Source organism: Dipodomys merriami, unplaced genomic scaffold, assembly GCF_024711535.1.
Source record: "Dipodomys merriami isolate MVZ:Mamm:240054 unplaced genomic scaffold, mDipMer1.0.p SCAF_8, whole genome shotgun sequence".
NCBI classification, from domain to species: Eukaryota; Metazoa; Chordata; class Mammalia; order Rodentia; family Heteromyidae; genus Dipodomys; species Dipodomys merriami.
The window spans coordinates 20,217,482-20,289,570 of NW_027206401.1; the positions used below are offsets into that span (position 1 = coordinate 20,217,482).

General features: G+C 38.7%; 1 long non-coding RNA gene and 1 pseudogene across 3 annotated transcripts; one reads left to right on the plus strand and one right to left on the minus strand.

The window, feature by feature from the left end:
• Positions 1-7,711: 7,711 nt before the first annotated feature.
• Positions 7,712-19,857, minus strand: LOC138819213 (uncharacterized). Of its 3 annotated transcripts, none has more exons than XR_011369365.1 (6): positions 19,795-19,857; positions 19,141-19,365; positions 18,277-18,316; positions 17,546-17,622; positions 12,362-12,423; positions 7,712-7,878 (listed from the first exon to the last, which is right to left on the minus strand). It is a non-coding gene; the product is annotated as an uncharacterized lncRNA (long non-coding RNA). The 3 variants fall into 3 exon arrangements; XR_011369366.1 differs by having other exon boundaries at positions 12,362-12,443; XR_011369367.1 differs by lacking the exon at positions 19,141-19,365 and having other exon boundaries at positions 19,795-19,836.
• A 9,191-nt stretch (positions 19,858-29,048) lies between these two features.
• LOC138818980 (large ribosomal subunit protein eL31-like) lies at positions 29,049-29,444 on the plus strand (annotated as a pseudogene).
• The last annotated feature ends 42,645 nt before the right edge of the window (positions 29,445-72,089 follow it).

The following is a 72,089-nucleotide window of genomic DNA, read 5'->3' on the forward strand; positions in this document are numbered from 1 at the left end:
ATAGCATCTGGAGTTCCTGGGCCCTCAGATGCTGGCTGGGGGAAGACAGCTTTCCACATTCATGGCTGTTTCCTAAGGAAGGGGAGAAAGGAGACAAGAGAGGAGAGAAAAGGAGCAAGGACTCCCTTTGTATCTGTGTCCAATATGGTTTCTTTTGCTTTTTCATTCTCCATGGTGAAGGGCTCCCCAGGGGTTCTCATCTGTTACCAGGCTTGGCTGTACCTGCCGGCCTGTGTGAAAGTCGCTCAGCTGCTGCCCTGGATGGGGCAAACACATCACATCTATCTCCCTGGCATCTTCTGAGCTCTGGGGCTGCAAGGATCAAGCCCCACGTGGAGCACAAAGGCAGGTCTGTATAGAAAGAGCCGACCTTCTGCTCTTTGTGTGGGCGCCAGAGGTCAGCGCTGGCTCCCCATTCCTGTCTTCACTGTGAGACAGAAAAGAATGAGAGTTCCTAGGGAAGTACAGTAAGATCTCCAGGGACCTTCCTCTGGACAAAAAAAGAAAAAAAGTAAGATGTAATGATTAGTTTTATGATCAGTTTTTCTGTGCTGAGGAAATATAGAATATTTGAAAATTTAGACCTTGTTGGGTTTAAAAAAATTTTTTTTAGAAATGATGTTAGGGAATTAGAGTGTATTTTAGATCATAACCTCATAAGAGATGACATAAAACACCCCATTATCTTCTTCAATATCATTATCATTCATTATTTAAATAGCAGTTTTAGGAAGCCCTTGATTGTTGGCCAAAGGTTGGAGATCAGATGCACAAACAAAGATAAAATGCTTTCAATTGATGATAAAGATGAGATCAAATATTTTAAAAAGAAGGAAAACTTGAAAGTTGATTTTGCTGGGCACCAGTGGCTCATACCTGTAATCCTAGCTACTCAGGAGGCTGAGATCTGAGGATCATAGTTCAAAGGCAGTCTGGGAAGGAAAGGTTGTGAAACTCTTATCTCCAATAAACCACCAGAATACCGGAAGCGGTGTTGTGGCTCAAGTGGTAGAATACTCACCTTGAGATGAAGAGCTGATGCACAGTGCTCAGGCCCAGAGTTCAAGCCCCATGACCGACCAAAAAAAAAAGTTTGGTTTTTAGTTAATAAAAATTTTCAATCAAAAGCATGAGTAAGCATTGAGCAAATAGATCCAGGGATAGAATTTCTTCATCTATCTATCATGGGGCCTAAAGATAGAACTCAGTGGTAGAGTGCTTGCCTAGCATGCTCAGGGCAGTAGGCTCAAACTTCAGTACTGCAAAAAAGAAAAAAAGTGACCTTATGGTATCTATGTACTCGATGCCCTGTAGTTTTTTTTTTATTGTTGCTGTTTGTTTGTTTTTCAGTGCCAGGGCTTGAACTCAGAAGGTGTTCTACTACATGAGACATTATTTTGTCTCTGCCTTTTTTTTTTTTTCCAGTTAATTGGAGACAAAGTCCCAGAACTATTCGAGTTGGATCGTCTTTGAACCCTTCATATCTCAGCCTCCCAAGTAGCTAAGATTGAGGTGTAAAACACTGGCTATACTTTGCATTCTGAGGCTTGGCCCACTTAGTCCTGACTTTCGCTGTTATCATGCTTGTGTTCAGGTGCCTCACCCTTCTCCCAAGTTATATTGTAGGTTACAAAGGAGAATTTTATCCTTAAAACATCTTCTTGAACTTAATGTGATTTATAGTTTTTTGAAAAGCACTTGCCATTTCAGAGTTAGAAATGATAAAATATTGTTTTAGTCTGTGTGATAAACAATGTATTATAGATTACTCACTTGTTGGAGTTTTTCCTTCAGTTGAAAGACTTCAAATTTCAATCTCAGAAAAACATTAATCACTTTGTGTCCTTTCATACAATTTGATCACTTTGTAATCACAGCCTATGTTTTCTACTGGCACTTTATCTTTTGATAAATACTCTCTACCGATTTTTCTCCCCACTCCTTCTTGCCTGCCTCATCCCCTATCAGTCTTTTTGTGAGAAGACTCAGAAAACAAGCAATAAAAAAAAGAAAAGACAAGGAAAAAAAAAGCCAAGGCACTGCTGTTCCATTCGTTCCGCCCTTCCCCCATAAAAAGCTAATATTTTCAGGTTGACTGAAAGTTTAACTTTGTTATTTTTTTTTATTTTTCAAGAAAATCCAGCGTGACATGGCACGTGTTAGTGCCCTCTTACTTAACAAATTACAAGTTTTTTTGACCTAAGTTAAAAGCTGTGCAAATCTCCCTTGTCTTGTGTTTTCTTTGTGTATGGGTTGCACTAATCCAACCTCAGACATATGCGTAACAGAACTGGGAAGCGTAACCTCAGTCCTTCTGCTCGCAATTTGCCTTTGTCCCTTCAGAATTCCCCAGAAGACACTATCCTTCAAGAATGGGACATTTTCTGATGATCAGACTTTATTACTTTCCTGCAGAGATCAGGAGCAAGAAATAGTATGCCTGGCAGGACCGCCCTCCCCCCCTTCCCCCCCCCCCCCCAGAAGCAGTCATCCTCCTATTTTTTTTTTAAGATAGCTTTTTTTGCTGGTTAAAAAATTAATCATCAGAGGTAGGCCCTGGTGGCTCATGCTTGTACTCCTCAATACTCATGAGTCTGAGATCTGGGCATCACCAGCCAGTCAGGGCAGGAAAGTCCATGAGACTCTCCAGTTAGCCACCAATAAGCTGGAGGTAGAGCTGGGACTCAAGTGGGAGACTATTAGCCTCAAGCAAAGTAGCTAAGACACAGTGCTCAGACCCTGAGTTTAAGACTGGCACAAAACAAACAAAATCATCAAGACACTCATCAGTTTCTTCGAGTTGGGAAGAATCCAAAGGACTAACAAAAGACACCAAACCTTTATCACTGGCTTTTGATTTGAAGAAGCTTTTTCATTGGTATACCAAGTTATTTTTTCCGATCTCAATATACTCTAATACAGAACACACTTCAGCCACCCACCATCATCACACCCCTCATGGGAGGGGACAATCTCCTCCCCCAAACCCTGCTTTCTGAGAAGATTTTATAATGGATGAAGCTTTTAAAAGCTAGATCAGAGAAGTCCCAAGGGAGCCTCCTCTCATCCATTACTGAACATCCCAAGCTTTTCTTCTCTCCAAGGCCGGCCCAGACCAACTGAGTACTTGCAACTGGATAATGAACCTTGAACTAGACATGCCTGAGGGATGAGTGCTTTCAGGCAAGCCTCTTTCCCCCTGTAATGTGCTATTTCATTTTCAAAAGGGAGAGATATTCTAGAGCCATAAATCTCTTCCCTTTCTTTGGCCTGCCTGCAACCCCTGCTCTTCTGGGGGCTGGGAGGGGGAGGTCTACCTCTCGGAAGTTATTCACATTGGGTTGGGAGAGGTCAGCTTGACACACAGTTCTCCGCAGGTGGTCCCACACGGAAGCTCAGGGCCCCAAGGTGCTTTAAAGGCTGCCCCTGGAAAAGAATGGTTGAATGTCTTTGTCTGCCTCTCAAGGGCTGTCTGTGGCGGGCTCAGCTTGGTGACAGATTGCTGTCCACTCTGACCCTGTGGTAGCTCTAATCTGCCTGCTTCTCATTCCCTGTATAGAACAACTTGACATCCTTGCAAAAAGTCAACTCTTTATACTCACAAAGGGGACTCCTTGCTGGAGGTAGCCATTGAGCTGGTCCTTGAGGAGCAAGGATGGAGATGAGGAGGAAAATGCTGTTAGAATATGCAAATGTTACAGTGATGGGCTCCCTTCGTGCCCCAGGTCATGGTTTTTCTCATATATAGCTGAGATTCAGTTTCACTCTGCCTCCCCTTTCAATTTCCCTCCTAGTCTATCAACTCAAGTGTCTTTGTTTTCTTTCAAAAATCTTTCAGATGCCCATCATCTTAATTTCATTTTCTTTTTCTTTTTTTGTCAGTCGTGGGGCTTGAACTCTGGGCCTGGGCACTTTCCCTCAGCAACCCAGCTCAAGGCCAGCGCTCTACCACTTGAGCCACAGCACTACTTCTGGTTTTCTGGTAGCTTATTGGAGATAAGAGTTTCATGGACTTTCCTGCCCGGGCTGGCTTTGAACTGTGATCCTCAGATCTCAGCCTCCCGAGTAGCTAGGATGAGCCACCTGTGCCCGGCTCATTTTATTTCTTGATCTTCCTTTAGTTTTCCTTTTCACCCAGCTGTAGGCAAACTCCCATATTAACCCTGTAGTGGGTTAGAGACATAAGCTAAGTTAAATATTCCTTTACCCCATTTCTGTACTTGATGCAGCATAGGACTTATTCCAGCACATGGCCATATTGGATGTGTGATGGTCTTCCATGAGATGCTCACACCGAAGGCTTGGTGTTGGAAGCCCTGTACTGTACTGAGTTTTCACAAAGAATAGGATTTCCCATTGCTTGTCTGATTCTCTGGGTTTGATGTCTCAACCTTGGCACTACTGAAATTTGGGTCCAGTTAACTTTTCTTGTTGAGGAGACTCATCCTGTGTATTATAAAATAATTAGCAATCCCTGGCATTGCCAAGATTTCTCAAGGAGAAAAACACCACTGGTTTAGGACTAGTGTGCTGGATCAATGTAAAACTTTCTGAAACAGACAAGGGTTCTCTGTGTGTAATACACTAGCCACTAGCAGCACAGATTCCTGATCATTTGCAATGTGGGCAGTTCAGATTAAGATAAATTGTATGTGCCAGGTACGTACCTTATTGGATGACTCAGTATCAACAAAAAGTAAACTGCCATTTTAATATTGAATAGTGAATGTATGTTGAAATGATGACAGTTGGGATATGTTGAGTCAAATAAATTAATTTCATTTGCTTCTTTTTTAAGTGACTTTGACTGTGAAAAAATTTGTAATTACATTTGTAACATGCATTTGCGGCTCTGTTGGAAAGCACTGGTCTTTTCAGTCATTGGATTTTGATTTCTTTCCCAAGTTATTTTTTGTCTTATTTGCATCCTCTCACCTGTGTTCCCAAAATATAATTGTGGCTATTTTCCACATTAAGTGCTTTCTGTGTAGTTCCATGTGTGGTTTGTTGTTTGTGTATTCTTGAAGAAGTCTCTCTTCTTCTAGCCCTTGTTTTAAATGTAAATCAGTGAATTGTTCTTCAGACTCTGCTACAGCTCTGAAATCTGAATTTGGATCTGAAAAACTGTATTGATCAACACAGTGGCTCAACGCCAGAACTCTGCAGAGGAAAGCACCTACTGGTTCCAATTAAAGAGCTTTTCCCTCTCACCCTACTAGTCTTCTCTCACCGTAGTGAACTCACTCAAGACTCTCCTAGGGAAGGCTGGCTTGAGGGATGCTGATAGAAGTTAGGAGGAGGAAGACATTGCATAGTCAATGAATTTGAGACATATCAGGTTAAGCAAACGTAAGACACATCTGTTTAACAATGAGCCTTCAACATACTGTACTAAAAGACATACTAAATCAAAAGAGGTATATGGAGGCTGGGAAGGTGGCTCAGTGGTAGAGTGCTTGCCTCATATGCATGAGGCCCTGGGTTCGATTCCTCAGCACCACATAAGCAGAAAAAGCCGGAAGTGGCTCTAGTGGTAGAGTGTTAGCCTTGAGCTGAAGAGCAGAGGGACAGCACCCAGGCCCAGAGTTCAGGCCCCAAGACTAACAAAAAAAATGTAGTATATGGAATGCAACATTTACACATATATATGTTGCTGAATCTTGTATTCTACTTTGGATTTTATCCTGGTAGTAATGAAAATTCACTAAAGCTAGGAGTGACATGAGAGACTGAGATTTTACAGAGGTCCTTCTGGGCACTATAGATTTTAGACTGAAATGAGGTGTCAGGGGGAGGTTCAGAGGAGAGGACAATGAGGACGCTATTCTAATTGCCTAATGAGATGTGTGTGTGTGTGTGTGTGTGTGTGTGTGTGTGTGTGTGTGTGTGTGTGTGTGTGTGTTACTGGGGTTTGAATTCAGGGCCTCACTTGCTAAGCAAATGAGCCATCTTCCTGATGCAATTTTTGAGGATGAGAAAAGGGAATATTTGGGTAGTATTAGTGGGTCTATCTCTATCTGGATGGCCCCATTTCCAGCTTGGCAACTTGATGAATAGTGGTGCTTCTTCTGTAAATAAGTTTACAGCCAAGCTAAGAAGATAGATTTATAAGCAATTGCAGTGCAGATACATTGCACAGAAATGAGTAGATTTGAGATACTTTGAAGGCAGGAGGCTATAGGATATACACATACATGGATTAAAGCATATGCATATGCGTATGTGCTCATATGTACAAGATTCAAGATCGTTCTAAATAGGTCAATATGTATACTTATTCCAAACTACTCACATTTTTTTTAAAGTTTGAATTAGGGTTTAAGATCCAGCTTTGTGGGACGTGGGTATAGCTAAGTGGTGGAGTGCTTTCTTAGTGTATACATGGTCCTAGAGTTCACTCCCCAGTATTTGATAAGAAAAATAATACCATTTTGTACTAAGAAAAGGAGCCTTTGTTGTGAAAGGGGCTTAAAAATTTACAAGAAGTGTTTGGCAGGGAAGAAGTAAGAGAATATGGAGTGAAACTTCATTGAAGGCAAAGATGATATCCATCTTATTTCACTCTGTATCACTGGTCCCTAGCCTACTGGTGTGGTTATAGAAAGACTAGTTGAACACTTTGACTTCCAAAATCTGCACCTGGAAACTGGATGTAAGATTAACAAGATGATTACACTTAACCACGGGCTTTGCATTTGTAAGCAGCAATGGGAACTCTTCTTTCTTTGGAGATGTTTCTCAACTGTAGATGTGCCCAATATTCTAAAGAACACTTGCTATTGTTAGCAAAAAGCCCTTCCACTCCCGGGGGATAGGAACTGGCTTTATCGGGGTGATTTGGAGGAGCCTTCATGGATGAACTCCTAGCTGTGTTCAGTTTCTTGGTGACTTTCGTTCCTGTATAGTTTGTATTCTTTCACAATATCTTTCCAGTTCTGTCAAGAACCAGGTTTTTGTCTAGTTTGCTTGTCTGTTTGGAGACAGGCTCTTGTTATGTAGCTGGCTTCACACTAACCATCCTCCTGCCTCAGTGTCTCTAGTGCTGACATTACAGTCAGATACCCAGTCACAATTAGTCATGAAAGACTAGCTTAATATATGGTTCACACACTGTGCTGTAGAGAATAATCTATACTTTGCAAATGAAGAAAAGCAAAAGTTAGGAATGTTGGGCCACATTTCAGTTAGTGTAGTCAGATACTCAATTGATCATAATTTGTTATAAATTTCTAGAGCCCCATTGGATTTCCAGTAGGATGAGCTCCTTTTTATCATATATTTATAAATCATTAGAAGATCTGAATTACATGACCTTTATCATACCTATACATTCTCAATCTCTGCTGCCTGTAATCTCTATCATGTAACACATAGGTCATTGATACTCAATGTAGTCCCTGCACCAGCAGCATCCTCAGAATTGTCCTAGAAATACCAAATCTCGCTCCCTATAGAAATACTCAAGTATCTCAACATTTTAGTCGCTGATATGGTTAACTCCATGTCCTCAGGAATGAAAACAGAGAAGACAAAACGTTTCATTGAAGACATTCGGTTTCACATCATCCTGGTTAATACTTTCATCATTGCTTTTAAGTTTCCATCCAGTGTAGCTGGCTTGGACTTTTATTTCGAAACATCAGTGAAATTCTTGAAAGGGCAATGAATTGCCAATTCATAAATTACAAAGACAGATAGAATATCTCAGGAGTCTATGACCTGGCCAAATGAGCTGCACCAGGAAGAGGCAGATGGGGAAGTGATGTCTTCAGAGGCAGCAGAGAGAAATTTCTGCATGGTCAGCTTGGCAGGTCACAGCCTAAGGAAGTAGTTGGGTCCAAAGGGTGGAACAGTGAAGCTTAAGAAGAGACTGGGGCTCTGCCAAGCATAAAGAGAAAGGTCCATAAAGAGAAAGCAGAGATAGAAAAGTCAGACAGGCAGTGCCAGAAAGCAAAGCCCAGCAGTGTCACAAAACTGTTTTAAGCAATAAGTAGAATGAGTTTATTGGTAAAGAGTAAGTTATCCACAGTAGTCCCACTGAGAACTAAAGCAAGCCCTATTTCTCAGCTGTGTGTATGTGTGCGCGCGCGCGCGCGCGCGCGCGCGCGTGTGTGTGTGTGTGTGTGTGTGTGTGTGTGTGTGTGTGTGTGTGTACATAGATATGGTATCATACACGCATATACATGGAGAACTGGACATTTGAACTTAGTGTTTGCCTAGTCAGTGCTCTGTCCCTTGAGATACTTGAGCCATGCCCTCAGCCCTTTTTTGCTCCACTCATTTTTCATCTAAGGTCTGGTGATGTTTGTCTGGGTACCCTGACAGAAGGACTGCACTCCCCCTACCACACCTCCTATGACTACAGACATTTCATCACCACACCCAGCTTTTTTCCCCAGGCTGACCCCTGAACTTCAGTCCGCCCTATTCTGCTTCCTAAGTACTTGAGAATTCAGGGGTGACCCATTGCACACAATCTCAAAAATACTTTACACTGTGACTTGAATATGGTCTCTGCACCCCACCCTCTGGATATAGAAAGATGAAGGGTTTTCAGGAAAGGTATTGTTAAATGATTTTAAAAAATCTTTTAAAAGAATGTTTTTAAAAACTAACAGTCAGTCTTGGGAATAAACTCTGCCTGCAATGTGTCACTTGTTTACAAAGGTTAGTGAGGCACCACAAGAGGCCTCTAATGCATAAACACATGGTCGGGAAAGCACTGACATGATACTTCCTGGCCTAGCTTTGGGACCCCCGTCAGAGGGTGATTTACACGTCAGTCTCAGTGTGGTGGTCCATGTTCCCGGCTGTCAGCTCGGTCCCACCCTTGGAGCTCCGGCGACACAGGGCATTGAAAGGTTAGTCAAAGACCACATTGTGTTCCCCTTGCTGCAGGAACAGCTGCACTAATTTGGATTGTGATTTAGCTTGTCCTTCCCCACTCTTTCTGAAGTCCAAGCTGAGTAGTGTCAATCAATGGTGTCCCATCACTCAAACATTGAAGGTTGATGGTCCTGCACCATTCTTGAGTCACATTTAGAATCCATTTTCACCATCTCGGGAAAGGTTGTGCAATTCTGAAAACTCAGAATACTCAATCCCCGTGGCATCCTTGACAGACCTATGCAAGGCTTGGGTCATATCTGGTATGTTTAATTTGTATAATAGTTGGTGGAAGGCTAGTTAGGTTTAGAACCAAAGGCCTGGCTTTGATTCACACCTCTGCCACTAATTTTGTGCCTGTACTTATCTGTAACATCAAGATATGGTTTATTTCTCCTTGCAGAAATAATACATACAGGATGAGTTTGTAAACTAGAAAAAGCTGCTATACAAATTAATATGGTATATTATTGATTCATTACATCATAGAAAGGGAACCATATCTGATGTCATCAGTACTGGAGAAGGTAGTTTACAGATGTTTCAACATGAAATACTTTTGAAAAAAATCAAGAAACATCAAGAATCATCAGTCACTGCTGGATGTGGCTCTTTCTGGCCAATATGCTCTCTCCTTTTTGCTCCTTCAGTGCAAAATTTTGTCTGATTTTAGGAGATATCATAAGGCACGAACTCCACACAAGTGTCTTTCCTTAATCTCCTTTCTTGTCTTCTTGAGTAATGGTGATTTCTTTGGATCCCTTTCTTCTTATCCTTGCTTAGCTAGCTTTCATCTCTAAAATGTTGTTTCCTAGATACTTCCCTGCTCTGGTCTCTGTCAAGTTAAGAGAAGAATTTCCTGGAATTGGTTACCTTATAAATAAAGTGAGGATGCTCCTTCATCATTTTTTTGTCCTTTAAATGGACACTTGGAAAATTTAAAAAATAAAGGTTGGGTAGAAGAGACTCTAGCATTAGAAAGTATAAAAAAGAGAAGAATTCCTATTTTTATTAAACCAGATTCTACCAACACGGACTGTTTGGTGAATTACAGAGGCTATTTTTAATTTATTACACCAAAGACTTATTCGTGGAATGCCAATTAGCCTTTGATACAGTCTGCATTCACACTCTTGGTGGTAGACCCTGGTGGAGAGTGTATGCATTGGATGAGAATGAGCACTGAAAGCATAGGGAAGTGATTCTGGACTCTTCTATGGCATATAGGTATCCTTATGGCTTCTCTTGGTGTACCAGTCTGAGATGTCTCAAGTTTCTTAGATTCTCTCACCTTTATACATTCACTGTCAACCTTCAGTTACTAACATTTGGATACAGGACAACAGCCACCTACTCTGCTAAGTCTTATCTCAAGAGACTCAGAGAACCTAAGCTTTGACAGCTAAACTGAAAGTAGCTTGTTATATTAACATGGAAAGTTAGTAGCTACTCTTACTATACATGGTAACACATGGGAAATTCGATTTTCTAAAGGTTAGTAACCTATTAACATATCTATTTTCTTATAACATGAACAGATTTTTTCAGGGTTTTGGATAATAATTTGCTAAGACCCACTGTACTTGTTCTTTCTCATCATAGATTATAAGGATCAGAGTCTCAGCCAGAAATGACTCTATGAGAATTGTAACACAACTGGAAAATATGATTTTCAGAATTCTATCTATAGCATAGAAAAAGAAATCTCTTATTCCTTCAACAACTTAGATAATTCTGCTACAATAGAATGTTTATTCTCAGTACATGTTAAGCTAGTAATTATGAAGTTCTGCTTTTTATATCCATTTTACTGTTCTAGACAAAACTCATCATAGTCATTAATAGTAAAAGCCATGAGACCTAAGAGAAATGAAAAAAATCATGACATAAAATATAGGGTTGCCCCAAGAAGAAAACAGTACCCTTCCAAAAAATCCCCCACAGTAACAGATCTGATGAAAAAAATAATAAAATTGTCCTCAATTTATGCTATTTCTGAGCATCTAATTACATAGTTTATAACTCACTCTTTTTTTTTTTTGTCAGTTGTGGAGCTTGAATTCTGGCCTTGGGTATTGTCCCTGTGCTCTTCAGCTCAAGGCTAGCACTCTACCACTTGATCCACAGTACCACTTTCAGTTTTCTGGTGGTAGATTGGAGATAAGAGTCTCACGGACTTTCCTGCCTGGGCTGGCCTTGAACTGTGATCTCAGCCTCCTGAGTAGCTAGTATGACAGGTGTGAGCCACTGGCACTCACTCTTTGTATCTATGGTCTTTCTGACAACTTAGCACAAAGTATTATGTACCCATTTTTTTCAGATGCTAAGACTAAGGTGTGGCAATTGACCCAGGTCTGACCCCTAAAATTCATTCTTTCTTTCAGTATGCCAACTATACTGCAATCACAAACATGTCCTTTCTGTTTGGCTTCTAAAACCAACCGATGGTTGTTTGAGAACAGATGTCATTTCTACAGCTTGTGGCCATGGGCAGTAAGTGGTAGTGCATAAGGTGAGGAGTTAGACTTGGAACTTGAGTGAGATGTAACCAAAATGTACAGTGACTTAGGCTGAAAAGCAAAAAGCCAAGAAGCAGGATTTTATTGAGGCAAAGGTAGGTAGAAATTTTCCTCTTTCCATGAAGTGTTATTTATTTTTTTTTCCAAAAGATTGTTGCATTCTGGTAAATGTACCACATTTATTCATTAATTTGAGCTTTTCTCATACAATCAAGGGAAAGCTTAATGAACTGCTTTTGATTGTATATGATCCCCAAAGTCCAGGGAATTAATTATTACTATTAGTATTTTGATTTTATTCATAGACATAAATAAAGCATATCTGTTAGAAATAAAGTGCTTGCCCTTTATTAATAAAGGAAGCTGTTTATGTGTGCTAATTAAAGAGTACTAAAAAAATCTAATGCACTGTGAATTAGCTTACTTCAAAGCCAATCAGTGGAAACATAAAATCTGTGGCACATTTTCAGTGCTTCAAATAAAAGCCACTTCTAGGCAAATATCTGGGGGTTAGTGAATTTCCAGTTTGGTTCTTGGAGGCAGAGAGCATTCTGTGTCAGGGCCATTACCTGGGGCTCACTCTGGGTATAGTCCATTGGCTAGGCGTCTGCCAATTCTTTTGACAGTCCCCGCCCAGTTTGCTACCATTGGGCTACAACTCTTAATCAAAGTCACTTCAAAGACCCCAAACAGATTGATTCACATGTGAATGCTTCTCAAACTGTCTTAGAAAGGAGGAGGGGTTCTAGTCTTACGTTTCTTTGAACCTACTGTGGCTCGTTTACTAGTATTTACTTTGCATGGCCTATGGCTGAACCATGGAAATTGGAAAACAAACTCCTATTCAGCAAGTCATGTCAAAGGTGACTGCAGAGCCAGAGAGTTGACTGTGGGACAGACATTCTTTCTGATCAGGAGGCCTCTTCTGCAGTGCTGCTGTCTCCACAGTTACATACCTGTCCATGGGCGCCTTTCGTTTATCTTGTCTATGTGGGAAGTCCTAGACGAAGCCATCAATCTGGGAGATGAGAGAGATGCCTATTTGACACTCCAACAATAGTCAGGGAGGGGGGAATAAAAGAAGAGGCAAAAGAAAAAAAAAAGAAAATTAGCCAGACCCTGAACAAAGTTCTTTTGAGCTGTACCGTATGTAGTTATAGAGAGGATCCAATGGGCACTGTGTTCAGAAACATGCTTTGTGCTATGTCAAGCTCACAGTTAAGCAAGCATCTGCACTTTCTCGTATAAACTAGGCACTTTCCAAAGATTCAAGAGTCATTTCCTGACTACACTCCTGAGTTTTTTTTTAAGGGAATAAACAGAATCCCCTACCCCCTGTCCTCCAAACCCCTTCTTCCCCCAATAATGAAACTACGTATGTACTATTGCCTAATAGCTATCTGAGGGAGAAAGTATTTATTGTTGATTATTCTTATGGCAGAATCTTCCAAGGGATCTAAAGTGTTCATAGTTGACTGGTTGATGAGCATCAGGATTGCCAAATCAGAGGCGATGATATTCTTATTAGTAAATCAACATGGAAAAATGCTAAAATTGGACTCTCCAGAGATACACTTGAACATGTTGTAAAGTTTATTTAGATGTGTGAAATCCCAGAGCCCAGATCAAATTGTACATCTTTTGTTTTCCTGAAAGAAAAAAAAAGATGTTGGCTTATGCATTTGCTGCTCTATAGTGTTTTAAGATTCACTTGTGAGCACCTTTCCCACGGCCTGGGGAAGAGTCTGGGGAAAATGGTACAGAGCTTTTCCTGCTATCATTACTAACAAGGCCTTTGGATGCTCGGCTGCTGGCTGCCTTTGTGGTGGAAGTCACTGCTATTCACCTCAGTGAATTGAAATAAAGCCTTAAAGGTTTTCTTATGAGAAGGTCCTTGACTACGAGATTTCTTGCCAGCCTCTTGGCTCTCCCTTCAACTGACCTGTAAGCACGGTATGCAGTCCATCTGTTTACACAGGCTTTTACTCCATGGGGGACTTGTTGGAGAAGACATTTCTCAGACATGATGCAGAGATGTCAGTGTGAATATGTGCTTACTATTGTAATCTTTTACTATTCTACCATACACATCTTCCAAGTGCCTTAGTAATATACCAATATAGTCATTTAAAACATCACAAAATGACATTTACTGGTCTGATTGAATAAATTATATGAATAAAAACCTGATGTATAAGTTAAAAATACAATTTCAAATTCATCATGATAGAATGCTGAAATGATGGAGCATTAATATGAGGCTTGAAGCAAATGTGCTCCAATCACCATTCAGAACTCAATGCAGCTGAAACGAAAGCAAGTTGACAACGAAAAGCAGGAAGGTGCCCAGTAGGAGGAGCTGGGGAGAGTTCACTGCCCTAACAGTCATGTCTTGCACCTACCTGAAAATTTTTTCTCCTGTGGAGTATTGTCCCTGCAGAGCTCCATACAAGGTTATCACCATACACAACATTCTGGAACTTAAGATTCTACAACTCCAAATTCCAACATGTTTCACATCGTGATCTCATTCATCTAGGACATGTCACTGAGGAGGTATGTGTGGACAGGAGGAAAGAGTAGGGGGGAAACAAAGGAAACAGAGACCACAAGACAGAAAGAAATGAGACAGCCTATGTTTCCAACATCCTATATCCTCTTCTAATACCCTCCACAAAGATCTGTTTCCTAGTCTTTCTTCACTAGACTACACATGGGAGATGTTTGATTTGAAATAGTTCCTTGGCATCACAGCCCTATCTAAAATCTATAAATCATAGTGACTATATACATTTTTACAGAGTCAGCAGGAAGTGTAGTCAACAACACAACTCACAATTTTCCTGTTTGCTTTAGCCTCATATTCTAATTCACTGAATCCCCTGCATTATTCATCTCGGGGCTCTGCCACTTCCTCAATGCAATTTTTACCTCCTAGTTACCCAATGGTCTAGATGACATTGACTAAATTGAGGAGAGTCTGTCTTAGCTAGTAAGGATCAAGTCACAGACATAAATGAAAGCTTTATCAATTATGGAATAGCCAAGGGAAAAAAAACAGCTCAAAACAGCCTGTTTTGATATTCAAATATCACTTGATATTTGTCCGACAGTCATTAGAGGCTGATAAGAGATTAAATATGTTACTCTCCCAATGGAACAGTTTCTCAAATCTGCAGTTTCTCAAATCTCTATCAACCATAACTGACTATCTTGGTCAGAATTGTGAAGATTTTCAGACAGACAGTTTGAAGAATCAGGAAGTCTTAAAGTATCCACCTGCCTTTCAGTGCATGTTGAATCCTAAATGTGGCTCTCTCCTACTGGTAATAGGCTTGTCTTTAATTAAATCAGATAGGAAGCTTAGATTTCTCCCCTTCACACCCTTTTGATATTTCACATGATAGAAGGCAAGTCTGTGTTCAGGCCAGCAACAGGTGCACCAGAAGGGGGAAGAACAGAGTTCCTAAGCTAACAGGCATGCATATGCCTGGTGGATTGAATTAGACACAGTGCCCATTAACTATTTCTGCAAATCAGCAGAGCTAGTTTTCTCACACTCTTCTGCGTGGTCTGTTGCTTCTCCCCAAGTATATCACCTCTTTCCTTCATCTTATGGGGCCTACATGCAAGCAAGCTTTCTTCTGCTCCTAGAATCCAGATGCCCAATCTGAGGCTGAAGAGACATGGCTGCTAGTGTGAAATTAATAATACACATGGTCAAGGGCTTTGTTTTCATTAGGTAGATTTTATACATATACACCCAAATATATATATACATATGTATGCAATATATATATACATTTATTAAACTCATGGCCTTGTACATACTAAGCACATGTTCCTCTACTGTTCTATACTCCTAGCCCACAAGTCTATTTTCATGGTTCCCTCTAAATAAAAAGTCATGTGTTTTTTTTAAAAAATAGCTAAATCATATGGTTTCTGTCTTTCTTGCAAATGTTATTTATGCCACATTATTACATTGATGTAATATAGGCATGGAGCTTCACACATGTCCATTCTTTTAACTCTTGCCACATACCTGTAAGATGGAGTTATTACCTCCATTTTACAAATGTCTCTTCCATAAGCAGATTTAAAAATAACACCTCTAATGTAATAGTATGATCAAACAGATTCATATTAACACAAACACAGAAAAATGTCTAAAGTCTACTCTGGACCTCTTGTGTTTTCCTTTCCCATTTTCCTCAACTCCTTTTGTAACAAGTACTTCGAAGCTGCATTTGCTGAAAAGTCCTACTTCCTTGGGATCATGAATTAATTTGTATCTATGTCCTTTGAACCAAGCCATTCATTCTTTTCTACAGTCACTTTTCAGCCACCTTGGAAAGGACAAACAGGAGACTAGACCACTTGACAGGCACTAATGACTCTTAATTGTAACAAGCCTTCTCCTGACCAATCCTGAGACTTTGGACTATCAGGCCATCTTGGAACATGCCTGTGACCAGAACTGTTTATGCATATCTTTCACCCCCCTTCCCCCAGTTCTTCATCTATTTAAACTATGATTCATGTCTTTCATGAGAAGATTGCCAAAGATAGGCTGACATGCCGTCTTTCCTGGCCTCTGGTGCCATGTAGTAAGTCTCCTTTCTTTGCCTTTTACCATGCCTCATTATTGGGTGTATAGGAGCAATTGGCTAAACCTGGCACATAGAAATAGACATTAGGCGTTGGATCTAAATTTTTGGTTTCATTTGTGCTTCAATTACCTTTGTGAAGTGGATATATCTTTTCACTTGAATAAGTCCAAAGCAGGTGAGCTTCTCAGAGTACCTCTAGACACAAAATAAATGTCTGTGCCCACACGGTCTTTCTCCCAGGCTGTGCAGGGACTGATTATTAGGAAGTCTAGGGGAACACTGACACAAAGAAGGAGCATCATAGGCCATCTGGAAATAACACAGACATGCCTAGAAAATTTAAGGATTTGATATATAGTGTCCATGTTAAAGTCATGGTGGTATATATTTTAGTTCATTTTTTTGCTAGCTTTTTAAATGCACTAGCTTGTTATTTTCATGCTATTACTATTTTCAAAATGATGTATTTTCTAATTTTTGCAGGTTAGAGTTTTCTCTTGAGATATATCCTCAGTCTTTTAAGTTAAAAATTGTTTGATGTCTCATGTTCACATTGCTCCTAGACCCAATCTATGCATCCATTTCCCCCATAAACTAACTAGATCATGCATGACAACCAGATTTCACATTTTAAGCCAAGAGCTGGAATCAGTAGAGGTTCTGACAGACAACTATGTCTTTACTCTGCCTGAGTAAGTACGTATATTGCAATCAATCTATACATGGATTTCCAAGATTCCAAGAAAACCATCAGAGTTAGAATAGGAAATGTATGTTACATGAGCTTGAATAGGTTGCTGAGCACCACAAGATTAACAGTATTTACACATTTGAAGAGACTGTGCCTCACATTTCAGAACAAAAACAATACAATTCTTATTTATTTAGCAGTGCTGACGTTTGAAGTCAGGACCTTGTGCCTGTAGGCAAGTGCTCTGACACTTCGGCCATGCACCCAGACTCTTACTTTGTGTAAGACTTACTTAGTGTAAGACTTTTACCTTGAGTCTTACACTTTTGCTCAGCCTGGATTCAGTCCTTGATTTTCCTACCTGTGCCTCTCTTGTAGTTAGGATTTCCAGAATATACCACCACAACTGGCCCCAAATAGTGTAAAAACATAGCAGGTTCCAATATTTTCCGAAAGAATTTTGTCTTTCTTTTATGTACTTCATCCATGATAGATAAGTACAATAGAGACTTGCACCAACTTTTAATCTTTAGCCATTCTATTTTTAAGCAGCATGCTTTTTTTTTGGGGGGGGGGTCCAGTTGTGGGGCCTGAACTCTGGGCCTGGGCGCTGTCCCTCAGCACTTCAGTCAAGGCTAACACTCTACCACTTGAGCCACAGTGCCACTTCCGGCTTTTTTTTCTTACGTGGTGCTGAGGAATCGAACCCAGGCCCTTGAGCATGCAAGGCAAGTGCTCTACCACTGAGCCACCTTCCCAGCCCTAAGCAGCATGCTTTGAATGGTCTTTTGAAAGTTTTTAGAACTAGAAACTGAAATTAGCCCTGGTGCGGTTACCTTTACTCCTGGAAACCTTTCTTCTTGAGGTAGGATTGATGCCTCCAATGAGTAAGAGAGCCAAGCCTATTGACAGCCTAGGAAGACAAGTATTTGCTCTTATAAAAAAAAGATGCATTCTTTTTTCTGTCTTAAAAATGAGCCTCCCATCTACAGGCTTATTTCTACACCACTTAGTAGGCTAGTTACTATGCCCTTTTTAGTAATGATACGTAAACCAACCTACTCTGAAAATCAGCTACTAAAAATTTCCAGTCATATGCCCCCAAGTATATAGTTTACCTTTAGAGATTAATCTGTTCAATCTGAGCCAATTTGACACAATGTAAACTTCACTACTTATACAAAAAAGCTACTTCTCCAACCCCATTTTTGATGGATATTTATTCTAAATTTATATTTCACATATGTACCTGCTTAAGTAGAAAATATTGGATATAGTTATATAATTTAAATTTTGTCTGATCACTTAACCATCTCCTTTCAAGCATTTTTTATGAAGGTTTATAACTGGTTATAATTACGCCATGGATTTCCTTTTCTCTCTGGAAGAATGCCAGCTGTCACGTCATGTGTGCCTTAACAGTTCTGTTCACCTTTCTACAGTGTTTCTTGTGACTAGGAAAATGTATCCAATCTAAGAGACCATGAGGATTTGAGCCTGTTATTCAGAAACAATAATGTGTAGCTTTATGGCAAGGAATTTGTGAAGAGAGTAGCCTCTTGCTTACTTTACTGCTTCCTGGAATTCAAGGTTTCTTCAGGCTGATCCTAGAAGAGTGGAACAATAATGTAATTCTTTGCATGTCCCTTAAAGATTATAACACAGAATATCCTAAATGACTAAAATGTAAAAGGCCACCATGAGAGTGTGCCATGTGTGTGATCCTGGGACCTCTGTAAGGGAGGCGTAGAGAAGCCATCCTTTCCTTCAGTCTCTAACTTCTCCAGGATGAATCCATAATTCCCATGTACCAAGGCTGTACCAGAGAGCAGGCCTGTCTTTTCCGGCCTTCTTGATGATTTGACAGTGGCTGCCTCAACCTCCACTCCCAGTCATTTCTGTTTTCATGCACCACAGTGACCCTCTACAAAGCAAACCACAAACCAGGGCTGGGAACTCTTGGTAAAGAATGCCTTTCTTCTGTGGGATAGCTCAGAGGTGTCCCAGAATGAGACCACAGGCATCCTTAGGATGCTGACCCGACCCTGGGAACTTTGGAGGTTGACATAGGGGTCGAGAACCGGTGTCCCTTGGATGCCTGCAGTGCTGTTATATGACCCCACCCCACTGGGCGGCTGTCAACATCACAGCAGACAAACGTTTTGACTAGAAATCCAGGCTTATTGTGAGAGGTTGCACTGGTGTGAAAGGAACATTTTCATAAAAAGATCCATGAGATGATCGCTTGGGAAATTACAGAACTTTAGATAGACTTTATACTTGGTTATCATTATGTCATGACTTTCCTTTTCTTTCTGGAAGAATGCCAGTTAGTTTGTATTAGAAAACTTTATATTCTAAAGCTTCAAATTTATTTTTAATTATGGAGCTTGCTCTGTATGCTCCAGGCAGTTCTTCATCTAACTCTTACCTTTCTAAAGATTGAGATTAAAAACAGAATAAGACCTTTTTTATTCTGCTTCAGACAAGGGATATGACAGGTGATTCATATTCCACTCTTTTTTTTCCCATATAAAATACAGGAGATATTGCCAAGGGCATTTCAGCACAGTATTTATCTCCATGCTACCAAAGAAGACTCTGCATTTGTGCCAAGAAATGTGACTTCAGCACATGTCGACCAAAGAGTGATTGCCTATGTGGAAAGAAATTTCACATTAGCATTGTCTTTGGTGGGCTTTCGTTACTCAACTACTAGGCTATTTTACCTGTGTCTCTTTGACTTTGGATTTATCAAAAAACATTTTTTGAAGGGAGTGTCCATCTTCCCCTGTCCATATAGGGGAGAAAGGGCATCAAAAGGATGCCGAGATGGTTCCTGATATCTGTTCCGTTCCCAGGTGTGCTCCTAGATTGGCAAACCATTTGTTCATCACCTGGGTGGTTCCCTCCCACAGAGAAGAAGTAAGGGGATTTAGATATGGACCTCTTTTTGCAGAAAACCCCAAGAAGGGGTGAAGGAAGTGAGACTGTCCTGGGAGTTTCAAGGAGAGCCAAATGTGGTATCTGAGGGATTAGGGGCAAAGGGGGAACTCAGGAAAGACTATAAAGTCAAACCACTCACCCGAACGCCTGAGATGCCTCAACATTATCTGGGACCATCAACTTCACTGGGGAGGAGCCTGCCTGTCTCCCAGGTTCTCAGAGTTCCCGGAGATGACCAGGATGTTGCATATGACTATGACTTCACAGACAACACACTACAGGCCACTGTGATTCCCATTTCTGAGCCACCTGCTCAGCTAACCTCATCATGTGCCTGGTGGTGGTTTTCTGCTCACTTCTATGGGAGAAAGGCCTTCTGTCCTTTATACAGCTGGCTTTTTTCAGTGGCTTGAAAAATCTAAAGAAATCTAAGCAATAAAGATAATAAAAATCTGATTCCTTTTATTTGAGATGAAGTTAGGTAAATACATATGTGCATCTTTTGTTGGTAATAAGGAAGTAAAATCTCTTAGATACATAAATAAGTTTTGTTGTATTTTGCTGACTTTTGTAGCTGTCAATTGACCCTCTGAGTTTTCCAATTTACTATATTATATATATTTTATTCAAATGATTATCAAATTGGACCATATAGTTTAGAATCATCCTTGGAGGTCAAGTGTTCTGCATAGGGATATTTGAAAAATATCTAATATCTAATATCTAATATTTCTAATATTTCTACCATTGTTACATATTCATGAATAGATATTTAGTGGAACTATTGGTTTCGCTAGTGAATAAATGAACATAAATTTAACAATCATCACAATTTAACACTAATAGCTGGCTAAAATTTTCCTTTAAAATCTTTTAAACATCTAACTATCCTATAATCATTTCATAAGGTTATATTCTTAGGTCAAGATTAATCAAGCTGAGATTCTTATGGGGTAAACAACTCTGCAAGTTCACAAAGTTATGCATTTTATTGGCATGGGCAAAGGTTCCCGGGTGACATGGGTTGTGGTAGAAAGAGATTTCTTAGTAAAGTACCTAATTAAAGATGTTCAAGTCATTCTTGACTTGAAGCCAGATAGCTGAAGATGTGGACACTAACAGTACTCAATAGATCTATTGTCTTGTTTAACTCTTTTAAGTTTTTAGAAAGATGAAAATGGGAGAAGATGGAACAGGAATCAAATAACATAGTAAAACATTAAGGGTAGCTTAAAAAAATAGTAGATCTTTTTTATTCTCTTCCTTTTCTCTGCTTCTTGAATGGTGTCAAAGTACAAAAGCCCTGCAGGCTTCCCTTAGTGGATGCCCAGCCAGGGATCAGGCCCAGGCTCTGGGGCTTCTGCTGTTGGGAGGGCTCCATGCTTTCCCAGCCCTCCTATACCCCACCCCTTCCTCCCCCCAGTCAGTGTGCTCTCAAGTGCGACCCCCATCTACTCTGCCCTCAGAGCTGGATCAGTATGCTGAGTGATCAATTTAAGTTAGACTAAGCTGCATTATAAAGCAGACATGTACTTCTTTAAAAGCAGGGGATGTAAACCTATAAACATCAAGCACACCAACCAGTTACCAACAAAGAATAAGCTATAGCTGAGGGATCTCTTCATGTGCATTACTTTAGAAATGCAAGGAATTACTCCTTAGGTGGATATCTGCATAACTCCATGAAGCTATCCATCTTACATCATCAGAAGAAACTTTAACAGACAAATAGAAATTATCAATAGTTAATGGAAAAGAAACATCAAGGGATGAGTATCAGAAAAGGAACATGAAGAAAATCATGAGCAATTTACATTTTGCCTCCCCACCCTTTATTGAGACAAGAGACTCAAAAATCTTGTTCTTCTGTGTTACTAAAAATATAGACAATATATTGCAACATTTTGTAGACAGGAAGAAGTGTCTGTTGTCCCAGTTAGTTAGAACTTGTGGTTGCAGGGTTTAAGCGCAGCCTGGAACCTCAGAAGTATTTATCATTAGCTAAGAATACTAGTAGTTTGCCAGGCAGTAATGGCTCACACCTGTAATCCTAGCTACTGAAGAAGCTGAAATCTGAGCATCATGGTTTGAAGCCAGCCTCAGCAGGAAAGTCCATGGACGCTGAGCTCCAATTCACCAGCAAAAAGCCAAAAGTGGAAATGTGGATCAAATAACAGAATGCCAGCTCTGAGAAAAAAAGCTAAGGAACAGTGCCCAGGCCCTGAGTTCAAGACCCAGTACCAGCACGCGGGAGCACATGCACACGTGCGCGCGCGCACACACACACACACACACCAGCAGTTTACAATTGCAATCATTTAATAGGTCAGTGCAACTGCTGACTGTATGGTGTCTTGTGGCTATTAATAATTTATAGCCGGTTCTGTCCATGGTGTTTGGACATTGGCTCCTTGCCTGGAAGCACAATAGCCGGATAGTTAGAGCAGTACCTTTGGCCATTCTCCTTACTGTTGTTTACAGATACCAGAAGGCACAGTCCATCAGGGTTTGAATCATTATCCAAGAATGGCCATTCCATCTTTGCCTCACTCTACCCACATTGCATATCACTTCTGAAGATTAGCTAAGAGCCTCTTTCTAAAGTTGATGCCAATGATGCCACCTTGTGGGCACAAATCTCTCCATGGAAAATACCAGCTCCTGACAACACCTGCCTGCTAAACTTCTAAGGGCCCTGGGAAATCTGCTTCTCCTGGCCAGCCGAGCAAAGTTGGTGCTAGCTGCCCACCCCACTGCCACAGTGCGCTGGCCCTGCCCTGCTCAGTATGTTGTCCATTGAGGGAAGCACATAGTCCAGTGCCAGTGTCCTTGCTGGTTGAGCAATGCAATATCGTTCAGGCTCTGCCCAGCTTCAGCCAGGGGAGGAACAAATAGCTTCCAGGAGGCCTTGCATATGATTAGCAGCAACCAATAAGCAGCATTGGACCAGGCAGTGGTTGCCAACTGAGCAGATGTGTCTGAAGTCTGCATCAGTTCATCTGGTGACCTCCTGAAATCAGTGGAAGATTTATATTGCTAATTATAGACTTTTCTCCCTAATTTAGTCATCCTCTTCATTTAAAAAATGGAGATATGGTTACAGTTTAAAATCCAATGTTACTTTAGAAATGGTGCTATCGTTTTCAGAGAGTTTATAGAACACAATTTAGACGTTCTTGAGGTAGATTGGACAAGTGCACGCATATGCACGTGCACACACACACACTGTTATTTACAGCAGTATACCAAATTATGGAACTCAGAGCAATAAAAAAAACAAATGTACTTTGCCTGGAATTTGGTGTTTAAATATACTTCGAAGCTGTGAAAATACATTGGAGTTGACTGGGCATGGATTCACTCAATGGGATAATTACTCTTAAACACGAGACTATGGAAACTGGATGAGCAGCCAGGCTGTATTTCAGTGGTTAATTGTTGGAAGCATTTGAATTTTACAACTGACTGTTAGTTGGACCAAGGAGATTTTGTTCTTCAACTTAAAAAAGAAAAGAACAAATCCTCAGAGTTTTCTGAAGTAAGAGGTAGTAAGACATAGGTGATGGTTGTTTCTCGTGAGTCTCTGGTTTACCCATGGGACTGCTTTACATGGGGTTCAAGATGTTTCTGCCAGCCCTGTTAAAATGAAAACAAATCCTTGCCATGATGCCTGAGAAAATGAAAGCACGGATTTCCTGTGTCTCCAAAATGGAGTTAACCATGGAAAGTCCGAAAAGGAGAAGTGCGATTCATTTTTTAGGCAGTGGATTTGCTCTTGCATTGAAAATTTAGGGCTGGGGTGTGGCTCAAGTGGTAGAGCATTTGCATAGCAAACATGAGGGAAGTACTGAAAGACACACAGAAAGACAGACAGACAGACACACACACACACACACACAATTAAGATGGGCCCTAAAAATATAACTCTTATGTTCATTGCAGGGTTCCAGGTTCAGAGATAATTGGTGGTAGTAGTAGGTGCCTTTGTAAGTAGACCATGTTGAGTCAGGAGTATTTTGAGATATTAGAGCAAGTTGTTGTTTTTTAAGCCATGTCATAAACTCAGAAATGTTTTAAAATTATTTTTAAGGTCAGCACTGGTGGGTCACACCTATAATCTTAACTACTCAGGAGGCTGAGATCTGAGGATCACAGTTTGAAGCCAGCCCAAGCAGAAACATCTGTCAGACTCTTATCTCTAACCGCCAAAAAAACTGGAAGTAAAGGTGAGGCTTAAGTGGAAGAGTGGGTGGGAGGGAAGGGAGGGAAAGAGTTCAAAGACAGTGCTCAGGCTCTGAGTTCAAGGCCCAGGACCAGCACCAAAAAAAAAAAAAAAGGATTAAAATTTTTTAATCAGAAGTAAATGAACCAAGTGGTTGAGATTGTTTGCAATGTTCACCTTTAAGCTACTTGCTATCTATCAGCCACATTTCCACAAAGCCTCCACGCCAGTTTTTGGGTCTTGCTGGTTAAAGAACTAAACACATTTGTTTTGGGCAAGAATCCCTTTAGTAAGCATCTGTGTGTATCTCAAACCAGACCCGGATCTACACAACATGAACCTAAATAGCAACAAAGACACAGCTCTGATTCAGTTATTCCTCTATCCAGGAAAATTTGTTGTCAAGGACTTGATGGTGTATGAAAGGAATGTTGTTTTGTTTCAGAAGCAAAAATTTCCGACAAGATAGAGCATGAGTTTTCTGAAAGGAGAGAGCTTTTTGTGTTTTTCTCACAAACATGCTCAGACACAGCTTTCTTTTCAGCTAATTAAGCTGTTTTAAAGCAAACTGGTCAAACAGTGACATCTTGGTGGGGAGCCTGGGTGTCAATTGCATGATATAGAAGGCAAGACACTTCGAGGGTGACTTCTGCTATTGTGTTCCCTGACTGAATATTTTCTACTTGGTCAATGCTGCCAGAGTGACCCCATACAATTGGGAGAATTCAAAGCCACTGACCTCAAGAGATACTATTAAGAAGGCAACCACAGAATCAGATTTCATGGTCGGGATCCAAACTTACCCTCGCCTACCAAGTCCTGATGCTCACAATATTTTATATGTATGTTTTCTTCCTATCATTAGCATACTGGTTAAAACAGCTACAGGAAAGAGAGCGCACAACCCCTAGGAACGGCTATCAGTGATTAGTCCTGTTGGAATGCCAAATCCACAAGCTTTGTCCTAAGAGAAGTGGTTGAGATGAATTAGTCAACTTCTAGATTAATGATGGTTCCTTTAAGAGAGGGTGGTGTACCTAGAATACATCTCTTTTAGCTAAGCACACAAAAGATGATGGATGTGTTCCCCTGTCAAATGGTATTTTAAAATGACACACATTGTCTTCCAAAACCGATGGACATAAAATTGGCATTTTTGACATTTCTCTGGGCTGAAGCAGCAGAAATTAAAACAAACAAACAAACAAAAAAGCCAACATCAAATTTTCTATCAATCATTGAATGATAGTTAAAAACTTGTGTCCGTCATAGTTCTTACCCTAAATGTCCAGTAAGGTAGAAACGAGTGTTTCAAAGGGGTTTCCCCATTAATAGACAATGCTTCTTCATCGGTTGCCTGGTAGCATGGTGATTTTATAAAACCACATGGTGCTGGGGCTCATGGTGCCACAGTAAATGTCCTCCAGTAGAGGCCAGATGCCATCTGTTTATACAGCAGACTTGTCCCAAAAGGGGATTGAAGAAAATAATTTAAAACAAAAGGAAAATGATTGAGTAGTTACTTTCTTGCTCTTCTTCACAAGACAAGTCATACTTAAGTTAATATTTAAAGAAAATCTTGTAGGCTGGGAAGGTGGCTCAGTGGTAGAGCACTTGCCTTGCATGCATCAGGCCCTGGGTTCGATTCCTCAGCACCACATAAGCAGAAAAAGCCGGAAGTAGCACTGTGGCTCAAGTGGTAGAGCACTAGCCTTGAGCTGAAGAGCTGAGGGACATTACCAAGGCCCATAACCAACCCCTTTCCCCCCAAAAAAAAAGATCAGCAAAAAGCTAAAAAAGAAAAGAAAAAAATCCTGTGTTTTTCTTTGACTTTAACCCCCTACTATTCCCCCTAAAAAGCAATTCACAGACGTGTATCATCTTGATCATAAAGGAAGGGGAAATGAGCAATTACTAGGTGTCTGTGATTGGGGAGGAGAATTAGTGACAGTAGAACTATATTACCAGGAACATTGTTACTTCATGTCTAAAATAGAAACTTTAAGAGCCAAACTGCCTGGGTTTGTATTCTTAATCCAACACTTGTGGCTGTGCAGCGTCTGGCAAGTCTTGAGACGCCTCTGTTCCCATGAGATCCTTGGTTTCCAAATATGAGAAAGGACGGTGAAAAGAAAGAGCCACATAGCCCACAGGATTGGTGTGAACATTAAATGAGTTCAATATCCGGCTCAGAAAAACTACTCTGTGATTGTTGGTGGTTGTGATTGCTACAGATCAGGCATTTGTGGTGACTCTGAATCTTCACATAAACCCCCACAAGGACTAGATCCCTCTGTCTTCTCTAAGGCCAAGAACCCCAAAGTTAATGGAATCTGGTGAATCATCCTTTGCCACAGAGCTCAGACTGCAGCACAGTTCACCTAACTCTGTACTCTGTATCATTCCCCTGTATCTTACTGCTTCTCAAGGTGACATCAAGACAAGTTATTTCCTTACGTTGAAAACAGAGAAAAGCAGAAAGAAGAAATGAAAACCCAAATCCCATCTTCTGGAGCCACTCTTGACACTTTGATAGATTGTCTTTTATGAAAACACAAAGCATTATACAGATCCATGGCTATGCTACCATCTTTATTTTTCTCCTTCCTTCCTTCCTTCCTTCCTTCCTTCCTTCCTTCCTTCCTTCTTCCTTTCCTTCCTTTCTTCCTTCCTTCTTCCTTTCCTTTCTTTCTTTCTTCCTTCTTCCTTTCCTTCCTTTCCTTCCTTCCTTCTTTCCTTCTTTCTTTCTTCCTTGCTTCCTTCCCTCCTTTCCTTCCTTCCTTTCTTTCTTTCTTTCTTTCTTTCTTTCTTTCTTTCTTTCTTTCTTTCTTTCTTTCTTTCTTTCTTTCTTTCTTTCTTTCTTTCTTTCTTTCTTTCTTTCTTTCTTGCCATTCCTGGGGCTTGAACCCTAGGCCTGGGCTCTGTCCCTGAGCTTCTTTGGCTCAACATTAGCACTCTACCATTTGAACCACAGCACCACTTCTGGATTTTTCTAAGTAGTTTATTGAAGATAAGAGTCTCATGGACTTTCCTGCCTTAGCTGGCTTTGAGCTACACTCATCAGATCTCAACCTCCTGAGAGCCACCACCCATCTTTTATGGTAGAGGAATAACTTGGCTCCATCCTAATACAGCTACCTTGTGGGAAGATGGAACCCCAAAGTGAGGCTACTTGGGGATTATCTTGGATTTGAGACCAACAAAGAATCCAAGTGGCCTGTAAGTAATGACTGTATGCTACTCTATGAGGGATTGTACATCTATCAAAATTAATAGGATGTACATCCCTGAGTGAGACCTAATACAGCCACATACTTAAACCAATAACCCATAAAACATGGTTTAAAAACAAATCTGTGTCTTTAAGAAACTATATGGGAAGCTGACATTAACAGATGAAGACACTGAAGAACTGCTCTCCACACTAACATTTTTTGGATTGAGAAATGTACATGTTGGATTGGTTTATTCATTTCGATGAGCTAGTTCAAAGGAAGAAACAGCGGCCGGGGTTTATGACTGCCGAGGGTCACTTGACTATGACATGATGTGACAGGGGATATTTAACTGCACCACTATTCTTATTCAGATTGCCTTTTTAAAAAAAATTGATAATGCCCTGGTTGCAAATTCTATGGGTTTGGAGAAATCTGTACTACCTCTGTTTTTCCCATACACTCTGTAATTTTTAACATCTGTCTTGCAGTGTAGTACAACATGAGGCCTTGAAGTAATACACATATTCCATTTGTCCAGAAATACCTGTATTTCTTTACTAGCATTACAATGCTAGAATCGCTGCTTCTTACACATTAACTAAATTCCTTTCTCTATTGTATAATATGTGTAGCCTGATCCTATGACAATATTAGTTGGTATGTCTTTACCTTTTTTCCCTTCCCTTCTGACATCGTGCCGGAAAATAGAAAAAGAGTTGCTGCTATGATAAAAGGGGAGAGGAATATAATGTAGGTAAGAGGACCAGTGAAATTAGAGGTAGTTGAATTTTCATCTAGTGGAATTATGGGAAGAAGAAAGAGAAGCAAGTAGTGACAATTCTAAATTCCAAGCTCTCTTTTTGAAGCAGTAACCCTGGGAAAAGGAAGCAGAGATCACTGAGTTATCTAGGTTCAGGAGGGTCAGGAACAGCTGCTCAGAGCTAAGGAAGTATAGATGCTCTGGGAGTCTATAGAGCTAGATAGTTCTAGTCACCAACAGAACAACAAATTCCTCAGTGAGTGAACAATCTCAAGTTCACTGGGTTTTATTCACAAAGGAAAGAGAGCAAATTGTAGCCAAGGAAAAACTGTTACCCAGGTGGTCAATTCAAGGACACCTTGAAGCAAGTGTTGTCAGTGAACTGAGGTAGCTCAGATGAAGGATACCAGTAAAGAGATTACTTCCAGAGCTTGGATAGAGGAGTTGAGTAGAAAACAATGAGGAGGTACCTGAGACACTAGCAGCTTCCAGAAGCTGTTCCTTTCCCTAGAGCTAAAGAGACCTTACCCCACAGAGAGCCAGCCTCATGCTGGCCTGACATCGTGGAAGTGCACAACATTACCAGAGATATGGTGCCAGGGAGAACGTGGGGGAGAAATGTCCCCCGCTTTCACCCTCCAAAAGCCAGCTTGCTGGTGCCTCCTACTAAACAGACCAACAGATGCCACCTAGCAAGGAAGCCTGGGAGACAGTGATTCCAGGTTAGCCTGTAGGGACACAGAAGAGCAAATAATGGCAGAGAGGAGGCAGGATGTAGAAATAAAAGTCACCAAACACCTGCTTCCCTTCCATCATGAGAGCCTAGAAGCCACTCTTCCTTAATAGCCATGTTGGAATGGAGCTATTGGAACTTCTGACTTATTGGCTATTCACCTAAAGAGACTGAGTTTATTCAAATATAGTTTATTTTCTCACAGAGTTTATTCAAGTAGAGTGTGTTTTTCTCATCACCCTCCAGTCCATTGTAATGAAAATTAGATGAGTTACCTAAAGAAATTCAGGGACTATGTTTTCATTACTAAATAGTAAGAAAATGTGTGAATCTTCCCCATTTTATACCTTGTCAATTTCCAGGTTTCCTGAGTTGATTTAAAGGTAAAACATGCAGCAATGTCCTGATAGGTGAAAGTATTTCAGGCTGTCATTGTAAGTAAATCTTTTTAAAAACATGATTAAAACCTTTCCAAGTTGGGCCCCACAGGATTGCTCTCGCGAAGAAGGGTAGTGAGACAAGAAGGGCCGTTCTGCCATCAACAAGGTGGTGACCCGAGAATACACCATCAACATTCACAAGAGCATAGGGTGGGCTTGAAGAAGTGTGTTCCTCATGCGCTCAAGGAGATCTGGAAGTTTGCCATGAAGAAGATGGGGACTCCAGATGTGCACATCGATACCAGGCTCAACAAAGCTGTCTGGGCCAAAGGAATAAGGAATGTCCCCTATCGGATCCACCTAAGCTATCTAGAAAACTCAATGAGGATGAAGACTCACCCAACAACCTCTATACTCTGGTGACCTGTGTCCCCACCTTCTAAAACCTACAGACAGTCAATGTGGCTGAGAACTAGTGAGTGTCAAATAACGCTATAAAATTGCCTTAAAAAAACATAGTTTAAAAAAATTGTATGCATTTACAATATACAGTAGGGCATTTTAAGATATGTACATATTATGGAATTACTAGAGTGAGCACATGCATCATTTTTACTCTTTTCATTATTTAAAAAAAATTTTTCTATTGTAAAGGTGATGTACAGAGAGGTTACAGTTACACAAGTCAGGTGATGAGTATATTTCTTTTTGAACAGTATCATCCACTCCCTCATTTTCTCCCATATGTTTTCATCATTTTAAAAAATATAATATCTCATTATTAACTATAGTCACCATGTTGGGACAATACATTTTTTGAACCTGTTCTTTTCTAGCTGAAATGTTGTACCTTTTGGCCAACACAATCCATACACTCCCACAAATAAACAATAACTGAATGTTTCTATTATTTGGCTTCCAAAATGGTGATTAAAGTACATTGTGTTTATATGTGATTGTTTTAAAAATACATTGTTTAAAAAAATGAAACATTCTCTGGAATGCTATTAATGGTCAGTTATGATTTTAAAAGTTATACTATAAAGCACATGGGAGTGATAACAGAAAAATCTCTTTCACATTTTTCTCGAATAGTGCAATGAGAGTCTTTGAGAGGCTGCATTTCCTAGCTTTCTGCTTCTCTGTCCTTTAACTATTTCCATCGTATCCTCATTTTTGTGCCACACATCACTAAACACTTCTCTGATTTCTTCTGGACACATTTTTTACAATGTTTTGAAACTATTTTTAGCAGTGACCTCCAAGCATGCCAAGGGCCAAGGGTATGTAGCTCAGCATGTCAGAGTCCTCTGCTTCACACACAGACCTGGCCTCCATCTTCTTTCTCTGGGCTTGTCTTTCATTAACCCAAACACTCATGTGCGATTTTATATTCCTTTGTCTAACTTTCCTTTCCCAAATTTTACTATCCTGATCAAAATTGCTCACAAAAGTCATGCCAAACATTTTCCAACACCTGCCATCAAAATCTTTAGTTGCACCCTTCCACAAAACTGATTCACATCTCTTCATTTTTGTATGTATCTATTGCACATTTGTTTCTGCCTGTCATTTCCCCCATGTCATTGTGAATCAAAATACGTGTGCATAGAGGCTGTCTAATTTTCATTGTTTATCAATGAGACAAAATTTAACTACTCATGAGATGACCATAAACCTTTTAAAATGGAGAAGAATATAATACAAATGAATATATTTAGAGGGGGAATGTGTGTTTCCTTTTTTCATAAAAATAATTTTTTTGAAGCTTAATGAAAAATACCCAGAATTCAGGAAGCAATCTAAGACATGATTTTGCCTCTGTGTTTCTTTCCCTTTTAAAAGCTCTGTTCTCTAATCTCAATCGAATGTTAAATAATATGGTCAACACACACACACACACACACACACACACACACACACACACACACACACACACACACTAACTAGTATGCTTACCTGGAGAAGTCATCTTAAACCAGACTGAGAATGGGATTTAAGTGAACGATCAGTGAGAAGTGACATTTTTGGAAACTCAATGCCTAATTGCTTTGGATTTGATGGAACTTCTAAGGGGCGTGTGTCGGTGACTGGTGGTCCTGTTTTCTGGTGACTTGCTAGTTTTCCTGTGTGGTTGCATGTTAAACATGATGACTTGCTGTATAGAAGCCATGTGTTGTCATAATGTAACATCATTAAACAAAGTGTTTAGAGCAGTTTCAGTCGAGCCAGAACATGAACAACAAAAACCCGCCAATTACAGTGTCATTTTGTGTAGTTGTTAGGGCTTCAAATGTCTCCAACTTTTTCTGGTAGGCCATATTGAACATGTCACAGTGAGCATCTGAGATAACGATTTGCTAGGCAATGTGTAATTCTCACTCTTTTTTTTTTAATATCAGAGAAGAAAGAGTTCTTTATAATAATTTGGCTCAAATGTCTACACACATTGCTCCAGCGTCTGTAGCAGCATGTGTTTCTAGGATTGTTCTGGAAGAGAAAATGCAGAAACAGCAGGAAGCAGAAGATAAACAGGCAATCCGTGACTCATTAAAACAAGCATTGGTAGCCAACATTATGGAGTGTGCGAAGACCCCAGATCCAACTCGCCTATAAACTTTTTTTTACCAGCTGGACTTAGCATCTGTCAGAGTTTGGAAGGAGAGATAATCTGGTACAAATGATTTCAGTGTGTCGCATTTATTAACCTGCCACCTTACATAACGCCGCTGATTGGGAACTCGGGGAGATGTTTGAGCAATGACACAGCTTATTGTTGCAATGTTACAACTTCACTCATAAAGATGCGAGTTGCTATTAAAAAAAAAAAAAAAGATAATGAAGCAAAGCTAAAATTCATCACAGTCTTGAGACATGACCGTGCCCGAAGAATAGTTAAACTTCAGTTTGGATCCTGACCATTTTCTGTTCTTCACATCAATTAGGCAAGGAAAGTATTTTATTTTTTAATAGTTGTCACATTAGCTTTTGTTAACAGCTTTGATGTAAATAAATGCCAAATTAGTGCATCCTTTTTCAGCCACTCTTCTGCCACTTCATCTCAACAATTGCTGGAAGACCATTTTCTATTCTTCAGTATTTTCATAGTAAAACTGACCCCCCCAAAAGTAAAATCACATCTACTTCTGATTATTTTTTAATAACAGGGGTGTGTTTTTGTCTTTAACAGCTTCACCTAGTCTCACAGTTCATTAAGGACAAAGATCATTCTAGAAATTAAAAAAATACCCAATAGTCTGCAGACATTTCACTTCTGGGCTTTGATTAACTTCTTTTTTTGGAGGGGAGGGGGTCTCCAAGTTTGTTTAGAGTTATTTGGTCAAGAGGGAAAATTATCCAGATCTCACACCAGTAATTTCAAATTAATAGGGATGTTTACTCTCTGGTACAAAAATCCGCACACATTAGCTTATAAAATATGGATAAGCTGATTTCCTATAACAACATAGAACCTTGCCATATCAAAAATGAAAATTGCAAAGACTTTGGGAAAAAAAATCAGCTGAAGGAATGCTTTACATTTCACAATGGTTAGCCTATTATTTGTAGTTTTGAAACTTTATTGGTCCCCAATCTAATCTTTTCTGAGTATAAAAACATTAACATATGGTTTCACACAGCACAGGGCTGGAAAGCCCATATCCCACGTGCACACTGTGTGCAGGGTGACATTCGCACTAAATACCGTCCCTCAGGGTCTCTACTCCATTTTACCTGGGATTGGAGAGCCATGAAATCCCTGGAAAAGTTGTTCATGAGTCTGAACCAAATGGCGCACAGTGTACTGAGATACTAACAGTGTGTGCTCCTGCCAAAGGTTGTGGCTCAAATGTCTCTCTAAGTAACATTAAAAATCTGCTGCTTCATGCCTATGAATTTCAATATTTATGGCATTCAATAAAACGGTCCACTGTCAGAGGGAGATGTGCCACTGTGCACTCTTTGAGCAGATGGGCAGCAATATGGCACATTTACATGGACCAGCTGTGGAGCACAGAAATGGATGCTGGTCAGAGGCAGGGTACAGGCCCCACATCTGGAATCCTAACTGACTGGTCTCGGTACTCATTGTAAACTTTCCTTCCACAGGACGAGCTCTGATTTAGAGCTGATCACTGGTGTGCCTTAAACTGCATCAAGAGTCCTCATTAACACAAGAGACTAGAGGGAGGTGAGGGCCTGGAGCTCCTCTGTTGGGCATCTGTTTGAGTCTGTGGATGGCACTCTGCTGTTGGTTATAGACGCACCCAGGGGAAGATTTTCTCAGGCATCACACAGTGTTCTCTGTGTGGCTGATTTTATATCCTCTGCCTCTCCCTCCCCCTCCACCAAAAGAGGTTTTATTGTAATAGAGCTACTTTCTCCACATCCTCCTTTCTCAGTGAGTCAGAAAATTCCCTCAAAAGAAAATAACTATGAAATTTTTAAAAAATGAGTAGAAAAGTCTGGTCTTTCTCTTTCAAGTCTCAAATAGAATACTGTCTTCTTTTGGACAAAGTGATCTTGTTCAAATTCCTCGTGGGAAATGTCTAAAGCATGTGACTTCTTAAACTAGCTCTCTTCATCGTGGGATTACTCTTCAGAGGATCAAGACAGTATAATTTCGCATCATATGAATCACTCAAGTGACTTGATGATTGGATAAGCTGCTTTAGATATTATTTTAAATATGAATAAGAAATGCCTTGGTACATTTTCATTTCATTTCCGTTTTACTTTCTAATTTTTAAAAACATTTTGATTAGTCTGTCTAAGTTGTAGCAGGGAGTTTCATTGGGATATTTTCATACATGCACATGAAATCCCAATCAAATTTACCTCCTCTGCATAGCATCTTTATTTTCCCTTTCTTAAAATAATTTCAATACATTTAAGTGTTGTATTCATACATGCATACAAAAATCTTGAAGCCTGTTCATCCCCCTTTGACCTCTCCTTCTGTCTCCCATCTTCCAGTGATACTCACCCTCTGTACTCAAACAGAACATGATTGACGTTCATTTAGACAAAACTAGATTCTGCAGATGAGAGGGCTTATTTCACTTAACATGATGATCTCTAGTTCTGTCCATTTTCCTGCAAACTAAGTAATTTCTTCTTTGTAGATGAATAATACTCCTCTATGGATATACTCACCACACTTCTTTTCTCATGGTTATAAATTTCTAATTAAAGACATTACCACATCCAGTGAAGTCAAATAAAAATGTAAAGTTCTTTGCACAGTGATAATTGGCCCCTCCCACTCTAGATGTGCACAGTTGCCAGACCAAGTACACACATATTTTCTGTATCCATTCATCTGCTGGTGGGGACCCAGCATGATTCCATACTCTAGCTATTGTGAATAGTGTTGCTATATACATGGGTGAGTAGGTATCTTAACTGTATGTTGACCTGCACCCCTTTGGATATATGCCCAGGGGCGGTATAGCAGGATCATATAGTAATTCTAATTTTATTTTCTTAAGGTACCTCCATACTGATTTCTATGGTGGTAGCACTAATTTATATTGCCAATTACAAAGTATAAGAGCCCTTCCCCTCTCTCTCTTACCCTATCCTTGCCACCTGTGGGTATTTTGTTGTTTCTTTTTTGTTTGTTTTGTTGTAGTTGTTGTTTCTTGATGACCACCATTCAGACTAGGGAGGGATGGATTTTTGTTGATGTTTTGATTTGCATTGTTGAACACGTGTTTATATATTTATTATTTGTACTTATTATGAAAATTATCAGTTTTATTTGCTCATTTGTTCATTGGACTATTCATTCTTCTGGTATTAATTTCTGGAGCTCTAACAATATTCTGGATAGCAATCCTTTAGCTGACAAATAGCTGTGAAGTTTTCTCCTATAATGTAAGTTTTCTTTGGATCCTAATAATTGTTTCCTTTGCTATGAAGAAGTTTTTAAATTTTATAGTCCCATTTGTCAAGTCTTGTTATTTTCAGAACAAAGAGATTCTACTTAGAAAACCATTACGTTGACTAATATTCAAGAGATTTCTGTGTTTTCCTTCAGCAGTTTGAAATTTTCTGGCCTTATGTTATAATCTGTGATCCCTTTGAAATCCATTTTTATATAAGGTGAGAAATGAGGGGAACGGTTTAGGTTTTTGGGGTTTTGTTTTGTTTTGGAGACAGGATCTCACTGTGAAGCCCAGGCTGGCATTCAAGTCATGATCCTCTTGCCTCAGGCTCCCAGGTGTTAAGATTGAAGGCATTTGCTCCTACACAACTTGGTATTGATCTTTATAAAGGAAAAGTTTGGTTAGAAGGAGCTTTACCATACGACTAACTCACACCTACTAGGACTATAAGTTAAGAAGATTCTGATTATTTAATGACATGAAGGATGCAATGAATTAGTCACTACCAACTTACTATGCATGATTCAATGTTTGGTCACAACATAATAGCCAAAGCAATTGCGGTTTTGCTTATAGCATCTATTATGAATACACCACATGATGTGTATGTACCCCAAGACTCAATTGTTTGGAAAGAAAGACTGAGTGTGAAGCAATTGGGCAGACATGAATTACCCTGGATACTTAAGATTGTAGAAACAAAAGGTAGGCAATTATTAAAGTAAGAGGTAGTTAGCAAAATATTACATCAGAATTGGTAATCCAGAGAAATTTCCATGAGCATAAGAGTTTCAAAGAGTTCTGTGGGACATAATCTTTTTAAGTCTACAACCACAATCTAATGCTTTATAGGCAGTTCAATATCTCAAAGATATCATGAGATACCGTATTTTAGCTTCCACAGAAGCTATGTCTATACTGAGATATCATAGATCACCTATAACTATAGCCATCATGAACATCCCACAAACAAAAAACACAATAGCTCTGGATAGAAAAGAGGGTGGCTCACCTAAACACACACATGCATTTGCAAGGTGCAAATAATGTGACATGAACATTCCCTCCTGATTAGTCCCACCCACAGTAACTGCCTCCTCTCAGCTGTGATTGACACAGCTCTGACTCAAATGACCCCATCTCAGCAACCAGCAGCCAAGCAGTGTTCCAGCACCAAATTGTCTGGCTCAACATGTGCTCGATGGATTGCAGAATGCACAACTTTTCCCATCTTATCCTTTGCTCCTGACAAGAGACAAATCTATTTGTGTAGCCTGTCTGTCTCTAGTTGTAAAATACAGACAAATCATCTTTCCTATGATTTTTTAAATGCCCTGTTAAAAAATAGCTTAATTACAATGACATGGCTATTAAAGATGGTACAAAATTTGCATCAAAATATTATGAAAATATCATGGCTCTAAAAATTCGTATGATGTGTGAATGTGTACATGTGCGTAGGTTTAATAGAACATTAATAAGAATATCTGAGAAAAAGAGAAAGACCTGTTAATAATTGTATAGTTGTTTTTGGCTTGCTTGATGATAAAAATGAAGAAGTCCTAGAGGGTTTTTTTTTGTTGGTGTTGGTTTTAAAGTGTTGAGCTCTTGAAGAAGAAATAGAATCCCAGACATGGAAAGGGAGAGAAGTAGAGACACACTGAAATTGGTGTAAATGTTGGTTTCAGAGTATATAGATAAAAGTAGTAATAATGTAGATATAAAAGTGTGTTTATGCACATATTCATACATTTATATATCCCCTAACTCCACTCACAGAGAAGGCCTAGGATCCACAGCAAGTGGCCCAAGTTGCAACTCCAATACTACTCTCTTCCCCTAGTTGTAAAATCATAAACTTGAAATACTGAGGAACTCATTGTTCCAGTCCAAAGGAGACTAAAAAGACATGAGTACTACAGATATGGTGTCACTGTGAACAACTAGAGGCCAAGTGTGTGTGTGAAACATTTTTGAGGCAAAGGAATAGAATCTCGATTTTATTCTTGTTCCTCATCTCATTTGGATAATTATTTACATATTGGTCACAGAGTATTCTTATTTGTAAGAAATGCATGCTGTCACATTCTTGGGCAGTAAGTAATTAGGTAGCAAGTTACTACAAATGGTTCAAGTTTCTAGTCATTTCAAAATTTGAACTCACACAAAAAGAAAAGCTTATTTATGAGTCTAATTCCCAGATCATATAGATTGATTTCAGGTGGGACTTAGGCAGGTGCATTTTGTTAGAAGCTCACCTGGACTGGAAAGGCTGTGGGGTGCGGGGGAGGGAGAGAAGAGAAGGGTGGATAAATACAATCAATGGCGCAATGTCTGCATGCATAGAAACATGATGAGTTCCACTCATTTCTATAATGAATACGTGCTAATAATTACAGTTTTTGGAAACAAAAACTTCTCTGATATTTCCCATGTGTAACCATGGTTAAGATACATTGGTCCAGATTCTAGACATTCTCATTTTACAAATGTGTGAGCAGAATTCAGATGCCAGGCCACCAGTAAAATAGCTCTTTAGATTCCTTACTGGTTTATTCATTCATTTTATTGACCTATTCTGGGCACTGTGCTGGATGTTTTGGAAGAAAAACAGTAAAACACATGTGCTTGCAATAGCAATAATACCTATCCTTGTGCAGCGTTTTATTGCTTATAAAGTTTTGAACATTTCTTTTGGTTGTCAAAGTGACTCCACTGAGAATTATTACCTGGGTTATACGGACAAGGACATGCAGGTTCGAGAGAGCGAGGGACGTATTGCTGATACCTAGGCCAGAGGTGTCTTGCCACACTCAGCTAGTTTAATGGAAGAAGGCAAATGTTAGTGGCAGATGCATAGTAAAGAGAATAAGCATTCTGGGCACACACGGTGACCTGAAATCACTGCAGATGCAGCATTAAGGGAGAACTTCCTGAAGGAAGGAAATTGGGAGCTGCAGGATGAAAGATAGTTAGCTAAGACAGATAGAAGTTCATTCTAGACAAACTGCATCTGAGCAAAGGGCGAGAAGGGAAGGAAAAGCTCAGTGTTTTGTGGGAGATAATGAGTACAGGAAGAGCTTTGTATTAGTGAATATTTCCCCTTAGACACCATGAGGGTGGACTATAGCATTTCTAGATGACTTGGTATCTTCAATGGACAACTGTAAGCTGATTGCGCAGTGTGGGTTAGAACTCAGGGGAAACTGATTAAGAATTTGCACCTTAGGTTTCCATTAGTATCTGGTAATAATAAAACAGAGAATTCCTCTTTCATATTCCAAGTGTTCCAATAAATGTTTTGAAACAAGGATAGTTCCAAATCATGCATTTCTATCTATATACTCTTCTCTCTGTCTCTCTAATCTCTCTCTATCTTCTATCTACCTAGCCACCTACATATATAGGTTACATACACACATGTATAATATATATGATACACATATAATATGATAGAGTTGGATTTCTAAGTTAGAAGCAATACAAGATTAAAAACAGCAATAAAACAATGATAACATTGTACTGTGAAAAGGTTATATGAATTTGTCTTCTCTCTCATATCTTAATTCCCCATCATTGTGCGCGCGTGCACACACACATGTTTTGACTAAGGTTGAGTGCAAGTGAAACCTACCATCCTATTATTCCAACAATCAATAAGAAGTTCATAGACAACAAGTCTCTGTGTAGAACCACACACACAAATGTGCTGTTGTTTGATTGTGATAACAGAGCTGGTGTGTTCAGCCTTCACAGTGATGACACTGCTGTCAGCAAGATTCATACTTTAACCACCTTACTTCCCCTTAGGTACTGATTGTATGTTTCTTTTAATTTTCTGAGTTTTTTTTTTCCATTTTCATACTCTCAGCTACCAAATACTCTCATACTCTCAGCTCTACTAAATACTGAATTATCAAATTCGATACAAACAGATTGTTGAGACTGGTCCTTTCAGCTAATATTACAGGTGATGGCTGTATCTGTTATTATGTATACCATGAAATAACTTTCAAGTAGGGAAATCATGCTACCACACTTCCAACATTAGAGTCTAGCATTGTGATTTCATTTGACTCATTGAAATTAAAATTTGTGTGTTAATTTCCTGTAACATCAAATGAGAGAATGTTACTGGAGAAAACTATAAAAGGACACTTCAAAACCGAAGCACATCATTTGTGGGTTTAGGAAGATGAGCTTTTCCTTTTATTTCTTGTTTTCTTTCCCCCATTACTAATATTTTATGTAAACGGGTTTATCTAATTTCCCTTTGCGTGAAGTGACAGACTGAACGGTAGCTTAAATCAATCAATCGGCTGATCAAAAAGTATTTGAGGCCAAATCTTTTGCAAATGTACCATACACATTAATTCTCTAGAGTTCAGTCCAGATCCCATTGGCTAAAAATTATGTTAGGGCATTGGTTCTTTGGCTACCCTCAATTGTTAGAAGCCATTCTTTTCCCTTATAAATCTGAGCTGGTGTCTGGTTTTGTTTGGGAAGAGAAATAAATAACACAACAAAACACACACGAGGGAAATCCAACAAGGCCATTATTAATGTGCTAAATTATTTCTAATATCTCTCACCCTCCTCACTCCAGGGCCTGCAAATGTTTTGCATAGCAGTAAAGCTGTCTAGCTACTGAAATGGAGCCGAGGGAAGAGCATTTGCATTTGACTTCTGCTGATCTAAACTGAAACATTAAAATGCTATTTGGCAAGTACGCAGAAGCACAGAAGAGCGAGGCTGGGTTCCTTTTTCAGTATAGTTCTTTACAGAATCCCTTAAGAGTGCTCAGTAGGGTGTGACCATATTGCTCCCCGCGGTCATCATATGGTTTGCCCACGAAGACGCTGAATTGTTTTGTGGATGTGAAATATTGTGTGTTACCCTGAGAGCTGTGGAGCCAAAGGATCCAGGAACTCTTGTTGAGAGTGACAGTTACATTGTGTTGGTGAATGGGGAAACGGCAGAATCACAAACACAAACGGACCCAGACAGAATGTCCTGACCTTTCAGAAAAAGGCTGATTGGATATGGTGCGCGCTCGCCTTCATCTTTCCTGCACGATCCATTACACCTTTCTCAGAGCAGGGGGCCCAGAGATGAGCCTCGCCTCGATTCTTTATGTGAAATTATTTATGGAAAATAAAAAAAGAACCAGGAGCCACCTCCCCCCCACACACCATATAATTTATTTCTCATAGTTATTTTATATTAACATGGTTCCAACATTAATATCAGCTAGTGTTATCTTCGATCATCAAAGCATATTGGTATTTATGCCTGCGTTTAAATTAGGAAAAAAAGAAAACAGATGCCCAGCTATGAGGACGGATGTGGAATCAATGCTTCCAAACACATGCCATTTAGACGTTTTTAAACTCATAAATTACTATTTGCAATCACAATCTCCCATATTGCCAACTTCTTCAGGGCCATCTAAATAGTGAATGCACAGAGAGACAAAAGTGATTGAATTTTCTCATTTCTCTTTCTAGACTTCTCTATTGGCTCAGGTTGTACAACAATGGTTTTCTTTACAATAAAACTCACCCACTGTTGGATGGATATGTGGTAGGCTGATAATAATTAAAATCCAGAATGTATTTTTCAAGTTTATCTTTCATGGTAAATGTGACAGTGTTAAATATTACCATGTAAAAAGTTGATCTTTTCATGGGAAGTGATAGCTGTGATTTTTTATTAAACCCAGTGTCTCACACTATCTGACACAAGTGCCATTACACTAGTGTAAGAGCAACAGAGATCATTAATGTTTAATTAATGTATTAATTAACATAAGATAGCAATCTAAACTACAAATTTATTTTTTAAATACCAGAGAAACACAGTGAAACAAAATTTTGACTGTCAAAAAAATTTGGATTCCAATATCCAAATAAAACAGCCAAGATTCAAGTTTGTATTAAAAAATAATAGCTCTTCTTTATTCTTACTGAAGGATTTCTTTGCATTTTCATTCTGATCATTTTTTGTCCCCTTGAGTTAAAACTGCAGATAGCCAACAGCCTGTTTTGAGGGATCTTTCTCCTCTCCCTCTCCTGTTTAGAATTTACAAGCTGCCCTTCTGCTTAACAAAATTTCCAACCATAAGCTAGTAATTTGGATTGCAGCAGTTGGTTTTTTTTAACTATGTGAAAACACCACCACTGAATTTGTAATATGTGATTTTTAAATATGCATAAGGTATGACAGGTTAATAGTGTATTTACCAACATCTTCACCTTATTTCTTTTTTCTTTCTTTCTTCTCCTTTGGTTTATTCCCCATTGTCATTGGTTTTGATTTTGTACCCTTTGTTTTGTACATAAGTTTATCTGACTTGGGAAAGGGAAGGGGAAGCACAGAAATGGTGAGACAAAGGGTGAATCCATTCAACAATGATACTCACTAGACACTAAGTTGGAAATGAACCTTACAACTTGGGGGGAAAGGGAGGGGGCGGGAGAAATGGGAAAAATGAGGGAGGGGTTAATACTGTTCAAAAACAATGATACTCATTACCTTACTTACATAACTGTAACCTCTCTGTATATAACCTTTACAATAAAATTTAAATTAAAGAAAACAGAGGCTTAATTTCCCTTTCTATACTTAAGCTCCAAAGTCCTCCCCAAGTCTAATGATGCTATTGGTATTTCTTGCATATCTGTTACGCAAGTGGAATGCATCTTCTAAGTCAATTAACATGCTAAAGAATGGGTTTGGTTTTGTGCTCCATTAAAGCCAACTAAATGGAGGCACTGCATGTCTTTATTTCAAAAATAAAGCTGAACAATTAAATCCCATGTCTCTTTGCTCAGCTTTTGATCCCACACAAAGCGTTCCCACTTGCTGCCTTTGGATGTAATGTTGACAAAGTCACTTACCATCCAGCACCGCGGTAACAGGCATGGCCAAATTCCTTGTTTTTGCTCAATCAGTCTGTGTTCAAACGATCAGTTTGATTTATTTGTCCACATTGACCTTTATTCACCACTTAATTATCCTCGTATAATGTTTCAAGAGGATCCTGACACAAGGAGAAAGACAATTGCTGATGTTCTGTAAAACAACAGTTGACCTGATGGGCCAGATGAAGACCATGGGTCGAAGGTTGTTTGCTTTTGGAAGAAACCACTTCTGCCTGAGAGCTGCGGCCGGGGCCACTCACTGTGGGCACCCACGGCTGTCTAGGCCAGCTGTTTACCAGTCTCAAAGTGTGTGCTGATCATCATCACTGGGCATTCCCCAAGTGGGCCTAGTGGCCTCTCCCAATCCTCTGAGTCGCTGAGATTGTGTTACAGTCAGGATTAAAACAGATCACACGTGAATGTCAGTCATATTCTTATTCGTGTATGACTGCTGTTGTGGTTGGAAATGTATTTTCTCGTTTTATGTGTTAGCAGGAGAGGTTTTAGAATCACAGCCTTGAAATAAGAAAGAGTACTGTAAACATCAAACTGTCTGGCTTTCTGGTTGGTCTCTGAGCACCTGCTAACAAATCAGATAAATTATACTTTTAGTTAAAAAGCAAACCATTATCTCTCTGTATTCTATACCTTGCCAGAATTACCTTTGATAGCAATAGCAAGATTTGAAATGAAGAAAGTTCTTTCAGAATTTTTGAAATGAAACCATTATTCTACTATTCATCACTATTAAAATTCAAATATAAATGAATGATAGTTTAAAATATGGACAAAAATATTCACATGAAGCCAGGTGCTGGTGGCTCACGCCTGTAATCCTAGCTACTTAGGAGGCTGAGATCTGAGGATCGCAGTTCAAAGCCAGCCCAGGCAGGAAAGTCTGTGAGACTCATCTCCAATAAACCACCAGAAAACCGGAAGTGGCACTGTGGCTTAAGTGATAGAGCACTAGCCTTGAGCTGAGGAGCGCAGAGACAGTGCCCAAGCCCAGAGTTCAAGCCCCACGACCAACCAAAAAAAAAAAAAAATTCACATGAATAGAGAAAACAGCATATACGAATATAAAAATGTAATTTTATATTTAAGAAGTGATTTTATATAAAAAACTTGAAATTCTCTTCTGAAAAAGTGGGAATATTTTATCTGACAGCAGCATAGTATGCATCTTTCTAACTTCAGTTATAGTTATTTTAATTTTCCACACATTTCCCTCTCTTGTTTAGTAGAGAGTGTAATAGAGGCTCTATCTTATTAAATTTTGATTGTCACAGTTACTAATATAAATGAAAGCTTAATTATTTTCCCTACATTAATATGGTTTGAACCCAATTTTACAAAGTCACTCAAGGGCTCTTGATGCAACCTAATACTCATCTGTTTGTTATTTTTCTCCTTTTATATGTTGACCTTTCTTTCTCTGTAATGGCTTTATGATTACAAATGCCACCGTACAAAAACAATAACATAAGAATTATAAGTGGCCTTTTTAAAAAAATTGAATTTTTCTGAAAGTTACTCTGCAGGTCTTTCACTGCTGGTCTTTCACTGCTGTGATTATAATCAAAGCCCTGGGAGGCCTTTTTGGAAGCCCCTCATACTGCAACCAGTGGGAAAACCATCAGACAATCCTCACAAGGCCACTTTGAGCCCTCCTCGATTCCTTCTTCCTCTTCTTCCTCTTCTTCTTCCTCTTCTTCCTCTTCTTCTTCTTCTTCCTCTTCTTCTTCCTCTTCTTCTTCTTCTTCTTCTTCTTCTTCTTCTTCTTCTTCTTCTTCTTCTTCTTCTTCTTCCTCTTCCTCTTCTTCTTCTTCTTCTTCTTCTTCTTCTTCTTCTTCTTCTTCTTCTTCTTCTTCTTCTTCTTCTTCTTCTTCTTCTTCTTCTTTCTTCTTCTTCTTCTTCCTCTTCTTCTTCTTCTTCTTTCTTCTTCTTCTTCTTCTTCTTCTTCTTCTTCTTCTTCTTCTTCTTCTTCTTCTTCTTCTTCTTCTTCTTCTTCTTCTTCTTCTTCTTCTTCTTCTTCTTTCTTCTTCTTCTTCTTCTATCAGTTGTGGGGCTTGAACTCTAGGCCTGGGCGCTGTCCCTAGCTCTTCCCTAGCTCAAGGCTAGTGCTCTACCACTTGAGCCACAGAGCCAGTTCTGAGTTTTTTCTGCTTCTGTGGTGCTGAGGAATCGAACCCAGGGCCTGATGCATGCGAGGCAAGCACTCTACCACTGAGCCACCTTCCCAGCCCCAGTTTCATTTCTTGAGGACGTCTGAAACCCAGCCAGGGATGTTCGGATGCCGGTGGCCTGTTATGTTATGTGTGAGCCGCTCTGAGCATCGGAAATCAACCATGCAATCCTGGGCATTCCACTCACCCTTGCAGTCATGGGCTTTTTCAAGGTAGTCCATATGGAAGTGGTTGTGAGTTGGGGCAAGTACAAGGAAGAGCTACAGCCCTGCGCCCTCAGTTTAGACAAGCATAAATCTGTTTTGGTCAGTGTTTCTCTTCTGCATAAGATTTATTTTTCTATGACAAAGTGTCCCACAACTTTTGGAGAGTATGGAGAAGCCCTCCAATGTGGAGATTCTATAACTGGAGACATAAAATTGTCATTCTTCAAGTGGAAAGAATGCAGAGACAAAAATCACAGATAGAGAATTTGGCTCCTAAAATTTTTGTCCTCCAGTCCAATCCAGTCTCCCCTCAGGGGACTCTATCTTCTGCTAGGAGGGGTGGAGCGGAACCATTCCACAAGCTCTTCTTGCTGCGTATGAGCTGAGAACAACTTAGCAGCTCCTTCCCAGGAGGAAGATCAGTGCAAACAGGAAAACGCAGGCATGTAGGATTCATTCCCACACAAAATTGTCTCCAAGAAATCCCATAGACTTCCTTTATGTGCTCTGTCTGTGCCTTCCAATACCAAGAATGTTTCATGTCTGTCTCTACTACAAATCTTTAAAATTAAAGTTTCCCTAAGAAAAAGAGGATCATCTTTTAAATTTTTTGTTTCATCTCATTGTTTTAGCTTAATGGTTCTTTCTACCTGAAAATTGTATTCTTGCTTGAAAGAAACACATTTGCTTAATTCTATATCCAGAGTTGCTTCTGTCATTGGTTTAACACAGAGCACAAATGTAAAAGTATCTAAGAGAAAAAGGAAGAACTAGTAGGACTTAGAAAAAAGGACGTGCTTTAGCCATCACCTATCGGAGTAAATCTCCCAACTAATTGAATCAGTTATTATGAACCTGACCACAAAAGAGAAGAGGAAATTGGACCTGAAGATAAGTCTAAATTCAGGTGAGTATTTGGTTTATTGTGGGCAAGGTTCAAATGTGGCTAGATGTTCCTCTTGATGGTGTAAAGCTTCAACAATGTGTATCTTGGATCTCATGAAAATAACTGAATAAATAATTTAGAGCTGGGTGCTGGTGGCTCATGCCTGTAATCCTAGCTACTCAGGTGGCTGAGATCTGAGGATTGTGGATCAAAGGCAGCCCAGGCCGAAAAGTCTGTGAGATTCTTATCTCTAGTTAACTACCAGAAAATCATAAGTGAAACTCTGGCTCAAAGTGATAGAGCACTAGCCTTGAGCAAAAAGAGATCAGGGACATTGCCCAGGGTCATCCCCTCCCTACCCCCGACCCCCACATCATGACAACAAAAAACTAATACTATTGGATATCTTGCTTTAGTTCAAGACTTGGAGGAAGTGCTTTCACCTCCTAAAAATCAAGGATTATCCTTCCTGACTAGGTAATTCTATGCCCTTGGAAAACATATTTTGTCTTTTAAGTATGGTTTATTATCATTATGGAGAACGGCAATCTCAAGGTCTGGAACTATGTAGAGATAAACCTAAAAGTAACCTTTGCCTCATATCTGCTGTGAAGAATGTGGACTACAAATTCATTTTGTTTCTGCTCCGTTTCATTTATAATCCTACATATAGGACCCAGTATACAATAACTTCAAGTTACAGCACTGTGGCATGGTAAGTGCTTTGGACAAATTAACACTGGAAGTCCACAGTGGCAAGAGCTCTCAAACCTTTTCACTTCCTGTCTTCTCCCCATTTTTCTCCCCCAAACCAAGTCACAAGAAGCAGAATTCCTCTTCCCAAGGCAAATCATAAAAATTAGAACTGCTCTTCTTCCAAGTTCTCAATCCTAGAAGGTCACTCTATCCCTTTCCTTTGTCCCCTGCAGCCCTCATTCCAGAAAATGCTGGTTTATACCCAGAATGAAGAAATGCTACACAGTGAAGCCTAGAAAATCTGAACACACAGACCTTGTTTATTCATTCTACTAACTTAACATCACATCATTCTAGCCAATTACATTTCCACATGATGTTCCTTGATCATCAAACCTAGGCATAAAAATGAGCAGTCCGTTTGAGTAGTCCAGGTGGTTCTCATCTGTACTCCTAGCTACTTAGGAGGCTGAGATAATTGGAATCATAGTCCTAGGAAGAAAACAAGTCATAATACTCCTTCTGCTTCTCAGTGAAGAGATGGTCATAACTGACAGAAAGCCTGATGTAAGTGAATCATGCCCAGGAAATGAGATCCTAGCACAAAAATCAGGAGCAAAAGTCAGGACTGGAGGCATACATGGTTCCACAGAAAGAGTGCCTGCATAGCAAGCTCAAGGGCCAGAGTTCAAACCCCAGTACCAAAGGGACAGTTTTCCTGGGATCTTTGAGTTTTCACTCCTGAATTTGATGTGTGTGTGTGTGTGTGTGTGTGTGTGTGTGTGTGTGTTTTCTCTTCTCACCTTGTCTTTTTCTATCATTGTGTCTGATAGGGGAAGAAAAATATTACAGTTGTCTGCCCTTACATACAACCCTTAGGAAACAAGCATGATTATCCTTTTAAGCATGAACTAATTTAAGCTTAGCTAGTGTTATCACATGCAATGGTCTGTTGGCCATTGGTCTTGCCAGGTTCAGCTCTTTGGATTGCCCCAGTTAATCCTTGTTCCTTTCTGGATATTCACCATACTAAAATAAAGTTTTTAGCTGCAACAAATGCGTATTTATGAGGAAGTCCATTATACAGTTCATGGGGGAATGGAAAAGAAGTAGAAAAATAATACAGATAGTTAGTTGTGACCATATATCCTCCATGCAGGCTTGGCAATCATACAGAATAGCAAAGTCCAGACTGGAAATATTTAAAGAGAAGTAGAGGGGTGCACAGATTGTTGGTCTAAAACACATGTGTGGGCAGGAAGTAGGTATTTATTCCCCCAGAGAAGGGTGGGCAATATTTGGAGACATTTTTTATTGTTGCAGCACATGGCAAGTAGAGACTACAGATGTTGCCAAACATTCTGCTATGCCATCGTACAACAGCTCTCTACAGCAAAGAACTGTCCAGCCCAAAGTGTCAGTAGCATTGTAATGAAAATTCCCGTGAGAAAAACAATCTTCTTTCATTGTTACTGGTTCCTCTTCAATAGCCATCTCTAAAAGTTTTGTCAGTGATATCAGGTTAGAGAATCGTAATGGTTCTGGAGTAGAAAACTAAGCATTTAAATATATGCAATGTTTCTAATTCTGGAATAAAAATTCCTCTAAAATAATAGATATTCAAAGTACTTATGTAAATTTTAAATCACCAAAGGTATAAAATGTTAACTGTTGGGTAAATATAAAAATAGTAAAAATTCTCTAGTAATATTTTTCTTCTGCCCGTGAGTAAAGTCTGGATTCCTTGACTTAAATTATTTGAGTTTTGGGGTTTTGAAATAAGCAACACTAACATAGATTGTGCATTATAGAAAAATACACAGGAAGAATAACATGAATTTAAGATAATTCTAAACCTGTGCTCTACTTAAAACTATATTGTGTTCAAGTTTGCTCCTTCCTTATAACACAGATAATGAATCCAATTATGATGTCACACAAATATTCTACAAAGAACAGAAAGTAGATTTAGTATAGAATTTAACCATGTATAAAGAAGCAGACAAGAAATACATGGGTTAATCGGCTCTAAAACACAAACACCTACTTGAAAACCACCTACTTATAGAAGAAACAAAAACAATTCATTTTCTTGTCATATCCAAGTTTTCTAATACAAAAAATAAAAGCATTGAGAGTAAGGTTGACTCTCAAGTTCAAGACTGCTTTGTTAGCTTCCTTCTTTCTCCCAGAATCTAGTAAGGAAAACAAAATAATCTTTCCTACATGTTGATGCCTATAAACAGAATTTTAAATACTTGTTTAACAAAACCCAAGAACATATGAGACTTTATAGTTGGTGTGGGTTAAATTTTAAAAACCATTAATTTTTTCATTATTATGGAAAATTTATGACCACAAAGTCAGTATATATCAAAGAGCTTGGCCAAGACACACCAATAAAGCAAAACAGTTCAAGATAAAAGTAAAGTTAGTTCATTTCTTCCCATCACAACAAAAAGGTTGATAAAGAACATACTTGATATCAAACAGAGCTTCCTGCTGGCTTCAGTTACCTGGGAGTTTGGAGCCTGTGGTTTGAATAATGTTCTGCCCACAATGGGCATGACAGCAGAAGTGTGGAGAGAGTGACGGGGCTTCCTGCAGGCTGAGCTTTTTGAGTTCAGACTCATTCTTTATTCTCCAGCAGAAACGGTAACAAATGCGTCAATAAGTAGTCACGGATCTTCTGATGTTGCCTTTTTGGTGCTGGGAATGGCACAACAGTCCAGCCAGCAGAGGCAAGAACCTCATCAAACGGCACCCTAGAGTAATAGAAGTTTAGAAAGGAATTGGCAAAGACGAGTTTTTCATAATTTCTCTTAAAAAACCAAATGTCTTATGTTGAAATGTCTGAAGAAATAGAGCTTAGACAATCGAGACTTGGAGTAAAGATGATTTGATATGGTGCAGCACAAAATCTGTATTAATAGATTTCAGACACATATATATATATATATATATACATATATAATCATTAATTTTGGTTCCTTAATACTGGAAAACATTTTGCCGTGCCATACCACTTTAATGTAAGAAGTTTAAATTTGACATGAAATAGATGAACAACACGAGGTATTTTTTTTCTCCTTGAAAGAATGCCTAAATCACTTTCAGACATTGCAAAGTCTAACACAAGGCAATGCCTAGGTGCATACATTATGTTCTAATTGTTTCTAACAATCTGAATAAAATGTATTATTATTATTAAATTGTTATTCCAATTTTGAAATCCATTTACCTACCTGGGAATGAATTAACTTTTAAAGGAAGGTGGAGACAAAGAGAATTTGAGCAATGAAAGATGGTCTGAGTGACCACTAGGGGGCAGCATGCTCAAATGGTTGTGGATGGGGGAGGGGAGAGACAACTAAAAGGAAATTCATGTCTTTACAACTTCAAAGTCTCATACTTTTTCTCTTAATTTTCTAAGTCAAAATCCAGTCAGCAATGTAAGAGCTTTCTTTTTTATACAACTTGAAAACAAAGGGGAAGGAATTCCAAGGCAAAAATAGCAACACTTTATAGAAGGCAACCATACTTGCACTATTCTCAGTGTGTGTATGTGTGTAAAATGAGAATATAAATATTTATTTTTGTATTATATCTTATATAATATATCATATATATTTGAACACACGTAATCCTCTTGATAACCCTGTGAAGTGCACATATTACTCTCCTGCTGGCCAGTGAGGAAACTGAGGCACAGCAAGTTTATCACATAGCTACCAAGTGATAGCCCTAAGATTGCAACCAATGCATTGTCTCTCATGTCCAGGCAGAACTGAGAACTTTTAATGCACTTTTTCCTTGCAGGATCATGAATCCTTTCAGATAAACTAGAAGTCAGATAGCAACTTTCTCCTCTCAGCCTATCTTCTTGGAGGAAATTCTTTTTCTCTTGGTTTTCCAAAATAATAATCAGATTGTACCTTCTTAAAAACACATTTTCTGTTTCCTTGTAACTCACCTAGGAAGAGCATAGCTGTCATATTGAGATTTGCCAAGAAGATTCTGCCCATTTTAAACTTTTAGTTTCCAGAAGTTAAAATCACAAGTGCACAAAAATAAAGACAAGAAGTGTTAGAGGCACAGATCAAGTGGTAGAGTGCTTGCCGAGCAAACATGAAGCCTTGGCTTCAAACTGCAGTACTACACACACAAAAAAAAAAAAGACAGAAAGAATAGAATCACAGCCAGGCTTATAAACTGGTTAAAGCATTAGCTCACAGATGATAAAGAATGAAGAGTATCTATATGAATATATATATATATTTTTTTGCCTGGATACTGTCCCTGAGCCTCATTTTTTGCTCAAGGCTAGCATTCTACCACTGGAGTCACAGCACCACTTCCAGCTTTTTCTATTTATGTGGTAATGGGGAATCGAATCCGGAGCTTCATGCATGCTAGTCAAGCACTAAGCCACATTCCTAGTCCATAATAATATATCTTAACCCATACATTGAGATAAATAAGGAATTGCTATGGAGGAAAGATCCCAGGTTACAATAGGAAAAAAGTCAAATTAACTAGTCAAAAATATAAAATGAAAACCAATTTCAACTAGTTACAGCACTTATAGTAGAGAGAAGAGGTGAAGACGTGTGAAACAAATCAGGGCTACCAAGTAAACAATGAATGCATTCAGCTGACTGGTATAGAGAAGGAAAGGCAAGTTGATGATCTTTGCACAGAGCAGAGTCTTGGAAGAAAAGTAGAAGACACCAAGATGGATAAGAAAGCTTCCTAGCAAGGGGTAGGCTGTTTTCAACCCTACCAATGACAGTGGGCTCTAAAAAACCTGCAATAAATAAATAAATAAATATGTAACAACATACTGAGAGACTCAAAAGTTTGTACTTGAATGTTGAGTTGAAGGGCATGCTTAGGGCGCAAGTAAATGAGTAACCTTGGACGTGGGTTGGTGTTCACATGAAGGATCAGAGCATGACTTCCTTCAGGTTTGCAGATACTGCCAGACTAAGAAATCAGGCTGACATTTCAAATTCGAGAAGCAACACGTAGAAAGACATGAGCAAAGTGGAAAGAGAGAGGAAAGTACAGACAAGTAAAGACCCACCAGTAGAAAAAAAGTCTCCAAAAGGCACATGGAGTAAGAGTAAGGTAGACTCAAACCAATATTCTAAATCAGGTTTGTTTTACGTTTAGTTTTTTAAACTATGCAGATGCCACTCAAACATTTTGAGCTCTCCTCATGCTCAAAGCAGTCTATGAGGTATTACAAAATCAAAGATAGAAGAGCCATGATTTTGGCCAAATGATGGCTGGGGTGTTACTCAACAGGGAAGACACTATCTAACATGGGATATTGATTCAATCCTTAGCAAAGACAAAAAATATTCTCTGTAGGAGCCTGGTTGAGATGAACAATAAAACAAGTCATTACCCTGTGGTCAAGGGCTACTGATGAAAAAAAATCTGCAACAGGTCTGTGATATCTCATATGCCTATGAAATAACAAACTGCTCATTCTGAATTCGGTGACCGAATTCAGGACATTGCTCTCTGCAAGTCACACACAACACAAAGTTCTCCTAGAACCACCTTTTTCTAGAACATGCTATTTCTCCTTCAAGATTCACCTCTCTAAAGAGATCTCTTAATTTGTCTCTCACCTCGAATTTTAATAAATCCCTACTATATGATTAGGTAAATTATTGAATGAGTGATCGAGTATTTTGACAATTCAAGTTATTTCTATATCATGTGATAAACAATACTAGAAGATTCTTCTTTACGAAGAAAGCCTTCTGTCTTCTTACCCCTGAAATAAAGGTTAATAACAAATTTTCTTTATAAACGCTAGATCTCTTTAGGAATTTTCTTGAATGAGAACTGAATGTACAAGGAAAGAGAGAGAAAAGTAGAAAAGTAGAAAGAAAAAGAGAGAGAAAGAGAAGAAAACAAGACGACACTAACTTGGTCACAATTGAACTTGATGGCTTTATACAATTGGTACATGGTGAGTATAATATTGTCTCTGTTTCAATTATATATTAATTGACATATTTCCTTAGGATACGGTAAGGAACAAAAGTAGGAAGGAAAATTAATTCACAGTGATTGGAAGACTGCAAAAGGAACCAATTAACCACATTATTTGTCAATAAGGCTAATCGAAACTTCCAGAACTATGAGCCAACATAATCCTTCTCTATTTGTAAGTTTATTTATTATTTGGGAACGTGGCTCAATGGTTCCATTCCCAGCACAGAAAAAGAAAGTTGTTGTTTTTTTTGTTTTGTTGTTGTTGTTGGTCAAGCCTGTGCTACAGTAACAGAAAGCTGATCAACACAAGTGGACAGGGTTGAAGGTGGTCTTAAGTATAGCATCAGACTCAAAAGAGCCTGGAAGCCATGCTGAGGAATTGGACTTAACTTTCACATCCTCTAAAGGTCATGTCATATCCCATTTTTGAGGTGGGGAGTGTGGGGGAGGATTGACTTGGAGAGAAGTACAGCCATGGATAATGAGCACATGTAGGTTTCGTGTTGTGTCCATTTGTATTCTTGCCACTTTCTGCTAGGGATGTAGTACACTACTGTTCCCTGATGGGTTCTGTTTGGCTTTGGGACTGACTTTGGCCAAAAAAAACTTAGTGAACATGACAAATGCCTCCTCCAAGAGAAAGTGTCACGTGTGTGTGATGTGGCTCTGTCCCCAGTCCGCTGCTGCCATGAAACTCTTTCACGCCCCACAGCAGCTGAGAACCTCAGCCTGAATCCCGGATAGCACACAGAGCTTCTCAGGGGAGGCCTGATAAACCCAGCCATGCTCACTGCTGCTCTGAGGAAACACAAACACCAAAACAAAAGCTTACCCTGCTAAACAGCTAAGCTTTGGGAATTGCTGACTAACTAATCAAGCAGTTGAAATGTGATCATCTAGAGTGAGGAATGAGTGTGGCATGAATGAGGTAGTGACCTTGAAGCTAGAAATTTTTTTCTTATTCATTTGTTCTGTTTATTATTATTTTTTATTGTTGTTGTCAAGGTGATATACAGAGGGTTACAGTTACATAAGTCAAGTAATGAGTACATCTCTTTTTGAAAGTCACCTCTTCCCTCATTTCTCTCCCAGGGTTTCCCTCCCAACGCCCCTCTCCCACAAGTTATATAGTTCATTTTCAACATGAAGCTGGAAAATTTGAAGGATATTTAGGAAATAAACTCTAATGATTAATGAAAGGTGAGAGTAAATGATGAAGTGAGCGAATCCTGGTCTTCAGATTTCTGACTCAGCAAATGGGAACCCAAGGCAGACCCACATCCCAGGATTAAAAGTGTTAGATTCATGGGTGGATCCAAAGAAAATAATGCAGGATAAGACTGTACTTAAAGATGTTTTACTACTCCTGTGTGCAATTATAATTATTAAAGTGACTGTCATCCATCTTTATTAAGCATCTAACCAGTGGAAATAAGCTTAATTTGCATGAAAAGAGGTCATTACACTCAAGAATGACACTTCTGACTGAAAAGGTTGTTCGATGTTAGAATGCATTATCCATGGTATTCAAGGAATTTTCTTTTACAGGATATATTTCGTTCCAGATTAGACATGGGATTTTCGAAATTAATTATGAAGAAAGATCTTTTCTGGTGATGTGATTTTTTCCTTCTTGTTCACTATGATTTAATGATGAATTCACTTTATTTTTATGTCTTTGGGCCTCATGTCACCATGTATAAAATGGGGAGATGGGAGTGGATAACACTCAAATCTTCTCACAGTTAAGCAGAAGCAGTGAATATACTCATAATCTTGTTTTATAAAAGGATCAATCAGATCTATGGAAGATGTGCCTATTTAGAGTCTCCTTTTATAGATCTATATGTGTGTCAATATAGTTAGAAGAAGCTTTTTTAAACTGCAAATATACTCCTCAGTTTTTCCCAGAGGAAAATCAGACAGTTCAAAACCCAGGTGCTAGCACATAAAAACTTGCAGGAAAGCCCTGCCTTGACCTCCTGCGTGAAATGGCTCTAACCTTTGGTCTGAGGCCTACTAGCCTCTACCCTTCCTTGGGTCAAGAGAATAGGTGCATGGCTAAATAGGAAGGTAAATTAACTTTGTTTATTTGCATGGTAGAATTAATCGCTTCCACCACATTTTTATGTTATTTGGTGTTTTGCCAATGTCAATTCCATCTGTAATATCTCCTTTCCAAGACCTAGACAATCTGTGTGTTTTGTTTCATATTCGTTCTGCAATCTGTGAGCTTTTAATCTCAACTAGTTGTGTTTCCCAGGAATGGAGGGAGTGAAGGAGCTGTATGAGCCAGTGCAGCTGGCACAAGGCATCAGAGAGCAGATAAAGGCAACCCAACAAATGTGGGTGGGAATGTACTGTGTGCAAGGTGCTGTGTCAGCTGTTGGGACATAAAGATAAGTAAGATACAACCCTATGCTCAAAGAACTCACAATCTGTTTGTAAAAGATACACACATGCACTTACAGAAACACAGATGCGTTTCTGAGTCAGACTGTGTCAACTGATCTCACAGAGAGAGAAGCCAAGAGAAAAAGAAAAGATTCAGTTAGATATACTAGAAACCACCCAGATAAGTTAGTATTTTACATAAAGCCTAAGACTAAAACAGAGTTTTAGTGTGGTTAAAGCAAAGAAAAAAAAAGGTAATTGATAGGCCTTTTTTAGTCTCAAAAATGAATTTGATTTTTCATATTATTTGTGTTTTCTGATACAGAAATACCATTTGTTCTTAGTTTTATCTGTGGTTTTCTTTTTGTTTGGTAAGAATTATTTGTATGTTCTGGTGTGTGTTCTTTGTCAATTATATTGCCATATATATGTTTTCCAATGTGTGAACTGCAGTTTCACTTTCATAGTGTAGCATTTTTAAATTTTTTATTGTAAAGATACTGTACAGAGGGGTTACAGTTACATGAGCAAGGTAATGAGTCCATTTCCTATCGAGCATTGTTACTTCCTCCTTTGTTTTTCCCCTACCATCCCTTTAGTGTAGCATTTTTAAAACATTAAATTTACTGTTTTTAATTTTAGTTGTTTCTGTGTGTGAGGAGAAAGAAAAGAGAAGAAAGAGAGAGCAGTTTAAGAAATTTTCATTACCTAGATTCTTTAGAAATATCTAAATGTTAATTTTTTAGAATTGGAGGTATGGCTCAAGTGGCACAGCATAAAGCTGATATGATATTAACATAAAATAAAAATAAATAAATATTAAAAATGTTTGCTTCTCACAATCTCATTTTATCTTCTTTTTGGTCAGCTGTGGGGCTTGAACTCAGGTTCTAGCACTGACCCTGAGTTCTTTTGCTCAAGGCTAGCATTCACAGATTATCCTGCCCCAGACTGGCTTTGAACTGTGATCTACATATCTCACTCAGCCTGGTGAGTAGCTAGGATTATACTTGTAAGCCACCAGCACCTGGCTCCATTTATATCTTGGTCCCTTTTAGTTCCTTGATCTTGTTTATCATCAATTACCAATATATATTAATATCAATTATCAATATATATTAATATAGTTACATAACCAATCTTGGAATTTTATTTTAAAAATGAATACTGCTGGGCACCAGTGGCGCATGCCTGTAATCCTAGCTATTCAGGAGACTGAGAGCTGAGGATCACAGTTTAAAGCCACCCTAGGCAAGAAGATCCGTGAGATTCTTATCTCCAATTAAACACCAGAAAACAGGAAGTGGTACTGTGGCGCAAGAGGTAGAGCACTAGCCTTGAGCTAAAGAGTTCAGGGACAGCACCGAGGCCCAGAGTTCAAGCCCCATGACCGATAAAAAAAAAAAAGTAAATAGCTTTTTCAAGTACTCGGCCATATTTCAGTTTTCTGTTTTATATAAATATTTTTCAATCAACTTAGCAAAATTCATAGAAAACTGTGCAATTTGATTACAATTAATCAAGAAGCACAGCTAAATAATTATGGCTTCATACAAACAAATATGACATGTCTCTCCTGCTCTTAGTTATTTCTTCACAATATTTTTACATTCTCTCATAAGAATCTCTTATATTTTACTATAATTATCCTAGTCATTGAATTTACTATTGTTTTGAATGAGATTTACTTTATTTGGTACTGGGGTTTAGGGTTTGAATTCAGGTTTTTGTGCTGGTTTGGAAAATCTCTTAATGTCTTATACTTTATACTTTTCTAAGGTACCAATCTATTACTTTCCAATAGTTAAATACTTTTACACAAAATACTGACCCAGGAGTCGCCTTTCAGAGCACAATATCAGCGCCAGGCAAAGGTGGCTCACACCTGTACTCCTAACTACTCAGGAGGCTGAAATCTGAGGATCCCGGTTCAAATACAACCCTGGCAGAAAAGTCCACGAGACTCTTCCCTCCAATTAATCACTCAGAAACTGGAGTGGAGCTGTGGCTCAAAGTGAGAGCACCAGCCTCGAACAAAAGAGCTCAGGGACAGAGCCCAGGCCCTGAAGTCATGCTCCACAACCGACAAAAAAATAAAAAATAAAAATCATACACAGTATGAGAGACACTCTTTAAACTTTACCACATGTGATGATGAGCTCTTCAGGTCACTCCTCTCTGAATCTTTTTTGAACATCCCAAACCTGCAAAACCAACCTGTGATAGCCTCTCATATTTCAAGAAACCCTTTTTTAGCAATCGCTCTGGCTTTTTCCTTCCAGCCTCAGTCAAACAGACAAATGGAGAGAAATTATCCTCAGGGCTGTGTCTTTTTCCTGACCTAATTCCACTTCAACACTGTAGAAACTCATCCTTGCCTGTTAAGTCGTGGAAACTGTGCTGTGACAGCAGCACTCAGCTGAGGGTGCTGACAGCCGAGTGTGCGGAGCTCTGATAGGAAGATGGCAGCAGAACAGCAGAGACACCACACCTGCCTGGTGGCTCCAACCTGCAATCCTAGCTGTTCAGAAGGCTGAGATCTGAGGATCCAGGTTCAAAGCCAGCCAAGGCAGACAAATCCAAGAGACTCTAACCTCCAATTAACTGGCCTTTGAAGTGGGGGGATTAAGTCTGGCCGGCACCATCTTGGCCACCTGGTGGATGGTAAGGTCATCTTGAGCAGAAAAAGTGTCAAGAAAGAGTGCAAGGCCTTGAGTTCAAGCCTGAGTTTGTGCACACACACACACACACACACACACACACACACACACACACACCTTCCTACTTCTTGTTTTGCTTTCAAAAATAGAACATCTCTTAATTTCCCTTCTACTTATCTGGCCTCTGATTGATGGTACCTTTTAGAGTGAACTCTGTACTACGCACAATTTACACAGAACCTGTTTGTTTTACCCAAGTGGACATTCTTTCCTCGCTACTTAAAATAAGTGAAGCAAAGTTAAATTTGTAGGTGAATAGGGAGAAAAGAAAAAAACTCAGAAGCATGAGTGTGCGTACACAAACACGAACATTTTATGAGGTAGTGTTTACCAAAGGAAGTATTTATAGCTTTGCATAATTTATAGCATTTAAAGATAATGATCATGCAAAAAAAATTTTTTCTCCTCCCTGTGTGGTGGGCTCATGAATACGCAAGAGAAGGATAGGAGGCTGGGGCCAGGGATGAGGAAGAGGAAGTTGAGAATGTAATGTGTCACTGCACACCTGCTGTGGCTGGAGAAGCTGCCTGCAGGCCTGGGATGAGCTCAGGGCTCAGCCTGGTGACTGGGCACACAGCTATGTATGACACAGCGTGGAAATTTTACCATCTCAGGCAACAGAGCTGCTCAGCCCCCTGTGCAACAAAAATGGATGAAATTGCCTTAGCAGGAAAGTAAGATTTCCTGGTCTTACGGCAGAATGGCTCCCCTCACCCCCTTACATGAACAGGTCACCTCTAATTGAACAACTGTTACCCTCTTTATTTCTACCTGAAAATGTCTTTTACAGTTCATAATTAAGGGCAAGATCTCTATAATCCTATCGTGATGGAATGTCTTTTTAGAGCCCGAATGCAGTTCATTAGCGAGATAGTTGAGGCTGATGTATTCAGTGCTTTAATTGGACGACAATTCATTTGCATGCAGACAACAAGCACATTGGATCTAAACAACAACTCCATTTAGAAGCTCTCCAGAGCGTATTGTGGTACGCTGAAGACCTGATCTGGGTTAAAAAAAAAAAAAAAAGTCTACATAAGACTTAGTATGTAGAAAAGAAAAAATCCTAGCAAGGAAAAATAGCTTAGGATCCAATCAGGCATCCTTTAAATTAATAGAAGAAAAGTGTGTTTAAAGTCAGAAAAGACATGATCACATATAATAATTCTCAAAAATGGGTCCCCACGGGAGCTGGGAGTTTACAATTTCACTCCAGAGATTTCTGCATTTCACAGAAGCTGAGCTGAGACTTTAGGAGACACACGAGACTTTTGGTGGTATGTGGGGAGGTTTCAGGGTTAATTGTTTCGAATTCACAGCTGATTTTATGGGAAAATATTATACTTTTGACTCACAAGCTCTTAGACTTGGAAAGCAGTTGCATAGAAAGCTGAGTGTAATGTATCTAACAAGCCCAAGCACAAAGTTATGAAATGATAGAAAATTGTGATGTCGAATAGATAGTTAGGCAAACGTGCCTCATGGTTCTTTTCAACATCTTGTTGGCTCTCACCCAAACAGATGAGCCTTCCAAGTGGGATTAGCCCGATTTATCCCTCAAAGATTCGAGAAGTCCCTAGGATCATTCCTCATTCCCAAGGACAGAAAGCAAAGCTAATGGTGCCCATCCTCACATCCCTATGACTCCTTCAGGGTAGATGAAATCCAGGGATAATACCCGGATTATCCTTCAGAAAGTAAGTTTGTTAACTGGGCAGAAGGAGGCTGCTTTCCAAATGTAAAGTCCTTCAGACATCTTCTCATGGTGGAAGTGCAGATCCTGGGCAAAGGGCATGCTACTGAACTGGCCAGTTGTTTGAAAGTTCTTAACGAAAGACAAATTATTATATTAGATTTGTCATGAATATTCCTGTCAGTCTGTCTATCTGGGTCTGTCTGTCTATTATATATCTATATCTATTGGGAGGCCAGGATAGATTAAGTTCAAAATCCCATAAGCCATCTAGAACTCGCATCTCTTTTGAGAAGGGTTGAGCTCTTTACATTACCACTCTGAGTCTGATGTTTGTTTATTTCATTTAGTAGGAGTCATATATTGCTATAAGTTAATTACTAAGTGAAATTTGCTATATTCATAATAATCCTTCAGAATAAAAACTGCCTATAAACTCATGAACAAAAATATAACAAAAAAGCAAGCCAATAAATCTTGTATCATTGCAATGGAATAGCAAAAGTGAAATTTTTGCTTATTTGTACAGATAATTATTTTGAAATTCTTGAGCCATAGATTAGACTAGGATCATTTTGGCTTTACAGTTTACTTAAGTTCTTATCTTTGCACAACTCCTCATGAGGATAACTGCTTAATTTAAACTTCTTCAAAATAAATGTTAAATATAGGAAAAGGCATTAAAATCAATAGTACTGAATATAAATATAATTTAATTTTATGTGTGGTCCTTCTCCCTTTCCTGGGCATAATTTAATCAAAATAACTGTGGTCATTTACTGATGTGATATAATTGAAGTATATCTCTTTGCTAGCTATTTATATTTTAAAATAACTTTTAACTCACTATGTTATATGTGAAATTATATTAACATATAGACACTATCCAAAACAAAAAGCACTTATCTGTCACATACTGTTAATAATTGCTAAGATACTTTAGTATGATACTTTAGTACCTACATGGTTTTTATCTGTATGACTACAGTTTTGAAGACTACCTCCAAAGTAAATTGAAATTCATTGTCTTTGTGTCTTTGTGCAAGGAAGTTCAGAGCTTTGTTTTATTTAGAGAAAGACATTTACAGTTTGGTTTAATTTTGGCTTTTTCAAATTTTTAATTCTAGTGAAGTAAGCAGTGAGCTCAGTCATCAAGATCCTAATGATCATTTTGATATGTTGATGGAAATGTAAAAAGTATATTTTGTGCCTGACAATATGCTAAATTAGAAGTATTTCTAAGTAAACAACACTTTTATCAATATTATTTATGAAAACCGATGGCAATACACATGAAAATATTTTTGATGCAAAAGTTGAAGAATGTAGCAAACAAATAACTACTAAGCATTATTACTTTTGCATTCTGAAGCACCTAGAAATCTGAATTTTCAGGGACCAATAAATGTAGTTTGACTAGTATAAATTTATCTAGGAATTTATTTTTTAACCATTGTATTAGGAATCTTTATTCCACAGAGTTATTGAAGAAATAATATGAAATGATCTGCCAGTATTTTTTTTGGAAGGAGTTTATTCATTCATCTTTCTAAATGTTGTTCATCTATATTTTTTAATGCTTAGGAAATTTATCCATCAATAAACTCCAATAATCTGTCCTTAAGAAGAATTGAATTTAATGTAGCCCCTGGTATTTGACTTTTGGGGAGACATAAAAATCTCAAATTTGCATAACCACATGAAAAACACATAAAATAAAAATTAAGTTGAATTTAGTAAATTATCTCTGATTAGGTATATAGCAAACAACTATTTAAAGTCATATTTATAAAAGTCATCTAGAGGCATATTTAATTTTTATTGTAAATTACCTATATAGACTTTCTCCAAAGTACTGTCAAAATAAACATAGCTACATTATAAATCAGAAATTGTTTGTTTCATTTAATACAGTATTTTTGTCCAGTTATTTTAATTCAAAGTGCATTTGTGGTATCTCTATAATAGGCAAGGTTAAATTCATGGTTACATTATTAAGAATTTTTTTTTCTAAAATAAATTATGTGAGCTGTGTTGTCAAGGATTTTATAAGAGGAAAAATTATTACTTATTTTATTTAAAAAGCTAGCTATTTAACAAAGATATATTTAACTAATACAGGATTGCTTTATATTTTACTAATAGGAGATCATAATTATGCAGAATAAACAGAGTTATTTGTATAAAATTTAATGCTATTATGCAGAAACAACATTTTACTTATTGGGTTTTGGATGCTATGACATAAAAATGTATGTAGTTACAGTTTACTTTTTAAAAGTGCCAGATTTTTTAATCTTCTTTAAGGATATTCAAATAAAAGTATAAGTAAAAATCATTTTATTAACTCAGATTTATTTCCAAGGGGAAAATTCACTGAAATATGCTGAATATTACTTCAAGTGAGCAGTTTAAATTATATTTTGAGCATATTATCAAAACTTACCTTCCAGATACCCGAATAACCTATACAAATAATTTTCATTATTTGCCTGGAATATGATTACCCAAAAAATTAAGGTACAACCTCTCAAAATTGTAAGGGAACAGATGCAAACATCAGCAGCCTAGGTACAAACAGACCCTATTAACAGAAAACCAGAATAAAAGGTAAACTGAAAATATTAGAATAATTGCATATTCCTAAGTAGAAAGTGCAGGACTGTCATTCACCCTAAATTAATTCTTTTTTTGTTGTTGTTGTTTCCTTTGTGGAACTAGGTATTGGGTTAAACTCAGGGCTTGACTGCTTGACTGGCACTCTACTGCTGGAACCGCATCTCCATCACTGCCTTTTGCTGATCATTCTGGAGATGGTATCCTGTGAAATTTTTGGCCTGGTCTGTCTGTGAACAGCCATGACCAGACCTCAGATTCTTGAATAGCAAAGATCACAGGTGTGTGGATTATAATGTGCACTGGGCTTATATTAATTCTTATGTATTAATGAGAACCCAATGGCAGTAAGACTTTACTGAAATGGAAAATACTTTCTCCAATAGTTTGGGAAGAAACAAGCAAGAGCCAGCCAGTAGTTCTTGAACCCAAACAAGAAATGTGATATGATTACAAATATCACCATATAGATTGTCTGGTATTGGTATTGAAATTAAGACACATATTGAAAATCTCCTTTCATTTTCCTTAAAGATATGACAATTTTGAAATCATTGAAGCAGCAAGGAAGGTGATATAACTAGAAGGCTAGGTAGGATAGATAGACAATTTACTTCCATACATGTCTGGGTGCAGACGTGATCACAGTAACCATATTGAATAGCCTTTACCATTTCATCTTTATTCTCTGGTATGCAGGAATTTGGCAGCTGCGGATACCGAGTGGATGGCTGTGACTTTTCCTGCTTCCATGAATGAGTTTTCATAAAGCAGCGAGGTAATGCTTTCCTGTCTATTCACTGCCTCTCCACTATTCACAATCTCTTCATCTTCCATACATTAAATTCTTTGCAAACAAGAAGCATGTGGACACAGCCAATACTGTAGCTTCTTATTACCCTGGCACTATTCCTAAATTCATTTTGAATGCATTATATGTGACCCTTGCTTGGCCCTGACAAGAGGCTTTTTGAAGGAGGAGGAGCATCAGCCCTGGCTGTCCTCTCTTGGCCTGCCCGAAAGGTTGCCTTTCAGCTGCAGATGTCTAAGCTATGGAAAAGGCTTTATAATCACTCCAGAAACAAGGAACCCATCACAGAAGCGGTCTGTCTCAGGACTGGAGATCACAGTTGTTCAGAAAAAGCATAGAGCTGGGAATCTTTTCCTCCATTAAAACTGAGTCAGACTGCTGAAGTTGAAGCACAATGCAATTTTCACCATAGAAAATGTCATTTTATTAACTTGGTGACTGTTCTTAATAATTATTTCTCAAGGGAAAGAATGTACAACACAGATTCCAAGTTGTTGATTCAGATAGAAACTAATCTTTTGGAGTAACATCTACTATTCTGATCGCTACTGGAAATAAGTAAATTTTAAATTGAAGACTTCTTCTTTGGCAGTTTATAATTGAGATCACAACATAAACTCAAGCTGCTTAGGGAATCCAGGCAAGGCCTTTTATTTGAATTTTCAGCAGTTCCTTCCATTTCTTGTCTCACCTTCTTCTGCAGTCCTCACCTCATCCTTTAGAAATGACTTGCATTATTCCTTCTAAGGTACGTCCTCTAGTTTTCACAGCACCTAGTTGGGAGACACTGCATGCCTTGAGTTTGTGTTTGCTTGAAACTGAAGCATGTTAAGCACATTACTCATATACGCAAGCAAAAGGTAGAATTTAAAGAAAACAAAACTAAATTATTTTGCAACACCAAACGTAATTCCCTCATCTGGGTCTACCTCCAGTTTTAATAAGAACCTCAGCCACTTTTCCCAACATTCTTACAAATATGATGTCATGATATATTAAAATTTGTTATTATACTTTTCTCAAAAGAGGACAAATAATGTTTATTTTTATTTGCAGAATGATTCTTTGCATCAGGGACTGAAAAAATCTGTCCACATTCAGATTGTTTAACTCATATTTTAATAAATTGGTTTATTAAATATCTAATTTTACTATAAACAATATCTGTTTCATACCATTTTCTCTGATAATATTGAACAAATTTTGTTCTCTCCTCTAAGTAGATAAAATTTTAAATTATTAGCGGCAGATAATTTACTCTTGGATTTTTGTGCAATTTCTCTCTTTTAAAGGAAAGTAATCTACAATTATTGGTTATAGAAGAAAAGAATATTGAACTTAAACAATAGAAAAACTATGCCTCCTCAATATATCACTTCTAGAAGAGTTATGCTTTTGTGTCTTGAAGTCAGACAGGTTTATTTACTAAGTAGTTTTTAAAAGGAGAATATTTTACATTTAACTTGGAACAAGATAAATCACAGGCATAAAATTCTGTTATTCTTTTGGTTTAAATCTATACTACAGAGGCTTCAAAGCCCCATAGATAGGTTGCTATGTTGCATTGACATCTAGTGGACTGGAGCTGGTATTACAAGGGTGAGATCACTTCGTGTTCACTTAGAACAATGGTAAAGTTGAGAGACAATTTAAAGATCACCTCTGGTTTAGAATTTTTTAGCTATGAACACTGCGACAAACAGAAAACAAACTTGTCAGAAGTATTTTAAAACTATGGAAGTACATGAAGTTAAGATAATATACTATGTTCTTCCTGCCACAACCTCCTGCAGTCTGAGATCACCGGCCTGTGCCATCACAACCAGTCAAAAATTATTTTAATGTGACATTTATCAGACACAGAAACAGATGACAGATCAGTGAAACAGAATCAAAGACCCCAAATAAGCCATAACTTTCAACAAAGGTACCAGGAACATGTTTAAAAAAGACAAATGATGTTAAGAAAACTGATTATCCACATGAAGAAGCCTGAAACTAGACCTCCATCTTTCACCAAGTACAAAAAAAAAAAAAACCAAAACCCTCAAAATGAATCAAAGACCTAATGTAAGATTTGAAACTTGGAAATGAATATAGGTAAATCGAGAGAAAGTACTTGTAGACATAGGCATGCACAGTAACTTTCCAATAGCTCAGGAAATAATAGGAAGAATTGACAAAGATTTCAAAAGGATTGTGTCAAATGGAACCACTTCTCACAGCAAAGGAAACAATCAACAGAGTAAAGAGACAGACTACAGAATGGGAAAAAATACCTTTGCCATTCAGACAAGGAATTAATAACCATAATACTTGAAGAGTTTCAAAAAATTAAACACCAAAAGAACAAACAACTCATGTAACAGACAGCACCATTGAGATTCAATCTCACTCCTGTCAGAGTGGCCATCATCAAGGAAACAAACAACAAATGCTGGCAAGAATGCTGTGGTTAGGAAAAAAATGCTGTGGGGAAAAGGAACCTTGAGCACTGTTAGTGGTAACATGACTTAGTGCAATTCTATGGAAATCCATATGGAGGCATCTCAAAAAATTAGTAGAGCCACTGTATGATCTTGCCTGTCAGCTGAAAGAATGCAAGCTCCACTCGTGAGCTTGAAGGAATGTAAGTAAACAGCCAAAATACTTGCACTTTATTTTGAAAACTAGTCATGATAGTCAAGGTATGGGATCAATTTAAGTGGTTGTCAACAGGTGAGTGAATAAAGAAGTGGAAGTAATATACACAAATGGAGAATTAACCATAAAATGAAATTATATCATTTGCATAAAAATACATAGAACTGAAGATTATAATATTAAATTTTTAAAAAGACTCAAAAAGACAAATAGTGCATGTTTTTCTCTCAAATGTGGAATATAAATTTAAAATAAAACAAACAACATGAATGTAAATGATGTACTACTGGAGAGATGTCGAAGGGAGGGAGAAGAAAAGAGTGCAATGGGTAAATATAATCAAAATACATTGAATTCACATAGGAAAATGTCATAATGAACTATTTTATGAACTGTAAATATAAGTGAGAAGGGGAAAAAGAGATAAGGATGAAAAGGAGAGGTGAATGTGACCAAAGCACAATACATGCATGTGGAAATACCATAATTAAACCCTTCGCTTGGTACAATTAATATAGAGTGAGAGAAAGGTCATTTATTAAACAAGAGCAGGACTTTGAATATGGACTAGGTATTAGATGATATTCATGAAATACTATGTGTGTGTGTGGGAGGGTGCCAGTTGTGGGGCTTGAACTTGGGGTTGAGCAATGCCCCTAAGTTTTTCTACTCACGGCTAGCGCTCTTTCACTTGAACCACCGCTCCACTTCTGGCTTTTCAGAGGTTATTTGGAGATAAGAACTTATCTGCATGAACTTTTCTGCTCAGGCTGGCTTTGACTTCTCGCTCCTCAGATCTCAGCTACCTGAGTAGCTAGGATTAAAGGCCTGAGCCACCAGCACACAGCCCTTATTACTTTTATATGTTGCAATAAGTTCTTGTGTGGTAATTGTTTCATTGCCAGTTAATAGTTATATGTCCCCTTATATTGAAATACCAGAGGTAACGCACCCTTATGTCCTGAATTTGTTCTCAGATACTTCAGTTTGAAAAGAGGAGGTGACATCACGGTCACCTATGCTGGTTCTCAGCAGCCCAACACCAGGTCATTCCTTACTTTCTCCTCTTGTCTTCCTCCCTAGTACCTGCACCAGAGCCAAAGCCAGAAATTCAATTGTTAAGGTTGCCAGTGGTAGACTTCAAGCACTAAAGATCATTCATCAACATCCCCTCAGACCTGTCAAGTCTTTTTTACTCTGGACTGTCACTTTCAATAAACCCAATGACACCAAAATAAAAGGTAAGAACAGTGATGTGAATTGGTAACATGTTGCTTCCTTTAACTCTGAGTTTCCTGACACTGTACTGCTTCCACTTCTGTATGCTTAAAATAAATGGCGTTTTAAAGGGAAATGTGAAATATTTGGTATAGACTTAAAAACCAGGCCAGGGACCAGGATGAAGAATTTTGATATCTCAGTTCCTGCAAGTAAAAAGAGGTGAGGAACGAAGCTAAGATGAGATTCACTCTGCTCTTTCTCCTCTGTATTTTTAGCTGTCCTAGTTTAAGACATAATTTCTTTCAGAGGAAGTTACACCAAGTCAAAGCATTTCCTCCTCAGGCTCAGATACTTCGTCTGGTAAACAGTCCCTTCCTCAAAGCAGCTCAAACACCACAGCACAGAAGAGAGCAATCTTTTTGGCCTTGCAGAATTGGCTCTGCTTGCCTCTGTTTTTCTGCTGTCTGAGTTCACATCCCAGATGGCTGTAGCCCACTTCGGCTCTTGCGCCAATCTAGATGCGTTCCCAGAAACTCCTCTGACTTTCCTTGTTTCCTGCTCCTCTCGTCTCCTTTGTTAGTTTCCTCCATAATTTTCACATAGTACCTGGCATAAATCTTAAAGGTGTCTGTTCCTCTTTCAAGTCTTTAATTCTGGCAAGTATATTCTCAATCACTAATTGCCAAAGACACCCAGCTTAAAAGTCTTGCTAACCCCTGCAGAGTGTTTGCTATCCCAAATCTCCATTCTTAATTCCCTTATTAAGATTTCGAAGATTCTGTTTAGCAAGAAGACCTCAATGCTAATTCATTCCTTTGCCAGTTTTGCTGCTCAGAAGGCAGTGTAGTATTTACCCTTATCTGGATTTCACTTTCCACCATTCTATTTTACTAGTACCTAACTGCAATCCCAAAATTAAATTTTCCATTCAATAAATGGGGAAGCCTAGTAATAGATAATGAGCCAGACTTGTGTTTCTGTGACAAGATGCCTGACGAGAACCACACAAGGAGGAAAGACAGATTTGTGCTTGTGGTTTCAGTGGTCTCAGTCCATCATGGCTAGGGAAGCCAGGTGGAGCCAAGCAGCTCACAGAACGGTGGCCAGGAAGCAAAGAGTGATCATGCTGGTATTAGCAGGCTTTCTCTTTTTTCCTATTTTACTCCATTAAACCCCCAGCTATGAGATGGGAACCCCTCTATTCTGGGCTCTCACAGAGAGACCCAGAGATGTGGTTGAGGTATATGCATAGGCAGGAAGTGAGAACTTATTACAAAATACTTATGATAATAACAATAATAATAATCAGTGAAAAGCAAGGCTGGAGCCATGGTTCAATGGTAGAGCACCTGCCAAGCACAAAGACCAAATATGGTATTTTTATTTATATGAAATATCCGTCTGGGCAAATTTCTGAAGGCAGAAATTAGATTAGTGACTGCAAAAAAAAAAGAAAAAATGCCCAATGGGTTATGTATTTTAAATAATTTAATTTAATCTCATTAAATTTGGTATTTAATGGTGACTTATCTCAGCAAATGTTTTTTAAAGCCCCAAATTAGGCAAGACTTCCCATTCCAGGAAACTATGGCCTTGTTACTTCTTCAACATCTAGGTCAAGTTATCATAACCTCTTTTTTTTTTGGCAGTATTTAGGTTTGAACACAGGGCCTTGTGATTGCTTGGCAGGTGCTCTACCACTTAAACCACACCCCCGGATCTTTTTGCTTTTGTTACTTTTTTAAAATAAGGTCTATTTTTTTTTTGTTTTTTTGCCAGGATTGACCTGGACTGTGATCCTTTCTGCACAGATGAAATGACAGGTATGTGTCACTAATCTCAGCTTTTTATTAGTTGAGATGAGGTATTGTGAATTTTTTTTTGCCCAGAGGTGGCCTCAAACTGTGATCTTCCTGATCTCAGCCTTCTGTGTAGCTAAGATTACAGGCATATGCCAATATTCTAGCCACTATAGCTTTTTATATGTTGATCATATCTCAATAAAGTTGTTTTAAAACAAGCTTATTCCTTTATGAGCAATTAATTTTAGACAAGAATGCAAGGAAAATGTGATGAGAAAAAAAGATTCTTTTGAAATGTGATGCTAGAACAATTCAATGCAAAAACGTTAATTTGGGTTCCCTACTTCTTGTCATCAACCTAAATCAATGAGCTAAAACTATAAAACGTGTGTGTGTGTGTCTGTGTGTGTCTGTGTGTGTGTGTGTGTGTGTGTGTGTGTGTGTGTGTGTGTGTGTGTGTGTGTGACCCAGGGAATAGTTTGGATTGCAGGTCTGGCTTGTATGGCTAGGGGTGTGTGTGTGTGTGTGTGTGTCTGTCTGTCTGTCTGTCTGTCTGTCTGTCTGTCTGTGTTTGTCTCTGTGTGTGTGTGTGTGTGTGTGTGTGTGTGTGAGACCCAGGGAATAGTTTGGATTGCGTGTGTGTGTGTGTGTGTGTGTGTGTGTGACCCAGGGAATAGTTTGGATTGCAGGTCTGGCTTGTATGGCTAGGTGTGTGTGTGTGTGTGTGTGTGTGTGTGTGTGTGTGTGTGTGTGTGTGTGTGTGTGTGTGTGTGTGTGTGTGTGCGTTTTGTGTACTGGTACTGGGTCTTGAATTCAGGTCTTCATGCTCTCATTCACCTTTTTTCCTCACAGAGCTTTACCTTTAGAGATTTTTGTTTTGTTTTGTTTTGTTTTGCAAGTCCCGGGGCTTGAATTCAGGGCTTGAGCACTGTCCCAGAGTTCTTTTGCTCAAGGCTAGTACTCTTCCACTTGAGCTACAGTGCTACTTCTGGCTTTTCCTGTTTATGTGGTACTGAAGAATTAAACCCAGGGCTTCATGTATGCTGCGTAAGCACTCTCCCACTAAGTCAAATTTCCAGCCCTAGTCCAGCTTTTCTTTGTTTATTATTTGGAAGATAGACTCTCAGACTTTTCATCTGGGGCTGACTTTGAACCATGATCCTCCAGTCTCCGCTTCCTGAGTAGCTAGAAGGTACTGTCATGAGCCACCAGCATCTGTCAAACTATAAAACTTTTAAAATAGGATTAACTTACCATGACCTTTGCCTTATTAATGGTTTCTTAACACCAAAACCATGGCAACAGAAACAAAACAAGAAACTGGACTATATCAAATCTAAAGTATTCTTGTGTTATAAATAATTCCAGGGAGAAAGTAGAAAGAGAGCCCACAGAATGGCAAAAGGGATTTACAAATCACAATACTGTGATGAAGCACTTGACATTTATCTGAGTTTGTCTTTGACAATGAGTTCTGGAGTGTGTGTGATTTTTAAGATAGTCTTTGGCTCTTCTCATTTCCTTCATGTCTTGCCAAAAGAATTTTTAAAACCCAATGTAGTTTTTTTTTAAATTTTTACTAGAATGTTATTAAGTATATGTGATTTCTAGTTACATCTAATTTCCAAGTTTTTCTTTTACCCATATTCCTTTTCTTCATATATTTTCTCACTCTCTTAAGATTAAAATAAAATCTTCTATACAACTTACCTTGGATTTCAACTGTTGATATCGTATCTTTTTAATTTTTCAGTTAAAAATCACTTCCAGGAAGTTTTGTATTGTGTGTGTGCTTGAGTGTGAACCTTCAGTTTGTAAAATCCAGTGGGTTTAAGTAGCTTTCACAAACTTACATAACCTCCAAATTCCAGGATGTCTAATTCAGAACAGTTTCTGTCTTCCTTATTTTGTGAGGACATTTTTGGGAAGCCTTGTTCTTTTTTTAAAAATTTTTTATTGTGATTAAGTGATTACATAATTTCCCAAGTTTTAGTGATGCTCAGTTAAAGTCACAAACACATTCTATCTTTCCTGGAGCAAATTGCCTATCACATTTATGAGTTCTAAGAGCTTTGTGATACAGTTATTTCTTCCACATTGGGTGGTATGTACATTTCTTTTGTTTTGCATAGCATCAGCTGTTCCCTCTTTCCCATTTGTTCCCTCCCTCCCATCACTGCCATTAAGTTGCTTAGTTCATTTTGGTCAATGTCCAATGCAGCTGATGGGTCCTGCTGTTGTATGTTTTTCCCTGATTCTCTCTAGTTCTGTGTCGTCTTCTTGGTTCCCCTCCGGTGTACACATATATACTATACAGGTGATCAACAGCATGGGGTTATTTAGAAGTGGTTCAACCAGATGAGTGGAAGTTCTTTGTTTCTTAAGTCCTGTTAATTTTGTCATATCACCTAACATTTTGGATCTAACATCCACTTATCAGGGAGACCATGTACCATTTGTCTCTTTGCTCTTGGCTTACCTCGCTCAACATGATTTCTTCTAGCTCCATCCATTTCCCTGCAAATGTCATTATTTTGTCATTTCTAAAGGCTGCATAATATTCCATTGTGTATAGATACCACAGTTTTTGGATCCATTCATCTGTGGTGGGACATCTGGGTTGTTTCCATATCCTGGCTATTGTGAACAGTGCTGCAATAAACATGCAGGTGCATGTGTTCCTGTTGTTCCGGATAGATGCCTAGAAGTAGTAATACTAGGTCATAAGGGAGGTCAATATTTAGCTTTCTGAGAACCCTCCAGACTGCTTTCCAAAGTGGTTGTATAAGTGTACATTCCCACCAGCAGTGTAATAGGGTTCCTCTTTCTCCGCATCCCCTCCAGCATTTGTCGTTGGCTGACTTGAGGATGTGGGACATTCTGACTGGGGTAAAGTGGTATCTCAGGGTTGTCTTTATTTGCATTTCCATCACAACAAGGGATGGTGAACATTTCCTCATGTGTTTCTTTACCATTTTTATCTCTTCATCTGAGAAGTCTCTCTTTAGTTCCCTTGCCCATTTAGTAACTGGTTTTTTAGGTTTAGGAGGGATTAGTTTCTTGAGCTCCCTGTATATACTGGATATTAACCCTTTGTCTGATATATTGCTGGTAAATATTTTTTTCCCAGTTAGTTGGTTGTCTTTCTAGCTTGGTTGTGATAGCTTTAGCTGTGCAGAAGCTTTTTATTTTAAGGTAGTCCCATTTGTTGAGTCTCTCTCCAATTTGTTGTGGCCCTGGGACTCTGTTCAGGAAGTTCCTTCCTGTGCCTATAAGTTCAAGTGTCTCTCCTACTCTGTCCTGCATTAGTTTCAGAGATTCGGGTTTAATGTTAAGGTCTTTAATCCATTTTGAGTTGATGTTGGTGCATGGTGATAGGCTGGGGTCCACTTTTAGTCTTCTGCATGTGGTAAGCCTTATTCTTGACTTCTTCTTCTTTATTATTTTTATTTTAGTCAAACCCATCACACCTGTAGCTATTTGCTATTCAAAACTAAAGTGCATTCAGGCCACTTGGTCCGATTCACCTTGTCTCTAGAGAAATGTTAAAAACTTTAGGGAAGTGGCCAGTTCTTTTTGTAGAACTGAGAAGGCTTCGCTTTTCTCACCATTTAGAACCTGAGTTCTTTCCTGTGTTTAAGATGCTCCAGGCTACTTTGAAGTCCAACACAATTATTCTATTTGGATTCTGAAGTATTTGTGGGGCACAGTTTGACTTCTTGGTATTCATTTGTCTATCTCTTCTTTTTAAATTAGAATTGCATTAATAGGGCTGGTTGTATAGCTCAGTGGTAGAGAAATTACATACTGTGCATGCAGCCCTGGGTTCTATTCTCAATATTGTAAAAAAAAATGCATGCTTAAGTGATACCCTAGTATATCTTGAGAAAAATTAGTAAATATAACTTACGTGAAATTTATTTGTACTCAGCTTTGGAACAACAATGCATACACCTCTTGCCAAATTGGTTTGAAAATATGCTATTGAATTCAGCTGCAGATGTTTTTTGACTTAGATCAGTGGAAGCTTTGCCAAGAACAAACAAAACAATGAGACATAACCGTAGAATGTTCCACATTTTGATTATTTTTCACAACTGTAGAAAGATCTCAAGTTTAGAAGTCAGGAAGATGGATCTGGGGTTGTTGGAATTCCATTAACAGATGTGCTACTCTGGACAATGTAAAACAAAGACTTGGGGGCTGGGGTCTTTGCACCTTAGCCTCCTCACCTCTGAGTATTCCGATTTCTCCTGAGACTTGCCAACTGTACATGAAGATGAGGTCACATTTCCCATCTCAACTTCCTTGGCAATTGTCCTGTCTAACATTTGCAGGAGTCCTGATCCCTGGGGATTCTCTACCTCGCCACCCCCACCCCCCCATAACTCCAAGTGCTTCGGTGAATGTCGCACATG